The sequence below is a fragment of the Chiloscyllium punctatum genome, chromosome 11, assembly GCF_047496795.1.
Source record: "Chiloscyllium punctatum isolate Juve2018m chromosome 11, sChiPun1.3, whole genome shotgun sequence".
NCBI classification, from domain to species: Eukaryota; Metazoa; Chordata; class Chondrichthyes; order Orectolobiformes; family Hemiscylliidae; genus Chiloscyllium; species Chiloscyllium punctatum.
In genome coordinates, this window is record NC_092749.1 from 10,407,142 (window position 1) to 10,479,230 (window position 72,089).

At 42.6% G+C, this 72,089-nt stretch overlaps 2 protein-coding genes across 2 annotated transcripts in view; both read right to left on the minus strand.

Annotated features, from left to right (window-relative positions):
* vip (vasoactive intestinal peptide) overlaps nt 1–702 on the minus strand; it is a 13,141-nt gene extending 12,439 nt beyond the window's left edge. The window contains exon 1 of the mRNA XM_072580103.1: nt 347–702. The gene's annotated coding sequence lies outside the window, so the exon portion shown is untranslated. The remainder of the gene's footprint in view (nt 1–346) is intronic.
* A 13,161-nt stretch (nt 703–13,863) lies between these two features.
* LOC140482729 (myc target protein 1 homolog) lies at nt 13,864–40,613 on the minus strand. The gene is made up of 2 exons (XM_072580289.1): nt 40,405–40,613; nt 13,864–20,439 (listed from the first exon to the last, which is right to left on the minus strand). The coding sequence occupies exons 1-2, from the start codon at nt 40,463–40,465 to the stop codon at nt 19,910–19,912; spliced, it is 591 nt and encodes a 196-aa protein (XP_072436390.1). The 5' UTR covers nt 40,466–40,613; the 3' UTR covers nt 13,864–19,909.
* Between the last annotated feature and the right edge of the window lie 31,476 nt (nt 40,614–72,089).

Here is a 72,089-nt window from a genome sequence, read left to right on the forward strand (position 1 = left end):
CCTCAGGGTCTCTCACTCGGCTGAATGGTTTCCGACCCGTGTCCTGGCTGAAAAATTAGGGAAGTCCACTTTGGGGGGAAACGTGGGGTGACGGAATAAAAAGACCAAAGTTCGCCCTTCAAGCTTTCTTGGAAATAAGACAGACTGGAATCGAAATTCTCATCTGTTCTCTCTCAAACCCATTTCTCTCATTCTCTCTCTCTCTCTCTCACACACACACACACACACGCGCACAATAACTATCAATTCGTCTGGAAATACATGGGAAAGTACACTGTTAAAAATGATGCAGTTTTGCATTTTCCAGAAAGAAATTTATCGACCGAAAGCCAGTTGAAAGACTTACCAGATACAGCACTACGTTGTTGCTTGAGGCTGTAGTTGGAGGTTTGCTCGCTGTCCTTGGTGCTGAATTGGACAACGAGAAACGAAAGCACAAAGGATCTCTTTCAGTTGTTTGCGTCTGTTTCTGAGCCTCTGCCAATCTCTTTAGCTCTGCGTCTCTCTCTTTCTCACAGTAAGGTCGAGATCTCCGAGTTCTCTTCAAGTCCCAGGACTGGAACTCTGATATCCAACACTCAGAAACTTGTGGGTTTTATACGACAGAGCAAGTCACCGTCCACGTGGAGCAGTCACGCTCCAGTTCCAAGGAAAAAAAAGAACAAAATACATACACAAGGACGTCACCGGCATTCCCTATGGAGTGAGAACACGTAGTCAAAGCCGGTTTAACAACTTATCGAGGGAGGTGCTTGTAATGCGTGGTCATCTCCAGAGCCTGGTCTCTTCTGTATATTGAAATGTTCAGTGTCAAATTCCAAACTTTTCCCGACTTCTAATGTCCCTCCATTAGAAATGTTCACGTTTTAACAGTCCCCAGCCCCCTACCGTATAGAATCTTACAGCACGGAAAGAGACATCACAATGCTTTTCTATTAAACTAACCAATATCTTAACCCCACAAGTTTCGCTCCTTCAACTAATGATCGAGTTCTTTTTGAAAAAGCGTTTCAAAGTTGTGTATCTCAAACACATCTCACTCCCTCTATAAAGTGCTAATGTCTCCTTTGGATCTTTTGCCAATTATCTTAAATTTGTACCTTTTGGTTACTGACCCATTGGCCACAGTCTCTTCTCATGCCCTCTTCATTTTCAATCCCTCCATTAAATTTCCCCTTAACCTCGAATGAACAGGAACAGTCTCAGTCTTTTCACGTCATGAAAAAAAAATCGCTTTTAGAAATCTATTTAGATATGGCTGAATTGTCTGTTCAACTGATGAATAGCTAAAAACACCCAGACACAATAATTCGAGCAATTGAATATGACCTGGACATTAGAATTTGTGCAAATTTAGACTTTGTACTTAATATTTCTTCTCCACCTCCAATTGTCGTGGCATTAGATGCAGAGTAGATACACACGACTGTATATGTCTGTATCAATTTTGGTAGAATATGATATTAGGAATTTCTACATGGCACATTACCTTGTCAGCGATGAAATTATTAATCAAATGATTTTTTTTATATCAACAAACTAAGACAAAAAGGAAAATTAATCCCAATTGGAAACTGTCTCGGTATAATTGGTTTGCGTGCAATTGCAAGCTCAGTCAATGGTTTGAATGTATTAAGCGACAGTTTAGTAAGAGCCTGTCGATACCTTGGGTGGGTTAGCAAATGTAATCTAATGAAGGGTTCACAAAGTTTATGTATGGATTAATGGACGCGGCGACTGCAGCAGAATCTAATCGAAGAGTTCAGAGAGTTTGCGTTCAAAACAGTCAATGGTTGGTTGATAGTGGGGCAGTGGTAGTGTCCCTATCTCTGAAGCTCCGAGGCCGAGGTTCAAGTAATATCTATTTCATAAAAGTCATATTATAATATGTCGGTTCAGAAATGTTGAGTGTTAGCGGTGATAGTAGAAGCGAGACTCCCGAATCTCTTCTGTGTAAAAAAAAACAAACCCAGATGGTAGAAGGCAGTAAACGGAAGGGAACTTGTGTCACAACAACGACATTAAATGGCCGGGTACAACATTATTCCGGGAAACATGCACGGCATTTCTTCAGATTACTGATATGGAGGAGGCAAATTTAGGATTAGTTTAATCAAGGAATTCAAGAGAATTTGCGTGTAGAATCATTCATATCCAGAAACGAAGTGGTGTGGAATTTAGATGAATTCCAGATTAATTGAATGCTCATTAAGAATTCTCTGGGAACATTTTGAAAATTAATGGAATATGTCATAGATGGTCTCTATGTAGGAAACGTTGGATACTCGAGAGTAAATTATAATCGTAACTCAACAAATCTGTTCAATTCGTTAATCAATGGATACCTAATTGCAAGTTATGGGCTACGATTTAATAAAGGTTTCGTTGGGTTAGGGATACCTGGGAATTAAAACAAAAACGTTTTTGTTCCGGAGCAGAAGTGCTCTTATATACACCTGGAGCACGTGGAACTCGAACTCAGGTCTCTCGATCTCGGGATAGGGACACCACTACTGTACAACAAGAGAACCCCAGGGATGCTATAGGTGCGATTCTAATAAGGGAACCCTGTTAATCTGACAATTCACTGAATTCAATATGACAAAATGGTCGGTTACCTGGATCCCATTCCCAAATCAGACCATTTAGATTGCGTTTTAGTGGGCTTTGTTTGTAGATATCTAACTGGTCACATGACTGATTACTGGTGATAGTTAATGATAAAAGAAAGCCATGGTAATTTGGTGGTGGAAAAGCAGCTCAGATGTGCGTGATAGCTCTTCTGGATAATAAAAAAAAATCTAGATTGTATTTACCTCTAGACCAAGTGGCCTGGGTTCAAGTCCCCAGAGGTGTGGATTAGCATCTCTGAACAGGTCCATCAGAAAATATCTAGCTCGCTTTAAGGGTTGAATGGCACAGTGGTAGTGTAACTAGCTCTGGTCCTGAAAGCCTGGGTCAAGCGCCACCTGCTCTCGAAGCATGTCATAACCCATTTGAACAGATTGATTCAAAGCATCTGTCTGGATTGCGTTGTGGCTTTCCTCCAACGGCTTAGCTGCTAGATTGGAGGACGATAGTGCGTCCCAAAATAAATTAAGTTGTCTTGAGGAGGGCTCATGTGAAACAGTGATAGTGTCCCTACTTTTGAGCCAGGAAGCTTAAATCAAGTCCCAGCAGCTCCAAAGGTGTAATGACATCTCTGACAGGATGATTAGTTGCATTGAAAGCTGATTAAATAATGTATTGGATTTGTGTTGAGCTTTTGTGGTGCAATGGCAAAATCCCTACCTTTGAAACAGGAAGCCTGGGTTCATGCACCATTTGTTCCAGAGGTGTGCAATAACAACAATGCTCAAGTTAAAATGAAAACATCTCCACCGATCACTTACTCGTAAGCTGACAAGAACTAAGGCTACCCAAAGGGGAAAGCTAATAATCATGATCCAAACGCAGCGAATGTTTTCAATAGGAACCAGCAGCTGATTAATGAGTTGACAAGCACGAAATCTTCTTTGCTCTTTTGTTAACATATTCACCCCTAAATCAGACACAAAAGATCTGTTTTAAATAATGTTTCTTTCATGTTTGAACTTAACAATCAAACGCATTGAAGGAATTTATCTTTTGTTCTCTAGTTTGTGAGAACATTCATTTAAAATAAAATCTTCCGATTTTGTTATGGAGTGCAGGCATTTATTTTTCTTTTGTTAACATTTTTGTTTGACTCGCCCAGTTCGAACTGAGTGCAACAGATCATCAAACGGAAGTTGAATGTGTTCTCATGAGCTGCATTGAAAGCTGATTAAATGAAGTATTTTGATTCATGTGTCTTTAATTTTATGCTTCCCCAATTAAGAGTACACTTGACGTATTTGGAACTGAATGCAATTAAGTGATCTTTCACTTTCTGTAATGTTTCAGTATTTGATGGTGGTATTAAAGTGAAGGTGCCCAGATAAGTATCGTGAGGGAGTTCTAACAATATTTGGACTAACCATCATCTGCGAGGTTGATATACAAATTCAACTTTAAAATGTTAGTAAAGCTTTCTCATATTTATTACGTTTCCATGTTCTAACGAATGTCACTGTGTATTGTATTAGTTTAACTTCTTCTGGATCATTTTGAAACGAAGTTGATAACACTTAGTTCTGATGAGAAAAAGCCTGTTGGACACCAGGGAGTGAGTCATATCCTAATCAAATTCAGATAACAAAACTTTTTTCAGAACCACTTGAAAGTGAGAATCTCAGTAAATTAAATCTTTAGAGATATCTGGGATATCTTCAAAGAAAAATAATTTTTAGTATGGATGTGTCTTTTTCAAAGTGTACAATTGTTGTGTATTTCTGATGAAGGGCTCTCACCCCCAAAATTTGAAGTTTTTGTTCATTCAAGTTCCATCCAGATTTGAGCCTGCAATCCTGATGGTCATGCAAAAGTTGCTACACTGTTAGAGATATCATCTACCAAATCAATGTGTTGAAACAAACTTAATGGACCCTAGCAGTTGAAAGTAAAAGTTTATCACGATTGAGATCACATCAAGAGAAATACCAGGGAATGCAACATTAAGCAATGTGACTTAAGTGGTGTTTGAAATCACAATTATCCATTCACATTACACTTTCACATCTGCTTGAATATATTAACAGCCAGAAAAACACACAGTATCCTTTATTGCAATCACATTCACTAACACACTTTAGAACTCACCTCGGCGTAATCTCAAAGTAAGGAGCCATCCATTTAAGACAGAGATGAGGAGGAGTTTCTTCTCTCAGAGGCTGGTGATCCTGAGGAATCCTTTCTCCAGAGGGCTGTCAAGGCTGCGTCATTAACTATGTTTATGACTGAGATAGATTGTCAATCATTAAGAAAATCCGGGGTGATTAGCAGAAGGCAGGCACAATGACAAGCTCTATATTAATGAATGTGAAATTACAGAAATGTATAATCCCTACAGTGCAGAATGAGGCCATTCAGCCCATTGTTAGTCCTGGTTTTCTGCAGAAGCCTGGTGTCAACCCCAGCCCCACCTTTCTCATATTCTGACAAATTCCTCTGCTTCAGACAATGTTTGAATTCTTCGACTGCCATGATTTAATCGCTGCTAAAGTTTAAAGTGGGACATTCCAAAATGCCAACCACTGACTGTTTGAAAAAAAAGTCTTTGTCGTATATTCACAGCTTCTTTCATCAATCACCTTAAATCTGTGTCACTTTATTCTTGAACCTTCCAATAATGTAGTTTCTCCCTGGGTACTCTGTAGATACTCCTTATGATTTTGTACACCCCCTTAAAATCTGTTCCCAATCCTACCTTCTCCATGGAGACTACCCCAGCTTCTGCAGTCTATTCTCAACTTTGGTACCAATCACCTTAATCTTTTCTGCACCCTCTCCAACATGTACATATTCTTCTTTAAGTGTGTTACCTGGAACTTGACACTACTTCACTTGTGGCCAAATCATACCCTGTTTTACACAGGGTCACTATAGCTAGGAGGGTTGGTTAGCTTATTTGGCTAAGATGTTTGGTTTATACTGTAAAGTAATGACAAAAACATGGTCCAATTCCTGCACTGATTGAGGTTACCATGAATAGCTGCCCCTCTCAACCTTTCCCCCTCCCCTGAGGCTTGTTAACCCTCCAGGTTAAATTGCTTCCAGCTGACAGTCTCTCATGAAAAAGCAGTTCAATAGGAGAATGATAGTTTTACTTGTATTAAACCTGCCTTGATATTGTAACCTATACCACTATTTATATGGTCCAGGACTCTACTGTATTATTTTAAATAACACTCTCAGTCACTTAACCTATCGACATTCCTTGGTAGGCACTTTATATTATCTTCACAACTAACTTTCCTACCCGCCTGTTGCATCATCAACAATTTAGGAATCATACCTTCCATCCCGTCATCTATATCAATTATCAAGTTAGGTCCCAGCACTGATCCCCGTGGCATGACAGTCATGATATCTTGCAAACCAGAAAATTACTCATTATTAAGTTTTCTGTTAGCTTGTTAATCTTTTACCCATGTTTATATATTCCCCTCATGCCAAGTGCTTTTAATTTTCACCAACTTTGTGACATCTAATCAAATGAATTCTAGAGATCTAAATACAGTAAATCTACCAGTTCTATTTTATCTGCAACATTTCACATTGTTAAAGAAGTTCAGTAAATTGAAAGAGAAATCATGTTTAATCACAAAACTTTGAATTTTACAAATTAAATATAATATCTACAACAACAGCTTTTAAATCCTTCCTCAGATAACTGTTTGGTGCTTTCTGACTCTCTCCCCTTTTGAGTAAAGGACTTATATTCATTATTTTTCAATCTAATGGAATGATTCCTGAACACTTAAATAAATATGTCAAGTATTTCACATTTTTTTGGATGATAACTATTTGGATTCGGGGACTTGTTAGCTTGCAGCTTCAAAACTTTACTCTGTATCATGTTCCTGGTGGTAGTAAGTTTTTTGAGTTCTCCCTCAATTAACTAATAATTATAGTTTTATAGTTAGCTTGGAGTTTGAGTAAGTTTTAATTCCTCCAAAGCTTTTTTTTGGTTAACCAATAAGATAAGTGGATCAAAACCTTCCAAAGCCTTCAACTCTAACTCAGAGATCTTTGGAGGGTTCTAGCCATCAGATAATTGCCCATGAGGATTTTCAACTGCCAGGCAATTCCTTCTGAATGAGCTATTTCAGGATTTCTGCAAGATTCTGACACACAATTCCAATCTACAATTCACTAACAACTATCTTATCAGAAGGTTTGGGTTATTGTTTCTCCATGTTCTTCATACAAAAATGAATTAGGTATATATGTGTTAAAGTGCCACTTGTCCATTCATTCCACCAACTAGAATATCTTGAAGTTTATCACGATCCTCCACATTTTGTGTCATCTGACAGTTATTGAATATTTTCCCCACACAACCATTCAGGTTATCCAATCCCTCTACACCTCCATCCACTATGACCAGGGCCTCCAAGCCCTCCATTTTTTCCTCTCCAGACATCCCTAACAGTCCCCTTCCACCGACACTCTCATTCGTTTGGCTGAAGTGGTTCTCACCCTTAACAATTTCTCCTTTGAATCTTCCCACTTCTTCCAGACCAAAGGGGTAGCCATGGGCATATGTATGGGCCCCAGCTATGCCTGTCTCTTTGTTGGCTACGTAGAGCAGTTGATCTTCCGTAATTACACCGGCACCACTCCCCACCTCTTCCTCCGCTACATTGATGACTGCATTGGCGCCACCTCGTGCTCCAGTGAGGAGGTTGAGCAATTCATCAACTTCACCAACACATTCCACCCTGACCTTAAATTTACCTGGACCATCTCTGACACCTCCCTCCCCTTCCTGGACCTCTCCATCTCCATTAATGACGACCGACTTGACACTGACATTTTTTACAAACCCACTGACTCCCACAGCTACCTGCATTACACCTCTTCCCACCCTACCGCTTGCAAAAATGCTCTCCCATATTCCCAATTCCTCCACCGTATCTGCTCCCAGGAGGACCAGTTCCACCACAGAGCACATCAGATGGCCTCCTTCTTTAGAGACCACAATTTCTCTTCCCACGTGGTTAAAGATGCCCTCCAACGCATCTCGTCCACATCCCGCACCTCCGCCCTCAGACCCCACCCCTCCAACCGTAACAAGGACAGAACACCCCTGGTGCTCACCTTCCACCCTACCAACCGTCGCTTAAACCAAATCATCCACCGACATTTCTGCCACCTCCAAACAGACCCCACCACCAGGGATATATTTCTCTCCCCACCCCTTTCTGCCTTCCGCAAAGACCGTTCCCTCCGTGACTACCTGGTCAGGTCCACGCCCCCAAACAACCCACCCTCCAATCCTGGCACTTTCACCTGCCATCGCAGGAACTGTAAAACCTGCGGCCACACCTCCTCCCTCACCTCTATCCAAGGCCCTAAAGGAGCCTTCCACATCCATCAAAGTTTTACTTGCACAGCCACTAATATCATTTATTGTATCCGTTGCTCCCGATGCGGTCTCCTCTACATTGTGGAGACTGGGCGCCTCCTAGCAGAGCGCTTTAGGGAACATCTCCGGGACACCCGCACCAATCAACCACACCGCCGCGTGGCCCAACATTTCAACTCCCCCTCCCACTCTGCCGAGGACATGGAGGTCCTGGGACTCCTTCACCACTGCTCCCTCACCACCAGACCGCCTGGAGGAAAAACGCCTCATCTTCCGCCTCGGAACACTTCAACCCCAGGGCATCAATGTGGACTTCAACAGTTTCCTCGTTTCCTCATTTCCCCTTCCCCTACCTCACCCTAGTTCTAAACTTCCAGCTCAGTAACTGTCCCCATGACTTGTCCAGACTTGTCCTACCTGCTAATCTCCTTTTCCACCTATCCACTCCACCCTCTCCTCCCTGACCTATCCCCTCCCCCACTCACCCATTGTACTCTATGCTACTTTCTCCCCACCCCCACCTTCCTCTGGCTTATCTCTCCATGCTTTAGACTCATTGCCTTTATTCCTGATGAAGGGCTTTTGCCTGAAACGTCGATTTCGCTGCTCGTTGGATGCTGCCTGAACTGCTGTGCTCTTCCAGCACCACTAATCCAGAATCTGGTTTCCAGCATCTGCAGTCATTGTTTTTACCTCCAAAACCTGAAGGTCCCTATTATATCCATTCTCCAATTTAAAAAACAACCATCACTGACCACAACCCTTTGTTTCCCATCAGTCAATGTTATATCCAATGAAGCCTAATGCAAGTTTGCACAACAGCAACTCATTTTTCTTTTAAATAGTTTGCAGTCTTCAGGACTCAAAATCTGATTTCGACAACATCAGATTATGAACTCTGCCCTCCATTTGGATTATCTCCCCGCTCTCCTCATGTCTTGTTTATATGGGTTTGCTCTCAGCAGAGTTGAGATTTCTTCTATTATTATCGCTTCTCATTAACATTTATTCTTTAGAGCTATCACTTCTCAACTATCATTTGTTCCTCTTTTCCTTTTGCTTTGGGGCAATTTTCTCTTCTACTCCACTTGGTCCTCCTACCCCCTTTCTCAGAAAGCCCATCACTTTGCCAGCTTTCTCAGAAAGCCAGCTCCCTTTATTCTGAAAAAGAGTAATGTTGAACTCAAAGTTAACTGTCTTCCTTGCTCTATAGATGCCTCCAGAACCATTGAATTTCCTCAGCACTTTATGTTTGCATTTGTATCCCCATTGTTAGTTCTGTCCCTTTTTAGTCCACAAACTCTAGTTTTGCTCAGAATGTTGTTGCACTGTGAAAGGTTATAAACGCCCACATAACAAGATTGCCCTGTTCAATTCTCTGCTACTTCATCAAAGAGCACCAGTAATTTAGTTAAATATGACTTGCAGTGAATCGATTTATGCTAGTTTTCCTTAATTAATCTACATTTGCTCAAGTGATTATCTTATGGAAGGATGTTCTGGTTATTGAAGGAGTGCAATGAAGGTTTACCAGACTGATTCCTGGGATGGCAAAACTGACCTACAAAGAGGGACAGGGTAAATTAGGACTATATTCATTAGGAAAATGAGGGGAGGATCTCAGAAACCTATACATTTCTAACAGCACCAGACAGGTAAATGCAGGAAATATACTTTCAATGACTAGGAAGTCCAGAGCCAGGGGTCACAGTTGAAGGATACAAGATGAGCCATTTAGGATTAAGATAAGGAGACATTTCTCCACTGAAAGAGGGGCGAGCCTGTGGAATTCTTTACATCAGAAAGTGGTTGAAATCAGAATATTTAATGTTTTCAAAACAGGATTAGATGTTGTTGTTCTTAGGTCTAAAGGGATCAAAGTAGGGGTGAAAATGGGAACTGAGTACTGAGTTAGATGGTAAAGTGTGCTCCTACTGAATAGCAGAGAGGGCCGGAAAGGCCAAATGTCCTAACACTGCTCCTCTTTCCAATATTTCTATTAACTTTGTCACAAATTATTGCTTCTAGACTTTTCTAGAACATTTGCTTCTAGACATTTGGTTTAAAATAATCAGCTATAAAATGAAACATGGAAGAATTAACAATTCACCAGTGACACTCCCATGTTTCATTGCAATTTTCTAATGAAGTAAAACTGAATATAAAATGAATCGACAATGTCACATTGCAATAAAAGTAAAGTAGGTACTGCAGTTACTGGAAATCTGGAATAAAAGCAAGAAATGCATCTGTGGAGAGTGACACAGAGTTACTGATTGTAATCCAATATAACTCTGCTTCAGAATGTGACACAGTATTTTATTAATCAGCAGTTTTACTGATTAAAAAAGCACCTTTTCAATCTTGAGGTGATCTTTATTCATGTGTGACTTTATTTGCAAGTGTCAGAATATCACTTCACAAAAACTGTCGAATGAGGTTGAAGTTTTGATGTGAGGTTTTAACACATTACGATAGAGAGAAAAAAATCATGAACAGATAATTGAATAAACCAAACCAAAAATGTTATGATTCAGCATCAGGATGAAGGGCTGAAATCTACTATTGATATTTCTAATCAATCCGCTCAAAGATATTAATGCACTTCTTTGGAGAAGGTGAGATTAGAACCTGGGTCACTAAGCCCAGAAGTAGGGATACCATCACTGTACTACAAGAGCCACTTGTCTGAACCCAATATGTTTCTGGATGCTGGTTTGTGTGTAAAGTTAATCAGGATGCAGTTACTCAGTAAATTATTCAACTCTCTGAATGGATGAATAACATCACAGTCTAAATCTGTTTAGGCGAAAGTAAATGAATTACCCTCCAACACACGGGAAGCCTGCACATCACTCTGGAAAGTTTGATTGAAACCAGGAAGCCAGATGAATTTTCTAATTCTGCTTAATTCGCTTTGTCACAGTGCTTCTTATTATCTATTATTGCCTGGTGGGGGTGGGGGAGAAGAAAACATTTCACTGAACAGTATGAGAGACAGAAACAAAATAAATGGTGTCTTCATAAAACATACCCTTTGCAGAAATAAAAGCATAACTTAGCAAGGCTGGAGGAGATGGCACAGTATTTGCATAGAAACATCGAAAACAGGTGCAGGAGTCCTTTGAGCCTGCACTGCCATGCAATATGATCATGGCTGATCATGCAATTCAATATCCCACTCCCACTTTCTCTCCACACCCCTTGATTCTTTTAGGTATAAGGGGCAAATCCAGCTGCCTCTTGAATATATCTAATGAACTGGCCCGAACAGCTTTCTGTAGGAGAGAATTCCACAGGTTCACAACCCTCCTCATCTTAGTCCTGAATGTCTTACATCTTATTCTTAGATTGTGACCCATAGTTCTGGATTTCCTCAATATTGGGAACATTTTTGCATTGTTTCTATGAGATTTCCTTTTCATTCTTATAAATTCCAGCGAGTACAAGCCGAGTCAATCCAGTCATTCTTCATATGTCAGTCCTGCCATCTTGGGAATCAGTCTGGTGAACCTTCACTGGACTCCCTCAATAGCAAGAATATCCTTCCTCAGACTAGGAGACCAAAACTGCTCCCAATACTCAAGGTGTGGCACCACTAAGGCCCTGTATAACTGTAGCAAAACATCCTTACTCTGATACTCAAAGCTTCTCGTTATGAAGGCTAGCATGTCATTAGATTTCCTCACTGCCTAAATGAGTCTCTTTCACTGTGCTCAGAAGATGGCAAGAGAACTTTGAAACTTGGGGGCTGTTCATGCTGGTTCCATGCTTTGGCAAAGATTTTTCACTGCTCCCAATTTGCTCTTTGTTTCCCAGTTTATGTCAATACGCATCAATACAGGGGATAGTTAACTCATTTGGCTGAACAGCTGCTCTGTGACGCAGTGAGGTAAAGTAACCCACAGTCCCAGAGGACTATAAAAATGCTGTCTTACTAAAGAAAGAGAGGAGAAATGATTGGTGATGAGTGTAATCCAAGGACCACCACATGTCAGAGCAAGCGGTGAGGGCGATGATTGAGATGATGGGACCATCATGGTAACCTCAGCTGGTGTGGCAATTGAATCTATTCTGTTGATGCTGCAAACCAGTCATCTAGCCAACTGAGCTAACCAACTAACAGTGAAATGTAAATGGTGTGGGTTCAATTCCTGCACCTACTCAGGTTACCATGAAAGACTCTCCTTCCCAACCTCTCTCATAACGTGAGGTGTAGTGACCCTCAGTTTAAGCCATCACCATTTGTCTCTTTCTCTAATGAGAGATCAGCCCTTTGGTCTTCTGGGACTACAGTGACTTTACCTTATGTGAAGGACATTATTGATTGCTTCTGCAAAACTTAATCAGCACCAAAAGATGGTGGGCTCTGATGGAGCATAAACACACACAGTTTCTAACATTAAAGCATCAAATTTACTTCTGACTGTTTCCTTGGTTTATTATTTTCCTCACAATTTTTAATTACATTTTAGATTGAGTTTCTGTTTTCTCAGAATCACACAGCAGATGGAATAGGAACATGGCTGTCTGGTGGCATATTGCAAAATTCACAGTAATTATGTATCCCAGCAAAACAGAGTCCTTACAACCAAACAGTTCTGTAACACAATTAAAGAACAGAGCAACTCTCATAAACCCTACAAAGACATCAATCATTGAAGCCAAACTGAATTTGCATAACAGTAATGTTAGCAATCGACAATGCTAATTCTAGTAAAATATGAATTTATTTCTAAATGGTGTCTGTAGGAAAAAAAAGTGCTTTACTAAAAACACAAGCACTGTTGAGAGAAATCATTCGTAAAGTGCTATTGCACAGAGCAAGACCATTCAGTCTATCATGACTGTATCAGTTCTTTTTATAAGAGTTCCATTAGTTTTACTCCCCCAACCCTTTCCCTATGGCTGGACATCTTCAGGGTTAACCAGTTCCTTTCAACATAATCTATCTTCGCTGTCCCTTCAGGCAGCACATTCCAGACCACAAGTACTTGATGCACGAATAAAACATTCTCCATCTCCCATCTGATTCTTTTGCAACCTATCTCAAGTCCTGCCAGTGGAAACAGGTTCTCTCTCCTTATTCAATGCTCAACCTTATCAAAAAGTGTGGCGTTGGAAAAGCGCAACCATTCAGGAAGCATCCGACGAGCAGGAGAGTTGATGTTTCAAGCATAAGCTATGGAGAGCTTATGCTCGAAATGTTGACTGTTCTGCTCCTCGGATGTTGCTTGACCTGTTGTGTTTTTCTCAGGACCACACCTTTCGACTCAGATGTCCAGCATCTGCAGTTCTCACTTTGTCTTAGCTCAACCCTTGTGGTTCACCTTCCATTGGTCTCTTTAGGACATATTTGGGTCACTTCAGAATACAAAGGTAATCTGCTTGCAAGGTTGCAATTATAAGGCAAACAGTTTGGACACAGGGATCCAGTGCTGCTTATCATTACAGCTTCCTGACTGAAGTGTGGAAATTGCTGAACAGACTACAGAAGGTCAAGCAAACTTTCTCTTAGTTCATCCAACATATTGTGTGCTGAAAGAATTGGCCTTTGCACTATTTTCCTGTTCTCTGCTGGCATCTATACCTCAACTGCACCCAAACGTAGATTACTTCCCATTCTAGTCAGCTTCTTGACAATGCACGTCCATGTTCTTTGTGTTTAGGTAAGTGTGTTATGCCCTAAACAAATGAAGGTACACGCTGCTTCCCTTTACTGCATGGGGATCTGTCAGTTGTTTGGCTGTTAGTTTGGTAATATGTCTCTGCAGGTGATTTGCATCCCAATTGATTCATTAAAACATTAACGATTATGGCCATGTTTTAAAGAAAGAAGAAACAATAAGTCAGTTGCAGACAGAATTACAAAAGCAGGTTAATTTCCATCCTTTTAATGAGTGGAACAAATGCAACATCGCTTACAATATTGAAGAACAAAAAGAAAATTCCTCAAAAGTCAATTCAATTGAAACAAAATGTATTAAGGCTTAATAAAAAAAGAAATAATTAAAAACGTGTATTTTGTAGGTTATGGCTAACATTGAATTGAGAACACTCTGCCATGTGCAGGTCTTGTCAGTATATTAGAGCATAGTAAGAAGGACAGTAATAATTTCACTCTTATTGCATCTCAACAATTTCAGGCTTCGTGACAAACAGCAATTTATATTTTCACCCATCCGCACGACATAATAACACAGATGCTGAATGTATTTGCATTGATTTCTCTTTACCTGGTGGTTTACCAAAGTTGGTCAGTTATTTAAACCTATTAAAATAAACAGGCTAATGCTTGTTTGAAAATAATGGACAAGAACTTGATACAAAAGAAAGTCTTATGTAGAGTAAATTCTGAGCTAAGTTCAGATGGACATTCTCCAAAATGCAAGGTATTTACATGAATGCTTCCCTGTCTTTGCAGCATGTCATGATTTCAAGATGTTATTCACAACCACGAAGACCCAGTTGCAAATTGGTGGTGAATTGCTTCTGAAAATTACAAATCTACTGCTCCAGATCTCCAACATGAGGTGGGACCATCTTCTCTTGTTCATAATGAGAAATAAGTTGAAGGAGACCAATTACCTTACTGACTAATCTTAAATCAGTTTTACAGCATTTCTGAAGGAAAGTTGCACTGTCAGAAATGCTTTTCTCTTTGGATAGGGCTTTAATGTAAGACCTCATCCCCATCTCAGGTAAATGTAAAATATTTTGGAAAAGACTATAAATCTTTACCTGAAGGCTTCTGGGCCAACATTTCCCCTTCATGCTACATCATACACACACACAAAAAGCAGATTATTGATCATTATCACATTGGTATTCGTGGAAGCTTGCTGTGTGTAAATTGGATCTGCATTTCTACCACCACAACAGTGATTAAAAATTACTTTAAAGCATTTATGCAAATTAATAAGTATATAATTTGTTATAAAAGTTATCCTGAGATGTTGAAAAATGCTATAGGAATGCAGGGTTTCTCTTAATAAATGCAGGTCCCTTTCAGGAGTACAGTGATTGTGCAGTTTACTGCTTGGCTGAGCATAAATGAGTGAGTTTGAACTGAGGTCTTTAAGACAACCAACTATTCTACAATCTGGCAACCATTCGTCCTCGATGGGTGATGAACATGCAGCAAACTCTCCATTTCAGGTGGGTTTGTCTTCATATGTTGCACCTTTTGTGTGTCACAAGTCCCCCACGTTAAACTGGGGGCTGCTCAGTTGGAATGGATGGCCAGTTTTGCATAGTTGATTTTAACCTTACTGCGAATCCTCTTGCAAGGATGCCTCCCTTGAAGAAGTTCTCTTCCTCTCTCCACAAGAATCTCAGTGAGTCTCTCTCTCGCTGCAACCCCCAGGTCATCTCCTCTGCCCTGAAGCTCTTACTCTTTACTACCTTCCCCCAACCTCCTCTTTGACCTATCACCTCCATCCCCACCCCCCTTCACCTATTGTACACTTTGCTACCTTCTCCCCAAACCCACCCTCACATTTGTCTCTCCACCCTGAAGGCTCCTGCCTCTATTCCCGATGAAGGGCTTTTGCCTGAAACGTCAATTTTCCTGCTCCTTAGATGCTGCCTGACCTGCTGTGCTTTTCCAGCACCACTCTGATCTAAACTCTGGTTTCCAGAATCTGCAGTCCTCACTTTTGCCTGGCCAATTTATAATGCAGAGTGATGCCAAAAGCATGGGTTCAATTCCCACCCAACCTTCTGTCTCACCTGCGGTGTGGTGACCCTCTCAGTCGTGGGATTGTGGTATCTTTACCTTTTCCATGTAGCCTTCAAATATTGCAAGTCTTTTCCCAGGTTGTAATCACTGGTTCATGAAGGTTGTACATGCAAGCCTCTATGAGGTGTCACCGTTTTCCTCCAAGCTCCAGATGTGACCTCCAGATGTGATGATGTCCAAAGTTTTCATATTGCACATGCAAACACCCTTGAAGCAGAACTTTGTGTGTCTGACCGAATGCTGGCTCTGACTGATTGCCTAGTTCCAGTTCTTTCCCCTTACCAGAGGTCCTTGGGTATGCAGTTATCTTCCAGCCTGTGAATGGGCCTGAACTAACAAGGCTATCCTGCTTGATGAGCGTTAGCAAACTTGTAAGCTCTGCCCTGAGGACTGCCAAAATTGTGACTTGTCCTGCCAGGATATACCCATTAGATGTTGCAGACAACAAAGATGGAAACTGAAAGCTGTAAATATCCAATTGCAGCAAGGTGCTGAGAGCCCAAACTTCATAAACCATCAGTTTCAATTCTTAAGAGTTAACATGATGTTATCCCATGTGCTTTGGTTTGAGTTGTCCAAAGGCTGAAGCTGTTTTCCCAATGTATGTCTCATATCTTGCACCAAGGAACAGACTGCATGTCATTGTAGATTCGAGGTAGCAATATATGCTCATCACTTCCATTGGAGTATTATTTGGTGTAATAAGGGTTAATGATGCAACATCTGTCCCATGAATGTTTAAACTTACGGAGAACAATTTTCAAAATGGGAAAGACAGCCTATGAGTATTTGCCGTTGAGTTTTCATGTGGCTGGTGTGGCATCATCAGTGTAGACGAGATCTTTGATCAGTGTAACATGATTTTGTCTTTGCTTTCAGTCTTAAAAGACCATAGAGGTTGCCCTCTGACCTGTCATGCAAGTGGACTCCTTCATCTGAGGGGCAGAAAAAGTCAGGCGTTGGGAGAAGAAAGTGATGGACCGCAGGCATGCATCGCTCCATTCTTCACTCTGACACGATTGGAAGTGGAACGATCTAACTGTATATTATGTCATGGAGAGCACGGATGGGACCGAGGTGTTTTGGTGAACAGTCAATTTTTCCCAAAATCATGCAGAGTCCCACCCTGTGGATAATGTCAAATTCCTTAGTGAGGTCTGTGAAAGTATGTAAAGAAGTATATTCTGTTCCCTGCACTTGTCTTTTGGCTGGCACAGGGGAAAGATTATGTCCAGAGTCGATCTGTCAGTAGAAAAGTCGCACTGCTCCTGATCTGTTAAAGAGACTTGAGCAAATGCCTTGTCTGTGATGTTAAGGAGTGAGATCCAGCTGTGGTTGTTGCCGTCTTTGCAGTTGTCTTTGTTTGAGACAGTATGATGAGTTTTGCATCATGCACTTCCTCGAGGGACGGTTGAGTTGTAATCCAATATGATGCGAATAGCATCGTTTCAAATCCCATCACCAGCTGCAGTTACCATAAAGGATCCTCCTTCTCAACCTCTCCCATTACCTCAGGTATGATGGCCCTCAGGTTAAATCACCGCCTGTTTTCCCTCTCTAATGAGAGAGCAATTCTATGGTTTGGTAAGCCTCTGGTGACTTGATTTGACTCCAGTCTGCGAACAACTCTCCCCTTATTTCAGCAGTTATAGATTAGTCAAGTGACATGCCAATTCTATTGGTGGCAACACATTCCTGAGACTTGCAATGTTCATCTCAATAGTATTTAATGAGCAGAAATATACATTGTGTGTCCTGAGGGTGGGATACATTCTTCATGAGCCTTAAAACTTTCCAGTTACTATCAATTTTTCTACAAAACTCTGACATTCTATCATTCTCTCTAGATTCAGAGTTGGGTTTTGAGAGGTCGTGCAGTGGGTAACGGTATTTTTTCACAATACCCATTTCAAATTGTCGTAAGTTGAATACAGAGTAAAACTCCATCTGTATTACCTCTTTGCCCATTTATACTGATCAACTATACTGAGGTTTCAGTTCCATGCAGAGTAAGACTTTTTCCATATTACCATGCAGAATGTGCTCAGCCTTAGGCCTGTCATGGTTTAGATGTCACTCAAATGCTCCTTCTCTTGAGTACTGCTAGGTCAGGTGTATTGTGGAATGATGACAGTACAGGAGGAGGCTGTTCGGTTCAGTATGCCAATAGTAACTCATTCATAGAGCAATCTTGTCTTCAGGTACCCACTAATCGGGGCAGGACTTATATACTTAATGGTAGGATCCTGGGCAGTATTGCTGAACAAAGAGACCTATGGGTGCAGGTGCACAGTTCTTTGAAAGTGGGGCCGCAGGTGGTGTTTGGCACGTTTGCCTTTATTGGTCAGTGCATTGAGTTAAAGAGTTGGGATGCATGTTGCGTCTGTGCAGGACATTGGCTGGGCCATTTTTGGAATACTGCATTCAGATTCTGGTCTCCCTGCTATAGGAAAGATGTTGTTAAACTCAAAAAGGTGCAGAAATTATTTACAAGGATGCTGCCAGAGTTGGAGGGTTTGAGCTATTAGCGAGAGGCTGAATAGGCTGGGGCTATTTTCCCTGGAGTTTCGGAGGCTGAGGAATGACCTTATAAACGTTTATGAAATCATGAGGGGCATGGATAAGGTGAATAGCCATGGTCTTTTTTGCAGGATGGGGGAGTCCAAAGCTTGAAGGTATAGCTTTAAGGTGAGGTGGGAAGATTTAAAAGGAATGCAAGGGGCAATTTTTCTTGCAGCGGGTGGCGCATGTATGGAACAAGCTGCCAGATGAAGTAGTGGAGGCTGGTACAGTTACAACATTTAAAAGACATCTGGATGAATAGGAAGGGTTGAGAGAGACATGGGCCAAATGCTGGCAAATAGGACTAGATCAATGTAGGACATCTGGTCGGCATGGACAAGTTGGACTGAAGTGTCTGTTTCCGTGCTGTACAGCTCTGTGATTCTACTTCATTCAGAGTCAGATGCAAAGTAGGCTGCCAAACAACATGCTTTAAATTCAACGTTTAGAAAGAAGCTCTTCATTGCAGTAGTGAAATGATTTCTCCCTTTCTCCTTTTTTCCTAAATCATGGTTGCATGTAGAGAGCAGTATGAGAGCATTAGGCTCCAAACTCAGGTTGGTTGGAAGTGAGATGGAATCCACTCTCAGAATCTTACAGCCAGCAGAGGGAGACTTTCATTCAGTGGATTTTGATTCAGGTTACTTTTAATCATGACATCATCCATAGTGCCAATCGATGTTTTTTTGGACACTCAGTATTTCGTGTGATATTCTGTGCAGTACTGGGTAATGTTTATTCTAAGCTGCATGGGTTCACAGCTTCACAGAGCTCAGAAATGTACCAGGCACTGTAATCACCAGACTGTGTGTAAGGAATAAAATTAGAAGGAGCACTGGTATTGAAGGAGTGCTACTCTGCAGGAGGGAGGTTGTTCAGGTGAAAATATGAGCTGGGCGCAAAGGATCCTGTGGCATAACATCCTGCTCAATATTTTTACCTTAGTCAACTTACTAAACAAGATTCTTTGATCATTATTTTATTGTTGTTTGTGGGAACTTGCTGTGTGTAGATTAGCTTCAGTGTTTTTCACAATATAGCATTAACTACACTTTGAGAAACACACTTCATTTAATGTTGGATACTTTGGCTCATATGTAGATAGGGGCAGATGCTCTATGAAAGTGAGCTTTTCTTGTCACTGCAACTATTAGAATCACTTAATTTTTACAATACTTGGCACAGATTTATTGAATGGTTACAGTATAGAAGGAGGTCATTCAGCCCAATGAGTCTCTCCTCGTTCTCTGCAAAAGCAACTTGGTTGGTTCCACTTCTCTGCCCTTTGCCCCAGCCCTGTAAATATTTTCTCTTTGACCAACTCCTCTTTTGAAAGTTTAGGTTCTGAAAGCCTCAGTCATACTTTCAAACTGTGCATCCCTGATCACTTCATCGGAAAAACTTTCTTTGTATTGTCAATGTTGCTTTTGCCAATCATCTGTGCACTTCTGATTCTTGACCTTTCATGTAGTGGGAACAGTTTCTCTCTATATGTCCTGCCTCGAGGATTTCAATGCTGCATTGTGTGCTTTTGTACAGTTTGTAAAGCCACCAACCAATCAATTAAATTACAAACATTGAGAATCCATCGAGCCTCAAATGTTGAGGCCGGAGCATCATGGTAGAGACTCTTTACTGGGTTCCACCACAAAATCATATGCAGGAGGTGGGGTCTGGGATGAGTGACAATCGTAGTGTCGGGCCTCTGACCAGTGCTGCTCCTGGTAGCCCAGGCTGCAGTTGAGTGTGGATGAGGTGTCAGTGCCAAGCAAGCCAGAGGAAGACTGCATTCTGTCCAGCCCGTCTGCCAAGGGCATTTCAGCAAAAGGATGGAAGGTGGAGGCTCGGAAAGTGGACTTCCTCCCGTAGGTGTCAGCCTGGTCTTGGGAAGCTTGCCGTTGGAAGGCCAGTGTATTGGCTAAGGCTAGGTTATTGTCACCGTGCCTGTCGTAGCTGTTGCTGCGGTAGAAGCCGGTCCTGGTCAGCATGACGTTGTGGGATGAGGATCGGTTGCGCTGGCTGGTGGATGGGGAGATGGAAGCGCTGGCCTGCTTCCTGCGGGCCAGGCAGGTGAAGGCAATCCAGAAGAATGCCCCGATGACAATCCCAATCACGACAGACAATGAGAAGGACAGGATGACACCTTCTAAACGAGAGATAGAAAAGCATAATGAGTGAGAATGACAATTCCAAGGCACGTTTCATGACCTCAGAAAATCCCAAAGAGCCTTATGGATAATTAAGTCACTTTGATTCGGCATAGTCAGGATGTCTTCCCCTGAGTGCAGTGGACACAGGGATATTGAGTAAATTTGAGCAAGAGATAGATTTTTAATTGGGAATGGGTTGAAGGGTTATGGAGAGTAGGCAGGAGAGTGGATTTGACACCTAAAAAAGATCAGCTATTATTGTATTAAATGATGGAGCAGACTCGATGGGCTGAATGGCCTGCTTTTCCTCCTAGTTCTTCTGTCCTTGCCTTGAAGGAAACATGTGTCACTGTTGCAAGAGAAAAAAACATTGACTTTGAGATAATGTGGCATTCTAGTCAAAGGCCCCAGAAGAATGGAAGTCCCACCCCTGAGAGATGGCAGCCAATCAGAGGATGACAACTCTATTGAACAGCAGCGCCACTACTCATGGTGGCCACTGCCAGTATTGCACCGGGGCTAATCCAGAATATCAACCATGAATCCTTCAGAACAGGTAAGCACAGTAGGATACGGATTCCAAGGAAGAGGAACACCAGCCTTGTGAGAGACGGGAGGGGGAGCAAGAAGGGAGCTCAGAAAATTGGCAAGGGTTGGCTTCTTGTCAGCTCATCCCACCCTTTTCCCCATCTCCCCATCCCCTCAGTTTACATTGCCAGGTCTCTCATTTAGGCTCAAAATTATGGACGGTGGAGGAATATTAGCCTTTGAATGAAGGACCTGCACTCCATCACCCCCGCATTCAGAAGGACAAACTCAATGGAGTTTGCTGAGTGTATTTCCCAACTGTTAAGTCTACCATTCATTACCAGTTGACTAGCTGTGGCGATAGGCTAAAGTCCATAAATTATTCGTCAGAATCACTAAAGGACCTCAATTGGCCTCTGAGCAGGAAGACTGACCAAATCCTTTCCACCCTGGACTTAATCGGGGGAAGCAGGGAGACAGGGATTTTCACCCACACCTACATGCCCCAATCACTTGAGTCCCCCTCTTTCAGGTATTCACCATTGTAATGTAGGAAACGTAGCAACTGATTTGCTCAGAGCAAGCTCCACAAACAAGTGATGAGACAATCTGTTATTTTTATTGATGGTGATTGAAGGACAGATATTGTCCAAGGTACAAGGGAGAATTGCCTTGCTCTACTTCTTTGAATTGTGCTCTGGGGTCTTTAACTTTCATGAGAAGCTACAATATCTCATTGAAAAGCCAGTATTCCTGATAATGCAGCATTCCTTCAATACTGGACTGGTTAAGTCTTTGAAGTGGAAGGTGAAACCATGACCTTTCGGCTCATAGCAAGTGTGCTGCTGATTGACATCCAATATGAGTCATTCAACCACATGTCGTTGAAGGTAATATCAACATTTCAATGCGAGACACAAGAAAAAATTTGTAGTAATGCGGTCTTCTATATACTCAAAGGTTCATCACAGTCAAGGTAATAAAATTACTTTTGATGCAGACTCAGTATTTTGGAGACCGCTGAAGGAAGCAAATTAATCCAAAACCCTCTGACTCAGAGATGAGAGTGCAATGACTGAGTGAAGACAATATTAAAATTAGAGGGTCACTAAATCCTGAAGAGAGAATGGGCTTCACAACAAAAGTTAGTTCCTCTTTCACAAAATGCTATGATTTTGTTTTTATTCTCTTGTGGGATATGGGTGTCACTGACAGGTCAGTATTTATTGCCCATGTCTAGTTGCCCTTGAGAATGTAGTGGTGAGCAACCTTCTTGAATCATTTCAAATCATGTGCTTTATACAGACCCATAATGCCCTTAGGAGGGAATTCCAGGATTTTGAGGGAACGGGGATTATATTTCCAAGTCAGGATGGTGTGTGGCTCGGAGAGAAACTTGTAGGGGGTGGTGTTCCCATCTACTTGCTGCCCTTGTCCTTCTAGATGAAAGTATTCATGGGTTTGGAAAGCACTTTTTAAGGATCTTGCTTGTAAATTTCCGCAGTGCATCTTATGCATCGTACACACTGCGGTAAAAACAATGACTAAAGATGCTGGAAACCAGATTTTGGATTAGTGGTGCTGGAAGAGCACAGCAGTTCAGGCAGCATCTGAGGAGCAGCAAAATTGACGTTTTGGGCAAAAGCCCTTCATCAGGAATAAAGACCGAGATCCTGAAGCATGGAGAGATAAGCTAGAGGAGGGTAGGGGTGGGGAGAAAGTAGCATGGAGTACAATAGCTGAGTGGTGGAGGGTATGATGGTGATATGTCAGGGAGGAGAGGGTGGAGTGGATAGGTAGAAAAGACGATAGGCAGGTAGGACAAGTCATGGGGACAGTGCTGAGCTGAAAGTTTGGAACTCGGGTAAGGTGGGGGAAGGAGAAATGAGGTAACTGTTGAAGTCTACATTGATGCCCTGGGGTTGAAGTGTTCTGAGGCGGAAGATGAGGCGTTCTTCCTCCAGGCGTCTGGTGGTGAGGGAGCGGCGGTGGAGGAGGCCTAGGGCCTCCATGTCCTTGGCAGAGTCGGAGGGGGAGTTAAAATGTTGGGCCACAGGGTGGTGTGGTTGATTGGTGCGGTACACACTGCTGCTACTGAGCTAATGTTCTTGTTGGAAATCTGAAATAATTTGATGGAAAAGATTTTTTAAAAATTCAGCAGTTCTACCATTCCTTTATATAACTGCAGCATCTCAACTCCATGTGCAATGACTCTGTATCCTTTTTCCACCCAAAGATCAGCTCTCTGGAGATAAAACACAGGCTAAAGCCTTCAAGTGGATGATTTGTCAATTTTTGTCTGTCAATTTTTTGGAGAGAGATTCTGTTCCCGAAATGCCATGGGATAATGAATAATTAATGAACATTTTCTCTTAGATGAGATTCCTCACAGTATGGAAACAGGCCCTTTGGCCTAACAAGTTCACACCAACCATCCAAATAGCAACCCATTCTCCCACCCCATATTTAAACCTGATTAATGCATCCAACATGGCCAATTCACCTGCCTATCTTTGGATTGTGGGAGGAAACCTGAGTACCCAGAGGAAACCCATGCAGACACAGGGAGAATGTGCAAACTCCATACAGACAATCACCTGAGGTGGGAATTGAATCCAGGTGCCTGGTGCTGTGAGGCAGCAGTGTTAACCACTCAGCCACCATACCACTCTGGACTACCTACAAGATGCGCTGCAGAAACTTAACAAAAAGATCCTTAAAAAGCACCTCCCAAACCCATGAATACTGTCATCTAGAAGGAGAAGGGCATCAAATACATGGGAACATTATTACCTTCAAGCTTCACACATTTTCACTATTTCTCCTCAAATCACAAACAATCCTGACCTTGATGTGTATCTCTGTTCCTTTCTATCTCTTGATGTGATATCCTGGAATTCCCTTCTCCATATCACTGCACAATGTTCACCATATGCACTGCAGTGGCTCAAGAGGAAAGCAGCTCACCACCACATCTTAACAGGCAAATAGACATAGAAACTGATAAAGCCAGCGATGCCCACATGCCATTTAGAAAACAGCACACTTTATTCCAATGACCTGTCTTCTTCTGTATCGTAGAATGTGCAAACTCCACACAGACTGTCACCTGAGGCTGGAATTAAATCCAGGTCCCTGACTACTTGAGGCAGTAGTGCTAACCACTGAGCCACCGTACCACCTGCAGCTTGGGCTGTTTTGCCCTAACGTCAGGCTTTGCAAAAAATCAAATTCCTGCAGCACATTCATTTAGATGTAATGAATTCAAAACTGATCTTTGCGTTTATACCTCAGTGAATTTTGTACTAATCTGACACATTTAATAAACTACCTGCTGATGCCTCTTATTGTGGGTCAGCTAGAGTGCTGGATAACAATGATATACTTAACACAGTAAGGAAATTGTTGAAAGGAAACATATTTTGTAAAATATTTTTGTCTTGCACCCATCAGAACATTTTCAAGAACACCTGAAGGGAAATTGTAGTGATTAGAATGAACTCTGCCATTCCAATTCAGGACATCACAGAATATGAGTTCGCTAATTAGGGCTGTAAACCTGATCCAATCAGGGAGTCCTGGCTGACAGAGATAAATAAGAGTGTTCCCTTTGATATGAAGGGCAGTGCTTGTCACTGGCCACTTGGGTGTTTTCCTATCTTTCTGGTGGTGGAAATTGAATAAAGATTCATACACCTTGTGTCTCTCACTGTGTCTCACACTTGTGCACACAAACACCATGGGTGCTGGGGAAAAAATAAGCACTACTGTGGTTAGGCGGGAGAGTGGGGGTTTTAAAATAAATAAATAAATAAACAGGGGATAAGAAAAAAGAAATAAATAAGACTGTTACATTAGCGCCCGGGTGTCTCTGGAGAAGGAGCACGCGGTATCCACCGACACCCTGGAGTTGTTCAGGGAGAAGTGGGCACCGCAGGGAGTGGAGTGCATTATTTCCCCCTCCAACTCTATTTTGATTTAATCCCTGCCCTCCCTTTCACTGTTTGATCACACAGCATTGCCTTTTGATGTAAAGGGCACTGTTTGTCACAGGCCACTCGGGTGTTTCCTATCTTCCTGGTGGTGGAAACCGAATAAAGATTCATGCACCTTGTGTCTCTCACTGTGTCTCACACCTGCACACACACAACACGGGCGCTGGGGAAAAAATAAGCACTACAGCAGTTAGGCGGTAGTGTGGCAGTAATTTTAAAAACATAAACAGGAGCGTCAATCACTCTGTAAGAAAACAAATAAATAAACAAGAGTGTCAGTAGTTCTGTTCACTGTAGGAGTTAGCTGGGTCATTGTCATATACTATGCACAGATAAATAAAGGGTGACTTGGTGAGGACATACCAGCTTTTAGTGGAGTTATTTCAGAAATAACATTTTATATTGTTTGAGAAGAGAGTGCTGAGTGGTTGGCAAGTGGACTCCGATGTATGGAGTTACCACATGAATACATCAATTAGTGGGCTGGCATGATTGCTGACAGTTAACTGTCAAGCTTTGTTTAAATTTAAACCAGACAATTGATGCTGATTGGTGGAGGGTTGTCAGGAGGAATGAAGCACAACATGACCTGACCTACAGGCACAATGAATGTTCGTATTTTTTGCAATTTCCTGTATATGCATCACACTGCAAACATGACAAGCTAACATTGTTAAATTGGTTATTTTAAAGGGCAGTCAGGAATATTTAGCAAATACTATCCTGATCACTGAAGCACATCTGATGTTGGAAATGCATTTTGCTCATTTAATATGGGCAGTGCCTTCCTTGTTACAAACAGTTGAAAGGACAAGTGACAAGCAGTCACTTGTCAGTATAAAATGTTGTGGAATGTCTTGATGTGAGTACAATATAAAAGATGAGGACAATTTCTTTCTTTCCTCAGCAATACTCAAATTCAGTGCAACCAACTGACTATTGGAATAATGAAAATCAGTCTCAAATTTATTCAGGCATATAGTTAAGAGAGAATCGAAAGCAGAAAGTACAGGAAAAACTCAGCAAGACGCGAAGCATCTGTGGAAAGAGAAATAAAGTTAACAATTTGAGTAAGATCTGATGAAAGGTCACTGGATTGAAACATTAACAATTTTTCTCTCCGCAGATGCTGCCAGACCTGCTCAGAACCTCCTGTATTGGTTTGTTTCAGATCTCCAGCATCCAATGATCTTTGTTTTATTTTAGATAAGAAAGAATAGGATCTGGGCGTTAATGAAAAAGTTAAGTCTGACTCTAGGTACCACTGGTTTTAAAAAAAAAGTGAAAAAGCCAGAGGGATATGAGGGGTGTTAGTAGAAAGACCATTGTTATTTTAATGTAATTATCTTGGTCATTCTAGTTCCTTGGTCATTGATCACTCTGTAAACATAGGTGTGAAAGGATAATTTTACATTTACTGTTCACTTCACTGTATCACCAACAAGCAAACGGAAATGTTAAAGTTCATATCCATGCAGAAATGAGTTTTGAGACCAGTGTTATTAAACATTAAAGAGCCAGAAATGGGTCACATCTAATGACACACACGTGGCTCATATATTGGACAACACACTCTGAAAACAATTTGAATAGTGTCTTGAGACTTGTTACATTTTCCAGGAAGAGCAAATGGGGATGTTGTTTAATCCTTATCCAGAAAGATACACCTTCCAACAATGTAGCACTCCACAAGAGGTTTTATGCTTAAATCTCTAAAGTAGGATTTGAACCCAGACTCCCTGAGACAGGAGCGATGAGACACAGATGATAAAACCTCCCTGTCTTACCTTTTTATTTCCCTTTTTGTAGCGGGCTGTACTGAAAATTTTAGTCCTTCAGCCAGCTTTGTCTGAGCCAGGACATTTGAAAAGTTGCATTAAATTTTGTGCATAACAAATTTGTGTTTAGTCATGTTCTTGTTAAATCTGGCAAACTCAGTTGGCAGGTTTGGACTGTGGCAGTGGTTCATTATTTCATCATTCTCCAACTATTACGAACACCAGATGGCAGGAAATTCCTGAGACAGTCAAGGTCTTGTTGATAAACTCATTATCAATATGAATCAACTCGACTGACTGAGGAAGAGAATTAGGTCATCAGCATCCGCAGTTTTGTCTTCGGAGGCTGAGATGTGTTCTCTTCAACAGCAACAGTTCATTTGTTGAGGCTCAAAACTTGAAAACTATTGACCATGTTCAAGTCAGGAATGTGATCACAGAATGGCCTTCTCTGGGTGAAATCATTCAGCCCATCAACCACATGGCACCTCTCTGGAAGGGATCTTGATCCTCATCACTCTCCCCTGACCTTACCCTCCCAAACTGGCAAATAATTTCCTTGTTTATTGATGGTAGATTCACTATTCATCTGGCTGACTAAATCCAATCTACACAATGGTACCATAGACCATAAAAATTATTAAACAGTAAAGTCAAAACTTTTTCTTATCTGTTCACCAGTGGAATGTGCACATTACTGATTGGACCAGCATTTATTTCTCATCCATAGTTACCCTGGAGAAGGATCTGGTGAGCTTCCACCTTGAATAAATACAGTCCGTGTACTGTGGGTAAATCAATATCACTGCTGAGGAGGGAGTTCCACAATGTTGACTCAATGATACGAAAGGAACATAGTTACACTTCCAAGTCAGGAATATGAGTGGCTTGAAGGGGAACTTGCATGTGATGGTGTTCCCATATATCTACTGTCCTCTGTTTCAAGGTGGTAGAGGTCACAAGGTTTGAAGGTGCTACCTAAGGAATGTTGGTGAATTTCAGCAGTGTGTCTTTTAGATGGTAATCGTTGCTGCTCTGAGCGTCAGTGGTGCAGGAAGTGGATGCTTGAGGATATGGTGCCAATCAATTGAGCTGCCTTCTCCTGGATGGTGTCAAACTTCTTGAGTATAGTTGGAGTTGCACTCATTCAGGTCAATGGTAACCCCCAGGACAGTGTTGCCATTGAATGTCAAGGGATGATTTTCATTTGACACTCATTAGGAATGGGATACAAGAAATCAAATTTGGAAAGGGGACACCAATTTATACGACTTGCGAAGAAGATGCTGATGGTTGGATCATGATTGGCTTGGGGATGCAGGGGGAACTTTTAGCTGCCTATCTGAAGGAACTGATTGAACTCAGATCAGGCAAATAGTCAGCAGTCAAAATGTCACTATGGGGAATGTCACAGGGGACCCTTAGAATACCATGTCCAACATGAGATGTGATTCTGCTTTGGACAGCAGTAAGTAATCCCAACTGTTCTAGGAAATAAACCAGTGAAGTAATTTTAAGATTATTAGTTTGGTTTGCAACTTGAAGCATTTAGGACACACTGGATCCTGTTCAATTTACGTGATAGGGATTTGTTCATACATCTCAATTTTTTAATGCCAATCCCTGCTGCATTCCCCATGGCAACACCTCAATCAATCAGAGTCGACCTGCCTCATCTAAATTTCTTTTAGCTAACTGTGATTGACAGTTAACAGATGCTGAAAACAAATTGAGGGTCAGAATGTATCTGCTTCTGGTTTGATGTTGGTTCTCATTTCCCTGAAAACTGGTGGGGTTTGGGGCCCAGCTCTGTCACACCTTTCCTTTGTAAATTGCTCATTCTTGTATGTAACTGTTCATATTAACTGTGTAATTTGTACTGGTTAATAAAATTATATATATATTTCTAGTCCTGGAGTGGTATGGACTGATTCGGGATGTAAAAATGGATTCGTTAATGGAAGTTCATGATGTACAAATTTGATCAATTTGCTTTGAAGAAGTAACCAGGGGTGTTGTTTAGGGTAATTCTTTTGATATGATCTAGACGAACATTAGTGGGATTTCTCATACGATCCCTCATGGTAGACTAACCAAGAAAGTTAAAGGCCACGAGATCAAGAGCAAAGCGACTTATCGGATACAAAACTGTCTGAAATACAAGACGTAGGGGTTACACCATGCATGGTAGGACACTGGAAAGTACTGAAGAGCCAAGGGACTTTGGCATGCATATCTATGGATCCCTGAAGGTAGCAGGGCAGGTAGATAAGTTGCTTAAGAAATCACATGGGCAGCGGCAGTTAGAAGCTAAGGTATGGAATACAGAGCAAGCTGGTCATGCGATAACTGCATAAAACACTAGTTAGGCCACAACTGGAGAACTGTGTGCAGTTCTGAACACCATGTTAAAGGAATGATGTGATTGCACTGGAGGAGGGTTAATCCAGAGGCTCAGCCTGAAGCTCTGCTGATATAGATTCATATCCTATTGTGTCAACGTGTAAAACTTAAATTCAATCAATTGGGAATTTAGAGACAAATGTGTTTGGTTCATTAATGCTGTTTAATCTGCTTCCCTTACCTTGTCTGACCTACATGTGACTCCAGACCCAGCCTCAATTTTAGCAAACCACTCAGTTTAAGGAAATTTACAATGGGCAACAAGTTGTACCATTGTCAACAATGTCACATCCCATCAAAACAATAACAAAAGCCTCAATTTCAAGGATGAGGATCAGACATCATTTCATGTCCATTGACCTTCTTTGGATGCATTTGATTCATTCGAAGTAAGCCATCAAATGAAACAGTTCCCACCTTGTGCCAAGTACTGTACATGATCATTTGTACTTTTTCCTGATGCAGCTTATGAACTACATCTAGTTGTCCACTTGAATGGGATTAAGACAATTATAATGTGTTAGTTTGTTACAGAGATATTGAGAATAAAGGTGCTCAAAAATGTTTGAGAAATAACCTTTTAGAAACACAGTAAGGTGCAGATCATGAGCTGATTTTTAGAGTTTGAACAGGGCAACTGGTACATAAGTTACTTTTAAGATAGGTTTATGAAATATGAAATTACACAGAGTGTTTTCTTCCAATAAATGTTAATTTCATGGACAAGACTTTGAGGAAACCATTGCATTTGCACACAAATATTCACTTACAGTCAAAACAGCCAAAGAACGTCAAATGCAATTGCAGAAACACAAACAGAAATTGCTTCAAAAACTCAGCAAGACTGTTGAGCGAAAGCATAGTTGATGTTTCAGATCTCATGACCCTTCTTCAGAAAGAACCCAAAATGTTAACTCTATTCTCTCTGCTAACCACTGAGCCACCATGCCACCCTCCAACCTGTTGAGTTTTCCCAGCAATTTCTGTTTATATGATTTCCGGCATGCAGTTCTTTTGGGTTTTTTTTTGTTTGGAATGATGAGTCCAATAACGATCATAAAACCACTGTTGATAAAAGCTCATCTGGTTCCTTTGGGGATGGAAATTGACATCATTACCATGTGTGACTGCAGTCATGGGGTTGACTTGTAACTGCCCTCTGGGGTGATGAAGGATGGACAATAATCGCTTCCCTAGCCAGCCATGCCCACATCATGTTAATGAATTTAAACAAAAATTTCACACTTTTCAGATGATGTACATTTTTAACTTCCATGTTCAAAGGAAGACATATTTCCATGTTTTGGTTTATGTGTGAATAGTGACATCAGTTTTGATTGAACTGGTGAAGCGTCTTCACTAGACGCAGATGGAAGCCTTGCACAAAGGGAAGGAGTGTGCAAACATCAAAGCATCCCATTGACTGGTGCAAGCACTCACTGCTCCATCTGCAAAAGGGTGTGCAGATCCAGCAGTGGACTGTTCAGTCACCTCTGGACCCACAACAAGTGGGGAATAAAATCGGCTTTGATCTCGAGGGCACAGAATTGGGAGAACAGGGAGTAATTGAATCGGAGTGAGGGTGCAATCAGCGGGAGAAATGAGAAAAGAAGGGGAAAACTGACATGACTGGTATGGTAAAAAGTGAGGACTGCAGATGCTGGAGATCAGAGTCGAAGAGTGTGGTGCTGGAAAAGCACAGCAGGTCAGGCAGCATCCGAGGAGCAGGAGAGTCGACATTTCGGGCATAAGCCCTGCATCAGGAATGAGGCTTGTGGGCCAAGTTGACAGATAAATGGGTGGGATTGGGACTGGGGGAGGAGGGGGGGGGGGGGGGGAGGGGGGGAGTTAGCGGGGAATGTGATGCCTAGATGAAGATGGAGGTGAAAGAGATAGGTTGGAGAAGAGGGTGGAGCAGATCAGTGGGAAGGCAGATGGACAGGTTGGATAGGTAAAGAATAGTAGGGTGTGGTGTGAAGAAAGAACAATGGCTGGGAGAAGCTTCTTCCCTAATGAGATGACCAGACAACTTTACTGTGCCACAGCAAGTAACCAAGGTCTTAGACCCTAAATCAGTTCGCTCTCGGGCCTACCCATTCAGACTCAAGGATTGTTCCTTCTGCTAGTTTTCAGGTCCTTGGATGTAAGGCACTTTACAAACAGCACACTGGATTCCTGATGCTTTTCTCTAACCCCATGACTGGTGTTGTTATATAAGGTATCAGCTGTCAATCACATTATGAATGACATCACAGGAAGTGACATCTGACATTCAGTGTGTCAAAGGACTTGCTCCAACCACATGGGGGTCACTCCTTTTTCTGTGTGTGCATAGTTCAGGAAACCATTGCATTTGCACACAAATATTCACTTACAGTCAAAACAACCAAAAAACGTCAAATGCAATTGCAGAAATACAAACAGAAATTGCTTCAAAATGAAGGTTTTGGTGACTGAAGTCTGCTTTATGTTCATAAGTAAAGTTACAATGGGTTATGAGCTTTAATAAAGAGAGATTAATCCACGTTAGAAACTTTCAAATGCAATGAATTGTTATCATTACATGTAGAGAAACTCAGCAGGCATTTTGTCAACATCAAGGTCTCACAGCTATCCATAAATCACGAGATCATCTGGTTTCTGATCGATTAGATGAGGAAGGCACATTTGATGAGAACACCACAGGGAAGCTTTCAGCTTGTTTGTCAAATGAGAGGGTAGTGAACACAGAGGGGCTAGCTTGGCTTGACATCTCAGATCACATTTCAGCAGCAGTACATTACCCCAGTACTGTGTGAAACTTGATTACAGGTATCCATTCTTGTCAGCAGCAAGTAAATCCGTAGCCTTTAGACTGGGAGCAAAGATTTCTTTTAACTGAGCCAAATACTTGATGAGGAAACAAGCAGTGAGTAGACCTATGTTACTGGGACGAGTAACCCTAGTCTCTGAGCCAACGGCTAACACATGACCCCATCACCCCTGAGTAACATAACACTTATGAGAGTAAAGAATGGAACAATCATGTCTCTCTGGTGCTGAACAAATTGCTGTATACACCCTGTTTCCTGTTTATATAATGCTGCCTTGTAGTCTCTCCACCAAACCTTGATCCCTACAGATAGTTTCCTGCCATGTTGCTACATTTCACTCTTCGTATGATTTTGTATCATATTTTAGAGAGGGCTCATTACACATTTGGAAATCTGAGCTGCATCTGTGATGTTGAGAGTGAGGAGGTGGGATGGGGTTAGCCAGCTTCCCTCCCATCATGACACTGAGAGTCAGCTTCAGAACTGGCCCTGATCGCGAAAGGGAAACAAAGACTTGCATTTGTGTAACGCCAGGATATCCAAGACAGTGTCATGTTTTCGGTACTTGTGCACAGTTTGTCATGTACTGTCAAGTTTCCTACATTGCAACATCATGTGCACAGCAAGATCCCACAAGCAACAATGTCATAATTGTGACCAGACTATTCGTCTTAAGGATATTTATCACAGGATCAATCCTGGGCCAGGTCTTTTACCAAATAAAGAGCTATACCATCTGTTTTACTGGTACAGGAGGATTAGTGAGGATGTCCTACAATTCTTTTCCAAATAGATCCATAGTATCTTTACATTCAACTTGCTCAGATTGCCTCATTTGGATAGACATCATCATGAAACATGCAGTATTCCCAATACTAACCATCCATTATTGTGGCACTTCCTCACTTTTAACCTTCTAATAGCGCAGCACTCCCTCAGCACTGATTCTCTGACATTGCAGCACTCCAAAAGTAGTAATCCATTTACAGTTCTGCACTCCCTCAGTTCTGACCCTCCGACAGTGCAGCACTTCCTCAGTACTGACCCTCCAACAGTTCAGCAGTTCCTCAGCACCGACCCTCTGACAATTCTGCACTTGTCAGCACTGACCCTCCTACAGTGGAGCACTTCCTCAGTACTGACCCTTCGACAGTGCAGCACTCCCTCAGTACTGACCCTCCGACAGTGCAGCACTTCCACAGGACTGATGTTCCGACAGTGCAGCACTCCCTTATTACTGACCCTCAAACGCTGCTGCACTCCCTCAGTATCTGTCCAATGACAGTGCTGCACTCCAGCTCTCTGTTGTCCCTTGGCAGTGACAATGCAGCGTTCCCTCAGTACTGATCCTTTGATACTGTGGTGCTCCTCTAGACTGCTGACAGTGTGCCACTGAGAATAAAGAAACATTTAAGTTGTTGACTAATCAGATTTTCAGGCATGCTTCACCATTTTAGACCATAACAAACCATCTACCTGAACACCAACTCCCCTCCTATCTTCATTTCCTGTGATATAAATAGTATCCAGAAACCTCTCAAGTTCCACCTTAAATATACGCAGCAGTAATGTGTCCGAACATTCCTGGATATATCTGGGAGATGCCCCTCTGTGTGGGTGAAGAAATTCCTTCTCATCTCAGTCCTAAATGGCTTGCCTCTTAATCTGAGACGGTGTCCCCTGACTCTAGACACCTCAAATAGAGGAAGGCCAATAAATCATGTGGACCAGATGGACTACACCCTAGAATTCTGAAGGAGATAGCTGAGGAGATTGTAGATGATCTTTCAGATGGTGATCTTTCAGGAATCACTGGAGTCAGGGAGGATCCTAGAGAATTGGAAAATAGCAAATACAATACCCCTGTTTCAGAAGGTTGGGGGGGGAGGGAGACAGAAGACAGGAAACTATAGGCTGCTTAGCCTGATGTTGGTCATTGGTAAAACTTTCGAGTCCATTATTAAGGATGAGTTTGCAAAGTGGTAGGAAGTGTATTGTAAAATAGGGCTGAGTCAGCATGATTTCATCAAGGGGAGGTGATGTCTGATTAGAATTCTTTGAGGAGGTAATGAGCAAGTTAGACAAAGGAAAGCCAGTGGATCTTTTTGGATTTCTGAAAGGACTTTGATAAGGTGTCACACGGGAAATTGGTAAATAAGATAAAAGCCCATAATGTTAGGGGAAAGGTACTGGCATGGATAGAGGATTGGCTGACTGGCAGAAGGCAGAGAATGGGGTTAAAGGGGACTTGTAATCATAATGATCTGGTCAAAGGAACTGAGGACATTGTTGCTATGTTTTCAGATGACACAAAGTGGTGGAGGGAGAGATAAAGTTGAGAAAGCGGGAAGGTTGCACAAGGACCTGGACAGGCTCGGAGAGTGGGGAAAGAGTGGCAGATGGAATACAATATGGGCAACTGTGAAATAGAGGCACAGACTATGTTCTAAATGTGAAGGGCTCCAGAAAACTGAAGTGTAAAGGAACCTGGGAGTCCTAGGTCAGGGTTCTCTTAAAGTTATCATATAGATTCAGTTCATGGTTTGGAAGGCAAATGCAATGTTGGCATTCATTTCAAAAGGGCTAGAGCACAAGATCAGGGATGTACTGCTGGGGTTGTATAAGGCTCTGGTGAGACCACATTTGGAATATTATGAGTAGTTTGGGTCCTGTATCTAATGAACAATTTTCTGGCATTGGCGGGGTTACTGAGGAGATTTACAATAATGATTGCCGGGATGAAGTGTTTGTTATATGAGGAATGGTTGAGGACTCTGAGTCTGTACTTGTTGGAGTTTTGACGGACAAAGGGGAACCTTATTGAAACTTACAGGATAATGAGAGGCCTGCATAGATTGGATGTAGAGAAGATGTTTCCACCAAAAGGAGAGACTAGGTCCTCAGGCACAGCCTCAGATATGAAGGGATGACTCTTTAGAACTCAGATGGAGAGGAATTTCTTCAGCCAGAGATGATGACTCTGTGGAACTTATTGCTACAGAAGGCGGTGGAGATTGAGTGTACTTCAGACAGAGATAGATGGATTGGTAAGCAGATCAAGGGTTGGGAGAAAGGCAAATTAATGGGTTTGAGGAACATATCAGCTATGATCAAATGGTGGAACAGACTAAATAGGCTAAATGGACTCATTCTGTTTCTATTTTTTATGGTGTAATGGTCTGGCCTATCTACACTAATCTCACTTTCTAGCCCTTAGTCTTGACTGTTATGACATTTAATAGTTCATCCATGTACTGTACTTTTTAAAGATGAGGTTTCCTGCCTCTATTACTCCCTCCCCCATATTTGTCCCTAGTGCATTCCAGACCCCCACCCTTTGGATGCCAAAATTTTGACTCAAATTCTCTCAAAATCTCCTGTCCTTAAATTTGTTATGCCTCATTATTATTACATTATTATTACAGCTGAAGGTAAAAGCTGCTTCCTCTGCACCCTGTCTATGCCCCTCATAATCTTATACACCTCTATCAGGCTCCTTCGCTTTTTTTTGTTTGAAAGAAATAATCCAATTTCTCTTTCTCGCTAAGATTCTCCAACCCAGGCAACATCCTGGAGAATGAAAGAGAGAACTGCAGATGTCGGGGATTGGAAACAAAGAAATTTGCTGGAGAGACTCACCCACTCGAGCAGTATCTGTGTAAGAGAAATTGAACCAGTGTTTCATGTTCAATGACCCTTCTTCACAAATACTAACTGTGCTCTCTGTTCATAGCAGTTGCCAGATCTTCTGAGTTTCTCCAACATCCCGGTGAATATTGGCTTTGTCCAGTCAGGTAATTATCTTTCAGATGTTCAGTTATCACATCCTCTGTAATAGATTCTAGTAATTTCTCTACTGCTGACATCAGGCTAACATGTCTGTAGTCCATTTTTATTGTCTTTCTTTCCTTCCTTAAATAGTGGGGTTAAGTTTTTAACCTTCCCATCTTGAGGCATTTTTTTCCCAAATATACGTAATTTTGAAAGATGACCGCCAATATCTCTAACGCCAACTCCTTCAACATTCTGAAATGTAGACCATTGAGATCTGGGAACTGGTCAACCTTCATTCCCATTCATTTCCCAATAACCATTTTTAAAACTAAGTTATTTCATTCCCTATTCTCATTAATGTAGTTACTTTAACACGGTCAGCCAGCTGAACCGCATAGAATATGAGTTCCCTGATTGGGCTATTAATCTGGTCCAATCAGGGAGTCCTGGCTGACGGATAAAAAGATGAATATCAGAGATGCTGACATTTTAGTAGTTGATGCTGAATGAGCCAGCACTGATATCAAGGACTATTCATGTGTTAATAAAGGGCACCTTACTGACAGAAACTGGCTTCTGTGAAGTTATTTAGACAGTCTCTTGTATCTATAATTCTGGGAGATTTCTAGTATGTTCCTCTGTGAAGACAGACACAAAATTCTCTGCCACTCCCTCAGTACTGTCCAAATGTTAGGTTGAGTAATGTGCTCCAGTGACTGGAGGTAGAAACTAGGGTGGTCCCTGTCCCAAATATTCTCTGGATTAAAACCTATTATTTTTATGCCTGTTGGCAAAAGCATGTGAGAAAAATGTTCCAGGGTTAACACAGCCTGTTTCATTTTGTTTAGGAGGGAGGAATCCTGTTTGAATTACAAGAACTTGAGAAGATGGATTTTGCAGCTTGTAAAAACAAAATAAGTTCCAACTGTCGAGGAATCTGTGTGCTCTGGTTTCCTGAATTAAATTCTTCTGCTTACTTTCAGGTAAGCACATTGTTAGTCATATGTGTTCCCAAACCATCTGGTTCCTTCCTTGCTAATTGTTTGCGATGCTAAAGGTCAACTGTCTTCCTATTGGGAAGGGGTTGGTGGAGACTGATGGTTGGTCAGGGCACGGAGAGACAGAGTCTGGTTAGATCCACACTCATATGACAATTCTGTGATGACAGAATATATTGTTGACGCAAATTTGACAGATGATCATGATAAAGGGTGTGTCCCCTTTAAGAAATGTCATTAAATATTTAAGGATTGAGGCCTGTGGGAGAACAGTTCTTGGTGGAATTCTTGCTCACACCTCTCAAGAAAGGGTTACTGAATCTAGATCAGGCATAAATTCAGGTGGCTTTGAGTTACAATTCTTTCGTGAGCCATAGAGTCAAACAACATGGAAACAGGCCCTTCAGCCCACATTGACTATGCCAACCTGCAAACATCAAACTACACTAATCCCATTTACCTGCATTTGCTCTACAGCCGACTGTGCCCCAGAATTTAAAGTACACATCCAGATGTTTCTTCAATGTTTTTTAAGAATCCCTACCTTCAACACACTCTCAGGCAGTGTGTTCCACAGATCTATTGACATTTGGATCAAATTATTTTTCTCAAATCTCCCATAAGCCACTTACACCCTATCCAGTCCTTTTGTACCCTCTGGTCTAAGACATGTCTGCCATGGGGAAAATATTCTCATGCTCTATTCGATCTATAGCTCTTGTACACTTCAATCAGATTCTCCCTTAGCCTCCTCTGCTCCAAGGAAAGCAAACCCAGCCTATCCAATCTCTCCTCATAACTGAAACTTTTCATCCCAGCCCACATCCTGGTGAATCTTCTCTGCACCCTGTCCAATACAATCACATCCTTGTTTTCATGTCCAGAACCACACACAATATTCCATCTCTGCCTTACACCTATATTCCATCTGTGGTCTAACCAACATTTTGGAAAATTGTTACATGACTTCCTTGTTCCTAGATTCTACACTCAAACTGATGAAGGCAGGCATCCCATATGCCTTCTTCCCCGCCCTGTCTACCTGAGCTGACGCCTTCAGGTATCTATGGACTTGTACACCAAGGTCCCTTTATTCCTCAGTACTCCCTAGGGATCTACCACTCACTGTGTATATCCTTCCCTTACTAGACTTTTATTACACTATACCTATCTTGCTGTCATAGGAATTGTATCTGTCCTTTCAATGGGTCAATTGTGGTCTTGAGCCCCTAAGTGGTCAACCAGTGACACACAAGAGCAACCTCCTGCTCTGGTAGTATTTCATCAACAGTCATGGAACAAAACAATAAGGTGAACTCTAATGACTTGGTTGTGGTTTGGTGATTGGTCCCTACAGGTCTCTGTGTCAAATGAATCTGCCCCAGGACTTGGCTTCCCCACCTGCTTACGGTATGCAGTAGACACTGTCCTCCCAATTGCAGCAACTTCCATCCCACACATTGGGTCCTGTCAGCCTGGCTCTAATGAAACCCCTTCCATGTACATCTAGGTATCAAATCCATCAATGAAGCTGCATTGAGTCAAACACCACAGAAGCTGCCCTTCAACTCAATGGGTTTGTGCGAACCTGTCCATACGAATCTCATTTCCTAACACTTGACCAATAGCCTTGAATGTTATGGTCTTTCAAGTGCTCATTAGAGATTTACTTTTAAAGTTTGTGAGGTTTCTTGCCTCAACTGTCCCCCCAATCTGTGCCCCCATCACTCCCAGGTGAAAAAAAACCTTTCCTCAAATTCCCTCTAAATGTCCTGCCCTTAATCTATGAAGTAATGGCCCTTTGTTACTGACCCTTCAACTCAGGGCGACAGCTGCTTCCTATCCATGGGTACCTAATGGCTTTGCTGGGACTGGAGGTCTGCTAGTCATCTAATTGACCTGCAACTTTCCTGGAGGTGGGGCTTCCTCGAAGATGGGCAGAAGTCCCAATCTGAACCGGTTGAGAGAATGACGAATGTTAAACCAGCTCAGGGTTTTGTAGCTTTGCACTGGCATTCTCAATCATCAACTTGGGAGATTCTGGGCAGGGAATTTGTTTCATAAAGAAAGAGCAAAGCTGAAGAGTGGGTTTATAAATCAAACTGAGAAGGAGAGTCAAATATTTGGCAGCTGCATCTAAAAGTGGAGTTTAAATGAAAGTTGGATTGAACAGCCTGCTTTGTTTTGGTTTTAAATCCAGTCAGACGCAAAAGCTATCAAATAAAGCTTTCCCTTTCCAAGAACGTTTGCTTGAATGTGTGACTGAAGAAGTGCATGATGCATTTCTAAATCATTTATTGCTCAGAAGAGCAAGAGCTTTAATTCAGAGAGATTAACAGGAATGGAACAGAAAGACAAGGTCATGAGTGACTCATTCCATAAGTAGAGAGACTGAGGGAGAAACATGGAAATATACAAGTGAGGTTTGGAACACAGGATACTCAAGACTAGAAAAACTAATTTCTGACCTGGGAGATACTTGTGCACAAAATAATGATATCTAGCAGGCAGATACAACAGAAATCAGGAAGGCTCATGGAATGTTGGCCTGAATTTCAAGGGAGTTGCGTATAAGAGTCGGGAAAACTTACAGCAAGGTGCTGTACAACTGTGCAACATGCTGGCGAGACCACATCTGGAGTATTCTAAGCAGTTCTGATCCCCTCATTGAGGGAAATATTATTTTGTCAGAGGCAGTTCAGAGAAGGTTCACTCAGATGACTCCCGGTATGGAGGGATTGTCTTATGAGCAGAAGTGGTCTTATTGAAACACGTAAGTGACTTGATAGGGTAAATACTGAATGGATGCTTTTCCTCATAGTAGAGTCTAGGAGGAAAAGGCATCATCTCAGAATAAAGGAGCACCAATTTAAGATCAAAATGAGGAGGAATTTTCTTCTCTCAGATGGTTGTGCATCTTTTGGCCCAGAGTGCTGTGGAGGCAGAGACTTTCTATTTACTTAAAGCTGAGCTAGATAAGTTCTTGATCAATATGGGAATCAAAGAATATGAGGAAAGGACAGGAAAGGGGACATAAGAAATGTTGGATCAGCCATAATCCCATTGAATGCCAGAGCAGGCATGATGGACTGAACTGTCTGCTTCTGTTCCTATTTCTTACAGTCTACCTGCTGGATGGTCAGGGTACACTCTAAATGATTAACCATCTCTTCAAGTGTTCTCTATGCAACATAAGTAAGAGACGGGCAAAAATGAAAACAATGGGTATGGAAGTACAAAGAGAAGCAACATAGAATGGCTGAGAAAAAGAGTGTGGGAGACAGTATAATGAATGGAAAGGTGCAGAGTGACCAGTACCTGAAAACGGAGCAAACTTAGGGTATTGGGCTACGAGGGAGTGAGGCAGAGTAATTAAGAGAGTACAGTGGAGTACAATTAATTGGAAGAGAAAGTTGTAAAGTAACAGAGAACATGTGTAAGAAATAGAGAGAGAAAGGGGAAGAAAATGATATCTTGATAAATATATGAAAGAGATAAACCAAATAGAGGAGGAGAATCTCTCACACAGTGTGAAGTGGAGAAAAAAATGAGGAAAGAAAAACCAAGAGTGAACTGGAGAGCTCCTCAAACCCGCTGATATTCATAAATTAACACTTTACAACAGCAAAACAATCAGTTCCAATCCCGGCAGATAATTTGTGTGCAACTTACCAAGAAATCTGTCAGGTAACAAGGAAGTCATTGAATTATTTGCAGTCCTATTGACAGCCATGATCAGTTCAGTGGAGCCAGTGAAAACCAAACACTCTGAGGTGTCAGCTCACCAGACAAACTGAAAGAAGTTACCTCTCAGTGAGGAACAAGAAGTTTTCCTTATTCGCTCAAAAAACAAAATCGGACTGTGTGTTGGAATGGAAACTCTGCTGCAGTGGTCTTCCTGCTTTTGTCCTGAAATTAGTAACTGCTGACCTTATCAGTGTTAAACACTGGGCTGAAAGAATGTTACTATTTCCTTGCTATCATTTCCTCGAATAGAAATTATTGAACTGAAAGACAGAAAGGAAGGGGCTGCAGACTGAAAGATATTGCAGGCAAATATCATTCTCTGCACATATTGGAAAAAACCGTTAGGGCACTTGTTTGCTCTGGGTGGGTACGATAAATGTCCATGATTATTCTGCTTTTGAATGAATCTATTAATATCAAATAACAGCTTGAGTGAAGGACTGGAAAATGACCTCTACCTCTATGAGAGGACAGCCTTGGGGACAGGAGCAATGTTTTCAAAACAGAATAGCAAGAACTGAAAGCATTTTTTAAAAATGAAATTGCAATTAATTAATTAACCCCAAATTTTTGCTTTGAAACTGAAAAATTTCCAATCCTGTGACTGAACTTTTAGTTTCTGCTGAATTTTACCAGGTTTGCAGGGTTAGGTGGAATGAACCGGAGATTGAGACAAATGGCATAATATCTTTCAATGGGCTGGCATGGTTAGAATGGGTTGAAAGGCCTGCTTCTCATAGAAATCTGTGAACTTTCTCTGAGTTGGATTTTTTGAGTTGGAGGAAGATTTGTCATGGAGTTCCTCAGGACTCTATACTGGGCTCTTGTTTTTCCCGATCGGTATATGAATGATCTGGAACTTGGTGTGCTGGGGGCTGTTTCAAAGCTTTCAGATGAAACTAAACTTAGAAGGATTGCAACTGTGAGGAGGACTGGGGGAACTCCAAAGGAATATTGACAAGTTGGTGGATTGGGCAGATAGGTGTCCAGAAGAGCATTGAAAGAATTTAAAACAAGGGTTACAATTCTAAAGGAGTACAAGAGCAGAGGAACCTGAGTGGGTATGTGCACAGATCATTGAAGATGACAGGATGGGTAGATCAACTAGGAGAAAGTGAGGACTGCAGATGCTGGAGACCAGAGGTGAAAAATGTGGTGCTGGAAAAACACAGCAGGCCAGGCAGCATCCGAGGAGCAGGAGAATCGACATTTCGGGCATAAGTCCTTCTTCAGGAATGAGGCTGGTGTGCCAAGCGCGCTGAGGTAAAAGGAAGGGAGGAGGGAATTTGTGGGAGGGGCACTGGGAATACGAAAGGTGGAAGGAGGTGAGGGTGAGGGTGATAGGCCGGAGATGGGGTGGGGGCGGAGAGGTCAGGAAGAAGATTGCAGGCCGAGAGGGCGGTGCTGAATCCAGGGGTTGGGACTAAGATAAGGAGAGGGGAGGGGAAATGAGGAAGCTGGAGAAATCTACATTCATCCCGTGTGTTTGGAGGGTTCCTAGGCAGAAGATGAGGCGCTCTTCCTCCAGGCGTCATGTGGTCAGGGTCTGGCAATGGAGGAGGCCAAGGACCTGCATGTCCTTGGCAGAGTGGGAGGGGAAGTTAAAGTGTTCAGCCACAGGGCGGTTGGGTTGGTTGGTGCGGGTGTCCCAGAGGTGTTCCCTGAAACTTTCCACAAGTAGGCTGCCTGTCTCCCCAATGCAGAGGAGACCACATCGGTTGCAGTGGATACAGTAAATGATGTGTGTGGAGGTGCAGGTGAATTTGCGACGGATATGGAAGAATCCACTGGGGCCTTGGAGGGAGGTGAGAGGGAGGTGTGGGCGCAGGTTTTGCACTTCTTGCGGTTGCAGGGGAAGGTGCCGAGAGTGGAGGTTGGGTTGGTGAGGGGTGTGGACCTGACGAACGAGTTGCGGAGGGAGTGGTCTCTCCAGAATGCTGATAGGGGTGGTGAGGGAAATATATCCCTGGTGATGGGGTCTGTTTGAAGGTGACGGAAATGACGGAGAATGATACGATGTATCTGGAGGTTGGTGGCGTGGTAGGTGAGGACCAGTGGGGTTCTATCCTGATGGTGATTGGAGGGGCGGGGTTCAAGGGTGGAGGTGTGGGAAGTGGAGGAAATGCAGTGGAGAGCATCGTCGACCACGTCGGAGGGGAAATTTCGGTCTTTGAAGAAGGAGGCCATTTAGGTTGTTCAGTAGTGGAATTGGTCTTCCTGGGAGCAGATGTGGCGGAGGCGAAGGAATTGGGAATATGGGATGGCGTTTTTACAGGAGGCAGGGTGGGAGGAGGTGTAAATCTAGGTAGCTGTGGGAGTCGGTCGGTTTGTAATAAATGTCTGTGTTGAGTCAGTCTCCCGAGATAGAAATGGAGAGGTCTCGGAAGGGGAGGGAGGAGTTTGAGACGGTCCAGGTAAAGTTGAGGTCGGGGTGGAAGGTCTTAATAAAGTGGATGAACTGTTCAACCACCTCGTAGGAGCACGAGGTAGCGCCAATACAATCATCGATATAGCATAGGAAAAGTTGGGGGGTGGTGCCAGTGTAGCTGCAGAAGATGGACTGTTCCACATATCCGACGAAGAGACAGGCATATCTGGGGCCCATGCGGGTGCCCATGGCTACTCCATTGGTTTGGAGGAAGTGGGAGGATTGGAAGGAGAAGTTGTTAAGAGTGAGGACCAGTTCAGTCAGTCGAAGGAGGGTGTCAGTGGAAGGGTACTGGTTGGGTCGGCGGGAGAGGAAGAAGCGGAGGGCTTGGAGGCCTTCGTGATGGGGGGTGGAAGTGCATAGGGATTGGATGTTCATTGTGAAGATAAGGCGTTGGGGGCCGGGAAAGCGAAAATCATGGAGGAGGTGGAGGGCGTGGGTGGTGTCCCAAACGTAGATGTGGAGTTTTTGGACCAAGGGGGACAGGACAGTGTCGAGGTGTGCAGAGATGAGTTCTGAGGGGCAGGAGCAGGCTGAGACAATGGGTCGGCTGGGGCAGTCGGGTTTGTGGATTTTGGGCAGGATGTAGAAACGGGCGGTGCAGGTTTGTGGGAATATGAGGTTGGTGAGGCAGTGGATGGGAGATCTCCTGAGGTAATGAGGTTTTGGATGGTGTGGGAGATGATGGTTTGGTGGTGGGAGGTGGGGTCATGGTCAAGGGGGTAATACGATGAGGTGTCCACGAGCTGGCGTTTAGCCTTAGTGGTGTAAAGATCGGTGCACCAAACCACTACCGCGCTTCCCTTGTCTACCGGTTTGATGGCGAGGTTAGGATTGGAGTGGAGTGGGTGGAGGGCTGTGCATTGTGAGGGTGAGAGGTTGGAGTGGGTGAAAGGGGTGGACAGGTTGAGGCGGTCAATGTTGCGGTGGCAGTTGGATATGAAGAGATTGAGGGCGGGTAAGAGGCCAGCACGGGGTGTCCAGGTGGATGGGGTGTGTTGGAGGGGGAGAAGGGGTCATCAGAGGGTGGGCGAGAGTCCTGGTTGAAGAAGTAGGCGCGGAGGCAAAGGCAGCGGAAGAAATGCTCGATGTCTGGCTGCATATCGAACTCATTGATCCGGGAGCATAGGGGGATGAAGGTGAGGCCTCTGCTGAGGACTGATTGTTCATCCTCAGAGAGGGGGAGGTCTGGAGGGATGGTGAAAATAAGGCAGGGCTGGGAGCTAGGACCTGGTGTGGGGCTGGAGCTGGGAGTGGAGTTAGTCGTGGGGGGGGAGTTGGTTGTGGGGGCAGAGTTAGTTGTGGGGGCGGAGATTGATGTGTGGGAGGAGATCCATGTGGGGGCAGAGATCGACGTGGGGGCGGAGATGGGTGAAATCAGCAGTTAACAAAGCATACGATAAGACCATAAAATTGTCAAAAATAGGAATACCCCATTCAGCCCCTCGAGCCTACTCAATAGGATCTTGGCGGATCCAACAATCATCATACCTACTTTCCTGCTCTTTCCTTGTAACCCTTTGTTCCCTGACTTGTCAAAAATCTATCAAACTCAACCTTACACAGGCACAAGGACTGTGCCCCCACAGCTCTTTGTGGCAAGGACTTCCAAAGATTTACAACCATCAGAGAGAAGAAATTCCTCAACAGTGTTAGAATAGAACAGAATAGAATCCCTACAGTGTGGAAACTGGCCAATTGGCCCAACAAGTCCACACTGACCCTCCAAGGAGTATCTCACCCAGACTCATTCCCCAAACCTAGCCTACACATCCCTGACCACCTTGGGAAATTTAGCTTGGCCAATTCACCTAACCTGCACACTGTGGGAGGAATCCAGAGCACCCAGAGGAAATCCCCCACAGGCATAGGGAAAATGTGAAAACTCCATGCAGACAGTTGCCCGAGGCTGGAATCAAAGCTGGTTCACTGGGACTGTGACGCAGCAGTGCTAATCACTGAGCCACCATATAACCTGAGCCACTATGTTCTTGTCTTATTAATATTTTTATTGTGTATGAGTACCTGGGGAGCCTCTGCAAGTAAGTGGGGTTCGCGAACAAATTAGCTATGATTAAATTAAATATTGCAGAAATAAATCCACAGAGTCTGGTGACACGTCACCTCGTCACTATTTATTTACATATGGAAAGTTCTTGACAGTGATCCAGCTCCCTTCGAGCCAGCTCTCAGAGTGTTGGACTGTCTGATGCTCCTGATTTTATTTTTTGTTTTTTAGTCCCCTTCCTCTCAAACACAGTCAAGGAGGAGAGTATGCATGTACACACGCACGCACGCACTAATCCAGCTCCATACTCCTGGTTTTATCTGTCAGCTAGGGCTCCTTGATTGCATCAGATTTGTTTTTCTTTATTTCTTCATGGGATGAGGGAGATGCTGGCTAGGCAGCATTTATTGCTCATCCCTAATTGCCCAGAGGAAAGTTAAAAGTCAATCCCATTGCTATAGGTCTGGAGTCACATGTAGGTGAGAACAGGTATGAGTGGCAGTTTCCTTCCCGAAAGGACATTAGTGAACCAAATGGTTTTTTTCCAGCAATCAACAATGGATTAATGGTCATTAGAACCTTAATGCCAGATATTTATTGAATTCAAATTATACCATCTGCCATGGAAGGATTCAAACTCAAGCCCCCAGACATTATCTGGATCTCTGGATTAAAAGTCCAGTGATGGGGGGATTCAAGACTGCAGTGACCCAGCAAGTCTGAGTCTGTAGTGCTCTCCCTAAGACTCAGGCAAAGTGGGGTACCCGTCTTCACCACACCCTTTAAATCATTTTAGAAAGCTTTTGCCCAGCATAGTTAGTCATTTTGCATCAAACTTGGACAGTTTGGTGTTGTTTTTAAAATGACGAAGGGCAAAAATTCCCGCAGTTCGCAACAGACAGGGTCCCCTCCCCCACCTCCTCCCGCAGCAGCAGAGACATTCGCGGCCGACTCGGGGGACTTACCTGCAGAGGTGGGCCTGATCTCCGGGATCAACAAACTCCAGGAAAAGATCAACGGCTTCAATGATGAATCCAGGTCCGGGTGGGAGTTGTTCTCGGTCGTACTGCAGAAGCATGACCAAGAAATCCAAAAGTTGAACAGCGCGTCAGAGGGGCGGAGCCAGGGCCACGGCCTCGGAGTCGGCTAGCGAGTCATCCGTGGGCCAGGTCTGGGCTCTCGAGCAGCGAATCCAGACCCTGGAGGAGCACATCGACGACCTCGACAATCAGGGTCATCAGAAAAAATACTCGGTTGCTGGACCTTCCCGAATGGGAAGAGGAAGGCCAGCTCACAGTCTTTTTGGAGCAATGGCTCCCTCAAATATTAAAGTTGGAGCTGGGATCAGGGCCAGGTGCAGGAGGTGTGAGCCCACCGGGCAGCTATACACAGGCCCAGGTTGGACCAGCGTCCCTGCCCAGTTGTATTCTGGCTCCAATGTTATAGAGATAAACAAATGCTTCTGGTAGCCTCCAGAGTCATGGGGAAGGTTCCCCAGGCCATGATACATAAGGGTTCCAGGATAATGTTATTTCAGGATTTTTCTCCTACCGTGGTCCACAAGAGGAGGGCATTTGACGAGATGAAGATACATTTAAAAGACCTAAATATTCCATACTCTATGCATTACCCAGCAAAGCTGCGCTTCAGCCACGAAGGATCGTGTATAACTTTGGAACACCGGACAAAGCTAAAGAATTCGAGGACTCTCCTAAATAGACTGTGGGATTTAAACCCTATGGATAACGATTTTATATTGCCTCCCCCTGTCTACCCTTATTTCCTTCTCTATTTCTTTTCCCTTTTTGTCTTTCCTGGGGATGGAGGGGTTGGGGGCTTGTTCTTTACTCTCTCTTTTGTTTCTTTTTTTACAGGCTGTGCGGCTTATTTGATGTGAGTGTGTGTGTGTGTGTGTGTGTGTGTGGTGGGGGGGAGGTGGTTTGTTCTGTTTTATCGGTCTTTAGTGCGGGGATTTCTTCTTTGTCATTTTACTCAGTCACCTAATGCTTGTGGGGATTGTAACTTTGTAGTTTTATATAGTTATATTTTGTATTACCCTTGTTCAATGCACCAAGTTGTTGTTGGGGGGGAGGGAATGGGTCACTCACTTTTAACTTTGGTTTTGTAGAACACGACTTTGTCTACTCCATTCTATAACGCCTGGGCCAAGGGCAGGGCCTGAGTTAGGAGAGGTTATGGTGAGGTTTTTGACAGGTAGTCATGCCCCCTGGGAGCAAGGGGGAAAATCTCCCTTCAAATATGTTCTGTATTTTTCTTTTCACTTAGGAATAGTTTTTAATTGTGTTGGTGTAAGATGTTTTAAAGATTTCTCTCATTTGTGAATTTTCAATGGTTTTTATTCAAAGTATCTTGGGTGGGGTTCTTCCTCCTGGGGGACCTCGGGTTCGCCTGGACGATCATGGCTAGCCATTCCCTTAGGTGTTGCACCTGGAATGTCAAGGGGATTAATTCACCAATCAAAAGGAAAAAGATATTATCAAGTCTCAAAAAAGAAAGGGTTGACATAACTCTCTTACAGGATACACATTTATTTGACAAAGAGCATTGAAAGCTTCAACAGGGTGGATTTGATTAGGCTTTTTTCTCATCCGTCAGTTCAAACATTAGGGGAGTAGTTGCTCTCACTTGGAAGAATCTTCCTTTCCAAATGTTAAGCCAGATAAAAGATGAGTCTGGATGGTACATATTGATCAAAGCCCTAATACATGGAGAAGAATATGGAATTTTGAATCTTTATTGCTCCCTGGCACACCCCTTTAAATTTGTAACGGAAGCATTTTCTAAGTTGATGGCTTTTGGGGCCCACCATACAATTATAGGAGGAGATTTTAACTGCATTATGGATCCAGAGATAGGATACCTAAGAGCACTTTGGGTATATCTCTTAGGTCTAGACAATCGGCAGATCTGAATAAGGAGCTAGGGCTAGTAGATGTGTGGAGGTGCCTTCACCCTCAGGGTAAAGACGTTACTTTTTACTCTAACCCACACAAGTGCCATACCAGAATTGATATCTTTTTTTCCCCCTTGACCATTCCATAGTGTCTTGTAAAATAGGTAATATAGTTATTTCTTACATGGAAGTCAAGACTAGGGACATTGGGATCGGTCCCCGACATTGGCATATGGATCCTTTCTTATTGAAGGATAGTAAATTTAGAAAGTACTTTTGGCTGAAATTCAAAACCTTTTTGGAAATTAATTTAGGTACAGCCAATAACCCGTCGACGATGTGGGAGACCATTAAGGCTTATGCGCGAGGTTTGGTCTTCCCATATTCTGTGACCCAGAAAAGACAAAAAGGAGAACCTGCTCGAGGCTCGCTTGAAGGCAGGTGAGACAGCGTATGTTGTTAGCCCCTCTATTACTAAGCTGCAAAGGATCACAGCCCTTAGGGCCGCCTTGAATACTGCACTTACCCAAATGGTAAAGAGGGAAATATTATTCGCAAAGCAAAGATTATATGAATATGGCAACAAACCTGGTAGATACCTAGCATAACTTGCTAGAAAAAAAAAGCTCCTCAAGCTATTATATCCTTTAGAGAAAGTGCTGGTACCTTGAATTGTGATGGTAAAAAGATTAATACAGCCTTTAGAAAATTCTATTTGGAACTGTATAAATCGCAGGACTGTGAGGATAGAACTGAGAAGATGGAGTCCTTCTTTAAAAACTTGGTTTTTTCAGGTCTAATCTCGGAGCAGGTTTCAATCTTAAATGCCCCCTGACTACCCAGGAAGTTCTCGATGCAACTAGACAGCTCCAGATTGGCAAAGCGCATGGATCAGATGGATGAGTTTTCTGAAGAATTTATAGGGGAACTGGCTGGGCCACTCGAATCGAGCCCAAAGCTGCTGTGATCACTAACGATCTGTGTTCAGATAGCTTCAGTGTTGGTAGGGGCTGCTGTCAGGGATGCCCTCTCTCACCATTATTATTCACGCTAGTGATTGAACCACGAGCGGAATCTATACGAACTGACCCTAGCATAATGGCCCTGAGGGTTGGTTCGGGTAAACATAAAATTACTCTCTATGCAGATGATGTCCTTCTTTTACCAAGTGATCCTTTAATACCTGTGCCCTGCTTAATTCAAGTGATCAATCTATTTTGCATGTTGTCAGGCTACAAAATTAATTTTATGAAATCGGAGACCATGCCGTTGGGTGGTCTCGCCAGTATATCCAACTTACCGGACAGATCTTGCTTTCCCTTTCGGTGGTCACTGGAAGGTTTTCTATGCTTAGGTATTTTTATTACCCCAGTATTTGGTAAGCTGTATAAAGCCAATTTTATGCACCTATTAGAGAAAGGACCTTCAACGCTGGGGAGATCTTCCAATATCCTTGTTAGGCAGAGTAGTCTTAGTTAAAATGAATATTCTACCTCATCTCCTATATCCCATGAGAATGCTCCCTCTGATGTTGCCGAGGCTGGCGTTGTGTAAGCACCACGGCTGGCTTGGTTCATTTATCTGCGATCATAGACGACCCTTTATCAAATTAGAAAAGCTGCAGCTTCCACAGGCAAGGGGAGGACAGCACTTTCCTGACTTCAGGAGGTATCAGTTGAGCTCTTTATTATTTTATGTGGCTGATTGGGTCTCTTGTGACCCACAATCAATTTGGTTAGATATAGAGACCTCCCAAGCAAAGTGTCCCCTCATCAATCTTTTATTTATGGATAAGATGAGAGCTATCATGGACTATTGCAAAAGTCCTATTGTACTTAATGCAATTAAAGCCTGGAGGATAATATGACAAGATGAGGGTATTCCTGCAAAATACCTCCCCCGATAACCCCATAGTGGGAGCATCAGGTTTCCAGCCAGGGCTGACAGCTGCTACATTTAAAACTTGGAGGTCCAGAGGTATTTCCTGCCTGGAGGACCTGTTTGATGGGAAGGTTATGCTGTCTTTTGAGCAGTTGCACCAGAGGTTTGGACTGCCTAACAGGGACCTTTCTCGGTATATCCAAATACAAGATTATATACAGAAAAACACTACACTGATAGTCAATCCTTTCAAATCAGATAGGGAAAGGAGAGTGCTATGGCCAGTGGGCCCCCCCCTCCCCTCGGTCAGTACTCTTTATCACTCATTACATAAGGATGTATCGAAAGATATGGAACAATTATTTAAAATATGGCATCAAGATTGTTGGGTTTAGAAATCTCTTCAGAAATGTAGGAGGACATCTGGGAAAATGCCAGAAAGATCTCTATTTGTAACAGAGCTCAAGTTATTCAATTAAAGATACGCCACAGGGTTCATATAGCACCTGAACAACTCACAACATTTAAGGTAGGAGCATCCCCAATGTGTCCTAAATGGACAATAGAAGTTGGCACTCTCACGCACTGTCTGTGGACATGCCGTAAGATCCGCAGGTATTGGGACAGAGTAGCGAAAGCCTTGATAGAGATCTTTGGTACAGGGATTAGACTGGATCCAATGTCTCTACTTTTGGGCTTTTCACATTTTCCCTCCCTGGCACAGGTTTATCATGGAATATATCCCCCCTGACTTCCTTACAAATACGGTGCACCAAAAAACTGAATTATTCTATCAACATGGCAGCCTTTTTGAACTATATTGGCACAGATATTTCGGCCATATTGTCCAGGGCTTTTGTCTGGCTGTGGCAGTGGTTCTGGATGGTCCGAGGGACCCCGGAAGGAAGAATCCTGTATAAATACGGGTTTTATTATGACTTGATGTAAATCTATTTTTAGCACGTACTTAGTTATTTAATTATTTTGTTGTTTATCGCTGGTAATGTGTGATATCCCATTCTATGTTTTGGTTGTTTGTGGGATAGATCAGTAGTTTATTGGGTTTTTCACCTTTTTCTTGTTTGTCATTTCGGTTATTTTTAATTTTTTTTCTTACTTATTTAACCTTATATTGGTGCTTATCCTTGTACTACTTTTGTAATTTTGTAAAAAAAAACTTTTGAAAGTTTTCTTTTTTCAATAAAAGTATCTATAAAAAAAAGTCCAATGATAATGTCATTAGGCTATTGCCTCCCTTATTAACAGCCCCAATCAGGGAACTCATACCCTATATTATCCAACTCGCTGACCTTGTTATAATCACTACACTTAGGACAAACTTGAGGAACTGAATGAAGAACCTGTTTATATTAGAGTGCCTTTGTAAAAACAAATTGAACATTTTGTAATTCATCTGTAAACCATCAAAAGAATTACAAATTATTAATCATGTTTGTCTTCTTAAACCCTGATCCATGACACATAATCCAGTCTGGCAATTTATCCAGGGCATTTCAGACTACTGCATGGCGTGTCAGCAGTATACTGGCTCAGCAAGCTGTGTCTTTATATCTCCCATATTGTGTGACTAATGTGGAAATGAAGGCATAATGGTAAAGGCACGAGACAGATGACTGTGGAGGCTCACGCTAATCCTCTGGGGAGACTGGTTCAATACTCACCAAGGTAGCTGGCAGAATTCAAATTTGTTTCATAAATTCTGGAATTGAATGATGAAACTCTCGTCAATTGTCATCTACTCCACTCCCCATTCCTTAATCTGGTTCACGAATTTCCTGTAGGAAAGAAACATGGCATCAATGACCTTTTTTGATTTTTTATATTCCTTTGTATGAGATGTTGGCATTACTGGCCACAGCAATATTTATTCACCATTCTTTATTGCCTTGGTCAGAAATAACCAAATTAGATATAATTCCAGGCTGTGGATGAGGATTTGAACTATCATAACATTCAAGGCTATGAGCCAAGGGCTGGAAAGTGGGATTAGGGTAGATAGATTGATGCAGATTTGATGGGTTGAATGGCCTCTTCTATGGACTCCAGACCTCCAGCAATGTGGTTGATGTTAACTGCATTATGAATTGTTTTGGCAAAGCACTCTGTTCAAGGGCACTTCAGGATGGGCAACAGGTGTTGGCCTTGATCACATTGCAAGAAAGAATAAACAAAAATCAACCATTGTCTCAGGGCAAACTTCATCAAGGTGATCAGTGTAAGCAATGTACTGACATCCTGAAAGTGAACATGACAAAGCTCTATAATGCAGGCCATCTCACTTGGGAAAACATTGGGCTGACCCACCCCTTTTGGAGGTGAGCACTAAAACTTGGTTCAGCTTCAGTGATTCTTTGATGACCATCTCCACCACAGCTGCAAAACTCCCACATGCCCAGAAGAAGGGCAGTAGTGAAACATCAACAATGACAACATGGACAACCAGTTCTGTGGTCACTTCTGCTGATCTGGCACTGCACTCTCCAGTCATGAGAAGATCTACAGAACTTTGGGTATACTTGGAGAAAGTGAGGACTGCAGATGCTTGAGATCAGAGTCGAGAGTTTGGCGCTGGAAAAGCGCAGCAGGTCAGGCAGCATCCAAGGAGCAGCAGAGTCAACGTTCTGAGCATAAGCCAGATTCTCCTGTTCCTCAGATGCTTTCCACCACCACACTCTCGACTTTGGGTGCACTTGAGCAACATACAGCCGACCATAGAGCCATAGATTTGTACAGCACGGAAGGAGGACTTTTGGCCCATCATGTTTGTGCTGGCCATTGAGCATCTATCTATCCCATTTTCCAAAACTTGGCCCATAGCCTTGTATGCTGTGGCATTTGAAGTGATGATCTATGTACTTCTCAAATGTTGTGATGGTTCCCATCTTGACCATCATTTCAGGCAGTAAGTTCCAGTTATTCACTACACCCTGCATGAACAAATCATCCTTAATTCCCATTTAAAGCTTAAATCTATGACCCAGTTAATAATCCCTCTACCAAGGGATAGTTCTTGCTATCTCCCTTATCTATGCCTTCATAATCCTGTACACCTCAGTCAGAACCCCTGCCTCATCCTTCTCCACTCCAAGAGAAACAATCATAGCCTATCTTGTCTCTCTTCATGGCTACCTCTGTTGTCAGAGGCCATCCTTTAATGGGGTATTTGGCACATAGACTGACTGATCTAAATCTGTTCCTATCATGCCTGCTCCATCATTCTGTGTTGGTGTCCAGTACTGTGGTGAGTTCTGGGTCCACTACTTTTCCTCATTTATATAAATGATTTGGATGTGAGCATAAGAGGTATAGTCAGTAAATTTGTAGATGACACAAAAATTGGAGGTGCAAAGAAGGTTCCCTCAGATTACAATGGGATCTTGATCAGATGGGCCAAGGAGGGAGCGGTTGAATAGGCTAGGGTTGTTTTCACTTGAGCGTCAGAGGCTGAGGGGTGACCTTAAAGAGGTTTATATATTAATGAGGGGCATGGATAGGATAAATAGACAATGTCTTTTCCCTGAGGTGGGGGAGTCCAGAACTAGAGGGCATAGGTTTAGGGTGAGAGGGGAAATATATGAAAGAGACGTAAGGGGCAACCTTTTCACACAGAGGGTGGTACGTGTATGAAATGAGCTGCCAGAGGGAGTGGTGGAGGCTGGTACAATTGCAACATTTAAAAGGCATCGGGATGGGTATATGAATTGGAAGGGTTTGGAGGGATATGGGCCAGGTGCTGGCAAGGTGGGACTAGATTGGGTTGGGATATCTGGTCGGCATGGATGAGTTGGACCGAAGGTTCTGTTTCCGTGCTGTACATCTCTATGACTCTATGACTCTAATAGTTAGATTTGAGATTATTGCTAGATGGATTAGAGAGAATATGTGGAAAAATATTTTCCTCCTCTGTGAGGTGGGTGTTTGGAATTCACTGCCTGGTTTGGTTATGAAGGCAAAAACCTTCGACCTGTTTGAAAGGTAGCTGGAGCACTGTGACCTGAACGTGGAATTGGAATGGCTGGCTAGTTTGGTTTTCTCTCTCTGCCTGCACAGATACAATGGCCAGAATGGCTGCTCTCTGTACTGTCACTTTTCCCTTGTTCCAGATCATGGCTGATCATCCACCTCAATAACCCTTTCTTGCGCTATCCCTGTATTCATTGATGTCATTAGTCTCCAAAAGCTGAAGGATTCTGTCTTAAACCCGCTAAAAGATTGAACTTCTCAGCCCTCTAAAGTAGACAATGCCAAAGATCAACCACCGTCTGGCTGAAGAAATACATCCTCATCCCAGTCATAAAATGGCCTCTGTCTTATTCTGAAACTACGCCCCTGGTTCTAGGCTCATCATCGTGGGGAAATAGCCACACCTTATAAATTTCAATGTAATCACCTCTCATTCTTTGAAACTACAGAGAATACAGGCCCAGCCAAAGTACTCTTGAAATATGGTCACATAAGAAACACTGCATTCTACAAACAGCAAATTCCCATTAACTGCATGGTAACACAGGGCAATCTGTTTTAGGATTGTTTGTTGAAGGATAGTTATTGGCCTTGTTCTTTTTGAAGTATGCGATCTTTTATTTCCACCGGAGATGGTGTCTCAGTTTGACGTCCTCATCAGAAAGATGGCATCACCCTGAGCACAGACTGTAGTATCAGTCTATCCTTGTACAATTCGAATGCATTTCTAATCTGGTTATGACTTACGTGATGTACACTTACGTTATTCACAGTCTGGAAGCATTTAGTCTAGGCATCTTAAAAATGATGTCCATTGTTAAATTCAGAAGCAGCACCCTGTGGATGATCCGTGTCAGTGCAGGTGCAGTCTTTCAGATACCAAATTGAACTATTTGAATGATACCAGCTTTCACTTAGCCAACCTGGTGCAAATTCAGCTAAACCATTTTAGAATGCATAGCCTTCTGTGTCCAGTTGAGTACAGAATAATGGTGCACAATCTTTAAAATTGGAACGAGACTGTTCAAGAATGAAATCTCGAGGCATTTCATCTGAAAAAGTGGTGGAAATCTCTTCCACAAGGTGTTGTAGATGCTAGGGTTTAATTAAAACTTACGGTGATTGGAGTTGAATTTTTCTTGAGTGAGGTTATCATGGGATATAGAGATCTTTCAAGAATCCTTATGTTCTTAAGTCCTAGAGGATTAGAAAACTGCCAATGGAACACCCTTTTTCAAAAAAGAAGACAAAAAATGGTAAATATAGGCCAGCTTGCTTAATATCTGTCATCAGGAAAATGGTAGAGTCCATATACAGATGTATTAGCAGAGCTTTTTGCTTTGAATTGGCAAGCATTGTGTACCTCAAATACCACAAAGTTTTCTTTATTGTTCTGTCCAATTATTATTTTAAATTTCTTTACCTCTATGTCAATATACTTGTTCAATCGAATTGCCACTAAAAATATCAACAGTTGATTCAGTTTCAAGTCAATTTTCCTGAAATACTTCGAACTTTGCTTTGCAACTTGTAAGGGTTCAGAAAAGATTAACAAATATGTTGCCAGGGTTTTGGTGGGGAGGGTGTTTTGAACTATCAGGAGAGGCTGAATAGGCTGGGACTATTTTCCCTGGAGCATCAGAGGCTGAGGAGTGACTTCATAGTATCCTGGGGATTTTCTATTACTTAGTGTCTTTTTACATTGATTGTGGACCTCATAGAGCCATAGAGATGTGCAGCACAGAAACAGACCCTTCAGTCCACCTTGCCCTTGCCAAGCAGATATCCTAAATTAATTTTGTCTCATTTGCCAGTACGTGGCCCAAACTGATCTAAATACTACTTATTCATGTACCTATCCAGGTGCCTTTTAAATGTTGTAATCATGCCAGTCTCCTTCCCTTCATCTGGCACCTCATTCCATACACGCGTGAAAACTTTGCCCCTTAGGTCCCTTTTTTATATCTTTTCCCCCTCTCACACTAAATCTATGCCCTCTGCTTCTGGACTCACCCAACCTGGGGCAAGACCTTGTCTATTCAACTTATCCATGCTCCTCATGATCTTATAAACCTGATTTTCTGGAATATTTGATCAACCAGTACACTCCTGGTCCCATAGATTAGATTAGATTAGATTCCCTACAGTGTGGAAAGAGGCCCTTCGGCCCAACGCATACACGCCGACCCTCCGAAAAGCAACCCACCCAGATCCATTTCCCTACACCTAACACTACGGGCAATTTAACATGGCCAATTCACCTAACCTGCACATCTTTGGATTGTGGGAGGAGACTGGAGGAAACCAAGTCAGACACTGGGAGAATGTGCAAACTCCACACAGATACCTGAGGCGGGAATTGAACCTGGGTCCCTGGCACTGTGAGGCAGCAATGCTAACCACTGAGCCAACGTGCCACCCCATAGGTGCTGGTTAATATTTTATTGAACCATTTTTGGGATATACCAAGTAGAATATACAGAGGCAAGAAGTGTGGTGCTGGAAAAGCACAGCCAATCAGGCAGCATCCGAGGAGGAGGAGAGTCGACTGTTCGAGCACAGGGCCTTCATCAGGGTGCAGACAGGAACAGCTGACATTGTGTAAATAGATTTGAATTTCCAAAAGGCGTTTGCCCATAGTAATTAGGGATGTTTAGGTTAGGTGCATTAGTCAGGGGAAATGTAGAGTAATAGGGTAGGGAATGGGTCTGGCTGGGTTACTTTTTTTTGGAGGGTCAGTGTGGACTTGTTGGGCCAAATGGCCTGTTTTCACACTGTAGGGATTCTATGAAAAGTACCATGCATTAGGCGACTTGTTAAGAGTCTATGGTGTCGGCTTTGTATAGTTAGCATGGATAGAGGATTGGCTAACAAATGGAAGGGTGTTCAGATAAAGTAACATTTTCAGATGGCAACCTGTACCTAATGGAGTGCCTCAAGGATCAGTGGTGGTACTATAATCATTTTATATATTGACGAGTTAGACGATGGTTGTGAGTATACTAAAGCTAAGTTTGTGAATGAAGCAAGTGGATGGGAATGCATGTGGTGAGGATGAGGAGTCTGCAGAGGAATAGAAACAAGGTTAAGTGAGTGGGCGAAAAAACTTTGGTTGATGAAATCTCATGCGGGAAAATGAGATTAGGCACTTAGTCAGATCCTATCCTTCCTGACAATCATTTAAATGAGAAAATTATAGCTACAGCTCCAAGGAAGTTTGGAGCCCTCATTCATAAATAACAAGTCAGCATATGAGTTAATCTGGTACCAGAGCAGGCCAATATTCCATTGACTTTTCATTCAAAGGGAATGAAGTACAAAACTAAACAAATCTTCCTAAAACTACACCAGGTATTCGAATCTCAGTGATGGATAAACTGTTGGAAACAATTCTGAAGAACAAAATTAATCAGCACTTGGAGGGATTTACCAAGAATAGGCTGCATGGTTTTGTTAAGGGGAGGTCATATCTGACCAACTTGACTGAGGTTTTAAAGAGGTCACCAGGTGCGCTGATGAAGACAACGCATTCGATGTAACCTACTTGGATTTTGACAAGGCTTTTGTTAAGGTCCGTGTGGTAGACTGATAGTAAAAGGAAGAACCCATGGGATCCAAGGAAACTTTGGCGAATTGCTTCCTGTCAGCCAACCAGAGAGTGATGATTGAGTGTTTTTGTCACTGGAAGTGTGTGTACAGTGGGGCCCTTGCTGTTTGTGATATATGTAGACAATTTAGATTTGACAGTAGGAGGGATGATCAGTAGGTTTGCAGATGATACAAGAAATGGCAGATGGTGAATACAGGGTAACCTCGATTTATCCGAAGAAAATCTCAATGTCCCGTAAAAACAGCATTAGGCAACTCAACATTCAGTTTTCAGTTAAACAACAATATGGCGTGCACTGCTCGATAACAGAGGCATGTTCGGATGACTGGCACTTGTAAATTACTGCTTATTCACGATCATATCAATTACTCGAGTGATCAATTATCCAATAGTCCCCCCCCGCCCCCTCCCACCAACACCCCCCCAACCCCCCCACCCCCCCACCTCCACTTCTTGTTCAGATTATTAAGGTTGTTCTGTAATTGAAAGGATAGCTTTAGATTCCAGGAGGATATAGATGTGCTGAGATCAGTGTCTGTTTTCACTGGAGTTTAGGAGAATGAGAGAGAGTTCTCACTGAAACATAAAAGACTTTTAGGGGTCTCAACAGGATAAATGTGGAGGAGTTGTTTCCCCTTGTGGGAAAGACTATGTCCAGAGAAAAGTCTTGGAATAAGAGGTTACTCATATTGGAGAGGGATGAGGAGGAATGTTTTGAGGGTGGTGAATCTGTGGAATTCTTTATAACAGAAGGCTACCAAGGCTGGTTTCATAAGTGTGTTCAAAGTTGAGATCGACAAAACTTTAATTGACATGGGGCTGAAGTGCTAGGGGAAAAGGCAGGAAAGTAGGGTTGAGTATTGGGTGGCACGGTGGCATAGTGGTTAGCACTGCTGCCTCACAGCGCCAGAGACCCGAGTTTAATTCCCGCCTCAGGCAACTGTCTGTGTGGAGTTTGCACATTCTCCCTGTGTCTGCGTGGGTTTCCTCCTACGGTCCAAAAATGTGCAGGTTAAGTGAATTGGCTATGTTAAATTGCCCGTAATGTTAGGTGAAGGGGTAAATGTAGGGGAATGGGTCTGGGTGGGTTGCTTTTTGGAGGGTCGGTGTGGACTTGTTGGGCCGAAGGGCCTGTTTCCACACTGTAAGTAATCTCATCTAAAAAAAACCGTCTTTTCAAAGAAAGGCCACCATCCCATTGATAATCTGATGAAGCTCGTTACAGCCCCTTTATGTCAAATATATCCTTCCTTGCAGATCAAAACTATACACAGTACTCCAGTTTCAGTCTTACCAAGTTGCTGTAAACTGTTGCAGTGAAACATCTTTACTCTTGTCTTGAAATGCCTCTATAATGAAGGTAAACTTCTTGACTTTTGCATTTGGATCTTTCCTTTAGGTGACTCATGGACGTGGATATCCAAATCCTCTTGATCACCAACACTTCCCAGTCTCTTCACCAATTAGTTGAGCAGATTGGTCCTGTGTTCACTAGAATATAGATGAATGAGAGGCGGCACTGTTGAAACATACAAGAGAGCTTGACAGGGTACATGCAGGAAACTTGTTTCCCTTGCAGGAGAATTTAGGGCCATAATAATCTCAGAAAGAAGGATTGCACATTTAAAACAAAGACAAAGAAGAATTCTTTCACTCAACGGGTAGTGAGTTTGTGAAATTCTTTACCACCGAGGGCTGTCAAGGCTGGGTCATTAATTACATTGACAGCTGAACTATTATCTTTGTCATGTTAGTGACCTTTCATTTCACCTATCCAAGTTTCTTTGAAGTCTCCTTGCATCCTTCTCAAAACATACATTTCCCTCTGGTTTCATCAGCAAATCTGGAAATATTACCATTGACTCCCCCACAACTAATCCCTGATTTGGATTGTGAGCCTGGCCTGATCCTTGTGATATCAAACCCCATGTTCTGATTGGTATTAACAATCCTGTACAAGTATTTGTCAAAGTGCAGAGCAGCTCTCCCACCCAAACTTACACCACAAACTGAAAGCTACTGAGGTCCATTAGTTGTCTATTCACTGCTGCTTGTGAAATCTTACTGTGTGCAAAATGGCTCCTGCATTAGCCTACATTGTATGCTCCTCCTGTTATAGAGTGAGAACAGTCATGGAGTCCCTAATCCATGGACAGTGAACATTCAGCACATTGAGTGAACGCTGGCTCTCTGTACAGCAATCCAGTTCATTCCATTCCTCTACTCTATCCCTGTACACCTGCCAGCTTCTTTCCTTGCTTGCTGTCCAATTTCCTTTTGAAATCATTCGTCATTCTTATGCGGAAAGTCAGGAGGCGTGGGGTTGTGGGAAATTTGGCCAGTTGGATAGAGAACTGGCTAACCGGTCGAAGTCAGAGAGTGGTGGTAGATGGTAAATATTCAGCCTGGAGCCCAGTTACAAGTGGAGTTCTGCAGGGATCAGTGCTGCGTCCTCTGCTGTTTGTAATTTTTATTAATGACCTGGAAGAGGGAGTCGAAGGATGGATCAGTAAATTTGCAGACGATACGAAGATTGGTGGAGTTGTGGATAGTGAGTAGGGCTGTTATCGGCTGCAAAGGGACTTAGATATGATGCAGAGCTGGGCTGAGGAGTAGCAGATGGAGTTCAACCCTGTCAAGTGTGAGGTTGTCCATTTTGGAAGGACAAATAAGAATGCGGAATACAGGGTTAACGGTAGGGTTCTTAGTAAGGTGGAGGAGCAGAGGGATCTTGGGGTCTATGCTCATAGCTCTTTGAAAGTTGCCACGCAGGTGGATAGAGCTGGTCAGAAGGCCTGTGGTGTATTAGTGTTCATTAGCAGAGGGATTGAATTCCAGAGTCGTGAGGTGATGTTGCAGCTGTACAGGACCTTGGTCAGGCCACACTTGGAGTACTGTGTGCAGTTCTGGTCACCTTACTTTAGGAAAGATGTGGAAGCTTTGGAGAGGGTGCAGAGGAGATTTACCAGGATGTTGCCTGGAATGGAGAAGAGGTCGTACAAGGATAGGTTGAGAGTGCTAGGCCTTTTCTCATTGGAACAGCGAAGGATGAAGGGTGACTTGATAGAGTTTTATAAGATGATCAGGGGAATAGATAGAGTAGACAGTCAGAGACTTTTTCCCCGGGTACAACAGAGTGTTACAAGTGGACATAAATTTAAGGTGAAGGATGGAAGGTATAGGGGGGATGTCAGGGGTAGGTTCTTTACCCAGAGAGTGGTGGGGGCATGGAATGCACTGCCTGTGGGAGTGGCAGAGTCAGAATCATTGGTGACCTTTAAGCGGCAATTGGATAGGTACATGGATAGGTGCTTAAGCTAGGACAAATGTTCAGCACAACATCGTGGGCCGAAGGGCCTATTCTGTGATGTTTGGTTCTATGTTCTATGTTCTATGTTCTATGTTCTATGTTCTATGTTCTATTCCTGACTCCAACACTCTCAGGGGTAGCAGATTCCAGACCATTGGCACTTGTTGTTTACAAAACAAAGGTCGTCCCAAAACTCCCTGTCTGCACCTCTTGCACAAAGCCTTGAACCTGATATGAAGGTGTTGGCTTGCCTTTTGAGTCAGAAAGCTTTGGCTTCATGGTGCCCACTCCACTGATATGATCCCAGTTGACAGTCTGGGTGCAGTACTGAGGGAGTACAGCATTGTTGGGACTGTCATTCTTCTCATCAGCTATTAAACCAAGATCCGACCTCTAGTTTAAAGAAGTTCAGGAGATTTCTGCCCAATGATATTTACATTATTTATTCGTCAATCAATCTAACTAAAACAAGGTATCTTATAGAATCACATAAAATTAGGAATTCACAGCACAGAAAGAGGCTCAATGTTTATAGCTAAGAATGAATCTGTGGTATAGGGGCAAAAGGGTGTGGAAGGGTTACAATTGAGTATTCCTTAAGCACCACCCACTAAGATTATGTTATTTAGATCTGGGGAAAAAACAACTCTGGATTTCAAAGAAGGAAGATGAACCATCTCAGTCTTTCTCATAGCTTCTGTAACAATGCCTGTCACATCCAACTAATCTGTACCTAGTTATAATAGAGTTATTGTCTTAAGAGGCATTTGGATGGGTATATGAATAGGAAGGGTTTGGAGGGATATGGGCCGGGTGCTGGCAGGTGGGATGAGATTGGGTTGGGATATCTGGTCGGCATGGACGGGTTGGACTGAAGGGTCTGTTTTCATGCTGTACATCCCCATGACTTTATGAGTCTATGTAGTAGATCACATCTTGTTTAAGACAAGAATCTATTGTTGTTACACTATCAACAGGTTTCCCTCTACTGCAGTTGATCAAGCAGGCCCTGTAGATCCCTAACTTGAAGGAATATGTCCACAGCAAATCTCTCACAGTGAGAAATAGTCGAGAGCACAACATGATATGCAGTAATACAGACTGAACATGCAACATAGCTTGCTGCGTTCTGGTCTGTCATCCACGAGGGTTACAGCGAGATTGGAGATTCGGAAATGAGACACTGAGCTCCAGACAACAGTTACTCTCTGGGTGAAGAAATTCCCCCATGACTCCCTATCAGTTCTTTTGTCAGTTTATGCTCTCTTCTAATCGAAAAATGCCCCTCTTATCTACTCTATTGTGGATCCTTATAATTTTATACACTTTCCTGTCAGCCTCCTCCATCCTAAAGAATGCAACTTCAGCCAATCCACAGCTATTACTCCAAGCTGAATTCTGAATTCCTGGCAGCATCTTCGCTTCTCTCCTCTGTACCATCAATACTGCGATACAATCTTCCCTGAAATATGGAAACCAAATCTACAGGCAGTACTCTTGCTGCTTTTTAACTTGTTGTATAGTGGTTAGTACGGATGCCTCACAGTGCCTGGGTTCAATTCCAGCCCTGGCTGACTGTTTATGTGGAGTTTGCACATTCTCCCTTTGTCTGTGTGGATTTTCTCTGGGTGTTGCAGATTCCTCGTAAAGATACGCAGAGTTAGATGGATTAGCCATGGTTGAAAAAAAAATCCATGTGATGGGGATGCAGCAGAGGGCTGGGTTTGGTTGGGCTGCTCTTTGGAGGGTTGGTGCAAACTCGATGGAACGATGGCCTCTTTCTGTACTGTAGGCATTCTACAACTCTCGTGCTTTAGGCATAGCCTCTCAATCCTTTGATCTCAGTAGTCAGATCATAGGACATAGGAGCAAAAATAGGCTATGGCCATGTGTCAGACTATGGGCCAAGGGCTGGAAAATGAGTTTGGAGTAGTTGGGTGCTTGATTTGGACTGGCATAGACTTGATGGGTTGAAGGGCCTAGGTTCCATTCAATATTCCCCTCTAACAAAAGGCCAATCTGCTCATACAGTCTGCTCTGCTATTCAGTAAGATCATGACTGATCTGATTACCCTCAACTCCACTTTCTCACCTTTTCCCCATAATCCTTCATTCCTAATTGTGGGATTGTTCTGTGTGCAATGAGTTGCCACAGTTTCTACATTCCAGCAGGTGTGAGCAGATTGGAGGGACTCATTTTAATACCACTGTGAAAAATTGCAAAACTTGAGGAATAGTTCAACCAATTTCCTTCAAGCTGTTATTTTTCAAGTGACTCCAGTCCTGACTTGTTCCATGTGGTGACACTGAATGGCCTCAGACTGACTGGGAATGGGCAATGAATGCTGTTTTGTCCACACTGTCCGAACTTGAGGAACTATCTGTATCAGCTGTAAGGTCCAAGGTTTTCTGTGTGCCAGGTCACTGACTCCAATCCAGCCAAATTTCTGAAGACTGGCAGAGCTTTTGCTGCTGGTTATAGTGTTACTAACATGCTGACGTGCCTTTTTCATCCCTAGTTTAACCATTGTTTAACTATTGTCAATAAAGTCTCGTCATTTTTTCTAGTCATTCCTGATGAAAGGCTTTTGCCTGAAACCTCGATTTTACTGTTCCTCGGATGCTGCCTGACCTGCTGTGTTTTTCCAGCACCATTCTGATCTAAACTCTGGTTCCCAGCATCTGCAGTCTTCACTTTTGCCTAATAAAGTTTAATTTCCACTTTAATTGCCCAGCAGTAGTATTTGCCACAAAAATATTAAATGCCAGAGAATGCTTGACTTTCAAACCTGATACATCTGCTCGTGTTCTCTTAGTGAATGACTTGCATTTTCACCCCTCCCTTCCAGTGTCTACAAACTGTTGAATTTACCTCCAGGCTTTTAGAATTCCTTATGACTACACTTTTCCTGAACCTTCCTTTACTTGCCTCAACAAATCTTTAGTCTACCTGCTCCTCCTAAGCTAGAGGCTGAAAAAAATTTGAAGTTATAATTATTTTCTTAAGAGTATCATTAATTTTTTATCCATTCGCCGTTTGATGTTTCCCCTTTTTAACATAGGAATTGCGAGATTCAAAATGATAAACTTCCATCGAGTTCACTCTCTATCATCCTGGACTCCCTTGGCAGTTATTGATTAATCCCAGTGATCAATTTTGACCAATGGATCTACAGCAGAGCTAGGCATGAGCTCAGGAAAGCCCTCAGTGCTGGAGAGTTTTGGAAATTGCTTCAACATTACTAGTTCCTTCCACTCACAACACACCATGTCTCAAATCAAGTTCATTGGAATAGGATCAGGCCATTCAGCCCCTTGAGCCTGTTTTGTCATTCAATTTGATTATGGCTGATCTATATATTCATTCATTCTAAACACTGTAGGTAGATGAACCCAAACCTCCCCTCCAATACTGCTATCTCTAAGGTTCTAGCTGAACTTCTCCAAGAGAAAATAGTCAAAACGTACAATTCAACTTTAATAGTTTATTGTAAGGTTGATTAATTTTCAAACATCAGTAAACTATCATCCTCTTAAATTAAAATCTGCATTCGACTCACCAGTCCCTCTGAGTTTGCTGCTGTTTGGTGCTGTTACAAATGCAAGCTTGTGTCCTTTGCTAAGTTTGGCTCCTACTTACTACCCGACCTTTGAGAAACAAAATTACACCAATAACAACGATTGTCACAAGAACCCCTCCTCCAAACTGCAAATTCTTACGTATTGAAGCATTCTGCTAACAACTGAAGCTAGTTTTGATGGGGGAAGATCCTGCAATTGCCAGGTCACCTTTACTTACATTATACGTCTTTCTCTGGGATGAGCATTTGCAAGATATATGGGGAACATTCAGAGTCAGTGACTCCAAAGCTCCAGATATATTTATCGTTCTGAAGTGTGTTTGTGTCAGCCTGTTCATGTCCTGTAAGAGGCATGACGTGTTGCTGTTGGTGTTGACTTGGAGCGGACAAAGTTGGAAGTCACAGAACACCAAGGTATAGTCCAATGTATATATTTAAAATTACAAGTTTCCAGAGCATTGCACCTTCATCAGGTGAAGTCCTGTTGGATGATAAGCTGGTGTCATGTGACTTCTGACTCCATAGGAGGCAAAACTTAGCTAATTTCTGAAAATTGTATACCACAAACAGCTTTTGCTTTGAACCATTGGCTCCTTTTACGTTAAATGCTGAAAGGCCTGCTAAATGTTCTCATCTCCCTGCCCCTTGTTCAACGACTATTTATCAATCTCAGCTTTAAAATGACCGAAGCTCTACTGGAAATGTTGGTTCTTGTTTTACACAGGGGTTTTCTGCATTTAAACGACATTTTGTGGGAGTGGTTTCCTCACCTCATTCCAGAATAATCTGACTGACTCTTTTGTCCTGAAGATTGTCTTCAGCTACAAAGTATTACTTTATTTACTGAGTCAATTCGTTGATTTCGCTGCTACTTGGATGCTGCCTGAACTGCTGTGCTCTTCCAGCACCACTAATCCAGAATCTGGTTTCCAGCATCTGCAGTCATTGTTTTTAACTCCTTTTAAAAAGCCCCCAGACATACACAGCCTTTGATAGTCCAATGAATGGTTGTAACTTCTTCATATAATCTAATCACCGGATTCACAGAACGTACCAATCAGGTGCAGGAGAAGGCCATTTGGTCCCTTAAGCCTTCAAAAAGGTTAAAGCAGATCTGATAGAATATAGAACAGTACATTGTTGGAAGAGGCAGCTTGGCCCACCATATCTGTGCTGACCAGATGCTGTTCATAACCAATCCCATCTGCCTGACCATGGTCAATTTTTTTCATCTTTTCTGTCGAGATCTTTCAGGATTCTATATGTTTCAATTAAGTCATTTCTTACTCTACAAAACCTCTGTTTGTCCAACCTTTCCTTAGAGAATGACAGCCCTATTCCAGTTGGGCCGAGTTTTGTTTGGGATTATGGGTGACATGGACTGATCAGACTGAAGGTTTGGTTCATGTGCTGTATGACTCTATGAATCTCAAAGTCCAGGTATTAGTTGAGTAAATGTTCTTTGAACTGCCTCCCCTGCATTTACATCCTTCCTTAAATAAGGTGACCAATGCTATACAGAGCACTCCAGATGTGGTCTCATATCTGCCCTGTATAAGTGGAGCACAGCCTTCCTTCTCGGGTTTTCAATTCCCCTCATGATATTGTCAACACTCTATTAGCTTTTCTAACTACTTGCTGTAACTGCATACCATCATCTTGTGACTCATGCAGGAGGACACCCTGATCCCTCTGCATATCAGAGCTCAAAGGGTCAGTCAGACTCGAAATGTCAGCTCTTTTCTCTCCTTATAGATGCTACCAGACCTGCTGAGATTTTCCAATGTTTTCTCTTTTGGTTTCAGATTCCAGCATCCACAGGAATTTGCTTTTAACCTCTGTAACCTTTCACCATTTAGATAATACTTGGTTTTATTTTTCCTAACAAAATGGACAATTCCACATTTTCACACACGAACTGCCACATCTTGATCACTCACTTGTGATGTATATCTTTCTGGTAATAGCCTAGTATTTTCTTTGCAACTCATATCCCAACCATACTTTCAATCTCTTTTTCAAAGTTATTTATGAAGCTTGTGAACAGTTGAGGTCCCAGCACTGACCCCTATAACACACCACTTGTTATTTCTTGCCAACCTGAAAAAGACCCATTTATCCCTACTCCCTTTTTCCAGTTAACCAGATATTCTTCTATCCATGCCAACTTGTTACTTGCTACACTAAGTGTTTTTATTAACCACAATAACCTTTCATGTGTCAACTTAACCATTGCCTAATAGATGTATTCACTGGGTGAGTACACATTTGCAGACCTTCAGTCCTCAACATAGGTTATTATTATGGATGGTAGGGAGTGGTTAAATCCCTCTTTAAAAAATAATTCTCAAGGTTCTTCATAGATGGTTTCAGTTTCAATGGCTCTTATTCACCTGACAAAATGACTTTCCTTAACTCTCTCTAATCCATTATGTGATTGCCCAAGTTGCTTCCTTTAATTCTGGAGGGCCCAACTGCATTAGGTACTTCCTCAAATACAGTCAATATAATTTTCCTCACTATGTCATAATCCTGAGAAACCTTCACTGCATTAGCGAAGCATAAACTTCCTGTGTTTTGTCTAACAATTAACAACACATGGAACGTTCAGTTCGCTTTTGCCCAATTGCCTTTTTAAAGTCATTTTCACACATGACATGAATAATACTTTTCACACATGACATCCTTTTCCTCAAATTTTAATACAGCCCTTTGCAAACTTAAACATTCCCTTACTGGACCTCAAATTATGCCTTAGATTCCCAGCCCTAGGGCTTACATCAGCACCTGCTGTCTTCTATTTCAATTGCATAATTTAAGTTTATATTCATGCACTCCTAATCTCTCTTTTTTTGCATTTCTCATTGTAGTTGTTGAATTTCCACTTCCTGTCTTTTTAATTTCATCTCCTTTTCCTCATTTTCCTCTGCTCTCTCCTTGTTCTGCCATCTCCATTTTTTCGTTAAGCTCAAGAGCTCTTACTTGTAATTGGATATTACTTCATTCCAGCATTTCACTATCTAAAATATTCAGCCTCTTTTCGAGTCATCGAGTATGGAAACAGAATCTTCAGTCTAAGCAGTCCATGCCGACAATAATTCCAATCTAAACTCGTCCCACCCGTTTGCGCTTCACCCATTTCCATCAAAACATTTCTTATTCATGTACTTATCCAAATGTCTTTTAAACATTGCATTTGTACCTGCAACTTCCACTTCCACTGGAAGTTCATTCCATGCACGAACCACTCTCTGTGTAAAAAACAAGTTTCCCCTCATATTGTTTTAAATCTTTCACTCCTCACTTTAAAAGTATGCCTGGTAGTCCTGAAATCCCCCACCCTATGGAAAAGAGACCTGCTATTCACCTTACTGAAAACTCTCATTGTTTATAAACCTCGATAAGGCCAACTATCGATCTCCCTTGATTATCATCACATCCACAAGCACACAGTCCGTCCACCACCAATGTTCAGTAGCAGCAGTGTGTTTTATCTGCAAGGTACACTGCAGGACTTCAACAAAGATCTTCAGACAGCACCTTCCAATCTCATGGCCACTTCTATCAAGAAGGTCAAGCACAGCAGATACATGGGAACACCAGCCCCTGCCAGTTCCCCTCTATTTCCTTTCAACTCAAGTGTCATGCTTGAGCCTCAATTATTTCTGATTCTGCAACTCTGTCATGCAATGCAAACTCTAGTTTACCTGTCAAATCAATCAACCGGGACTTCACAAGTTCCCTTAGGATTGCCGGGGACAATTCTGCCATCTGCAGGAAGTCCTTTGTTGCTTCCAAGTAAAACTGTTGGAATGATGTGTGATTTTTAACTTTGTTGCTTCCAATGACATAGAGTCATAGAGTCATACATCACGGAAAAAGATCTCTCTGTCCAATCCGTCTAAACCAAACACATTCCCAAACTAAGCTAGTCTCACCTGCCTTCTCCTGACCCATATCCTTCCAAAACTTTCTTATTCATGTACATTTCCAAAGGTCTTTTACATGTTGTTTGTGTGCCCGATTCCACCACTTCATGCCACTTGCGAACCACTCTCTGTTTAAAACATTTTCCCCCGTGTCTTTTTAAAATTTTTCTCCTCTCACCTTGAATATGTGCCCATTTGTCTGGAAATCCCCCATCCTAGGGAAAAGACAACTACCATTGATTCTATCGATACCCCTCTGTATTTTAAAAACTTCTATAATTTGCTTCTTAACCTTCCATGGTCATGTTGTAAAACAAAATACAGGACTTGGTGTTTTCCTTCACTTGAGTTACTTACTCATGTCACACCCAAATCCTCAATGCTTGCTTCTAATTCAATTCTAGACAAGCCCCCATACTTTGTAATGACTCATTGGTGGAGTCATCATAAAAGTAAAATAAAGCAAGTTTATAGGATTTCCCAAATTACCTGATTTTCGGACCAAAATTGATAAAAAATGCATAGGCCAGTTTTCTATATTTAACACAAATTATTATTTATCACAAGTAATTTGACTCTAGTTAAATGTAAACAGTGATATACTGACAGTATATCACACTACAAATCAAAACTCGAATCTCTTTATAAACTCCCTCCTGGATGAACACACAGACAACAAACAGGCAAGGGGAAGTAGATTATGGGCAGAGGAAAACTGGGAAGCAGTTCATTGGATCCTCTTCCTTATGATTCTTGTGCTGGTTATAACTTCATTTTCAGTCATTTTCCTCCACATGCTTCCACTGTTTTACAGGCGACACTGGTTCACTTATAAAAGATCTCTGACTTATCAATAAAATATCACAGGTTCCAACCACCATTGATGGAAAGATGATTGGTTTTCTTCAGATTTAAAACAGGTTTTGACTACAAAGAACAGAGAGACAGCTTGTGTCCTGATGGAAATAAAAATGCTTCTCCCTATCTTGCTCCTCGCCTCAAAATGGTCAGTTACTTGAGGACCAATGATGAGGAGATGCTGGTGTTGGACTGGGGTGGACAAAGATAAAAATCAACACAACACCAGGTGAGAGTCCAACAGGTTTCTTTGGAAGTACTAACTTTCAGAGTGCTGCTCCTTCATCAGGTAGCTAGATTGAGTCTAGGTTTGTTCAAGGTATCATATTAGTTGCATGACACCATGATCTTGTGCTATAAATTCTTTGTCTTATGATCCTACCCTAATGGCTACCTAACTGTTTCATTTTTTTGAAAAATAGAAGTCAAAATTGCATTTGAATAAAGCAATGCTCTCTGCTTCCTCTATCTCCCCAGGAGGTCTAATCCTAAAATTGGCCACTTGCTTACTGAAACCAGGTTTGTGATTTTAAAGGGGAATAATGGCCTAATCATCAGCCTGAATGTCAGGAGCAACCACTCCATAGACAATCATGGGAGCTCCAGCTGCATTTTACATTCCTCTGGCAATAGCGTGCCTGAAATTGGGGCTATGTAAATGCAACTTTGTTCTGCCTTTTACATTCACAGCAGGGACAGTAATTTCCATAGGACTGCAAATATATGGCAAGACAATTGGTGCAGTATTGCCAGGTACAATTGATCCACCCCAAACCTCAGCATACAGGAGACAGATGCTGGTTCGTCAAGGTTAGAGCATGGCGCATGAAATTACAGCAAGGGCAGGTTTCAGATTCCCTGTGAATCTGATTGGAATCCATCACTGTGTTCCAGTGTTCATTGCCACCATCTGCATCAGGAATTTCAGAATGTAGAAGTTTGAGGAAGTGCAAGTGTTTGGGATTTCCCAGTCCCTGCTTTCTTTTCTCTCTCTGGAAAAGAGCAGTCTTGCTGGGAGAAATTTATATGAATGCAGGATTTCCAAATTGCAAATCTTCACATAATCCATAGAGGAAGCCTGTTGTCTTCAAAACCCCTCTTAAAACAATTTAGGGTGAGGGGACAATACATCCCTCACTGAGGTCAGGTGTGGAAGCCATAATGCAAACACTTCCCTAATGGCATGAAAGTGTGTGCAGACAGAAGGAATTGGCCTCATCTACCAACACCTCAACCCCCAGAGTGTTCACCTGGTCAATCTTTACTGTGTTAATAAGTTTATTTTTAATTCCAGGCAATGACCATCTCCAGCAAGAGACAATCTAACCACTGCCCCTTGACATCGAAGGGTGTTAATAACACTGAATCCCCCACAATGAACCTACTGGGGGTTATCATGAGAGTCATAAGGATCAATGGGACAGAAGAAAGCCCTTTGATCATTGAGACTGCACTGGTCAAAAACAAGCATCTAGCAATTCTATCATTGATCAGAAATGAACTGGACGAGCCATTTGTAGCGATTGTAATGAGTTCAGCCAGCTAGAGCTCGTAGAAAATGAGTTTCCTGATTGGGGCTGTTAATCTGGTCCAATCAGGGAGACCTGGCTGACAGATAAAAAGGGGAGTGACAGAGATACTGGCAATCTTGACAGCTGACTCATGCTGGGGCAATACTAAGAGTCAAAGACTGTTCGTGTGTAAATAAAGGGTGACTCGGTGACAGGATACCGGCCTCTGTGGAGTTATTCCATATGTAAATAGTGGCTGCAAGAATCCTGCAGCTAGTAACTCACCTCCTGACTCCCCAAAACCTGGTGATCGTCTGCAAGGCACAAATCAGGAGGGCGATGGAATACTCCTCACTTGTCTGGGTGAGCGCAGCTCCAACAATGATTGACACCATCCAGGACAAAGCAGCCTGCTTCATTGACACCACATCTGCAAACCCCCGATGTTTAGGAGCAGCATGTGCCTTATCTACAAGATGCACTACAGAAGTTTTAGTATGCACAAGATGCACTACAGTATGTTCCAAACCCATAACCATTTCCATCTGGAAGAACAAAGGCAGCAGATAAATGGAAACACAGTTACCTGCACGTTCCCCTCCATGCCACTCACCATCCTGACTTGGAAATATATCGCAATTCCTTCACGGTGGCTGGGTCAAAATCCTGGAATCATACCAGAACAACATTCTGGGTCTACCATCACCAAATGGACTGCAGTGGTTTAAGAAGGCAGCTCACCACCAACTTCTTAAGGAACAATTAGGGACGGTCAATAAATGCAGAGTCAGCCAGCAATGATGACTTAATTGAAGGTGTGTGTCGGGGATGGTAGTGCAGTGTGAATGGTACTGGAGCTATAGAACATAGAACAGTACAACACAGAACAGGCCCTTCAGCCCACGATGTTGTTCCAACCACTGATCCTCATGTATGCACCCTCAAATTTCTGTGACCATATGCATGTCCAGTAGTCTCTTAAATGTCCCCAATGACCTTTATAACTGCTGCTGGTAACGCACTCCATACTCTCACAACTCTCTGTGTAAAGAACACGCCTCTGACATCCCCTCTATACTTTCCTCCAACCAGCTTAAAATTATGACCCCTTGTGTTAGTCATTTCTGCCCTGGGGAATAGTCTCTGGCTATCGACTCTATCTATACCTCTCATGTGACACAGAACAATGCTGATTGTAGGTGGGGATGGTAGTTGGCATATAGTCAACCTTTTGTCTTCATGGTCCTTGCAATTAATTCTCGGATGGGAGGGGAAAGGCTGACAACTACCTTCTTAGCATGAAACTCATTGAGACTCACAAATGGCCACTGGTATTTATCCACCAATATGGATAGGGGTGAGGGACAAGAGGGAAGCTATATCTTTGTCTTTCACAATGACATTCCCTGTCCCCATCCCCTCCCTTCCCCTGCCACCAACTCACTGGGCCTTCCCTGACTGATCCTAGTGATCTAATTAGGGCACAGCACGGTGGTTAGCTCAGTGGTTAGCACTGCTGCCTCACAGTGCCAGGGACCCGGGTTCGATTCCACCCTCGGTTGACTGTCTATGTGGAGTTTGCACATTCTCTCCCTG

Bases quoted from the DNA above. Each gene is read 5' to 3' on its own strand.
- LOC140482729 (XM_072580289.1), bottom strand. From the start codon at position 40,465: ATGGCTGTCAATAGGACTGCAAATAATTCAATGACTTCCTTGTTACCT. The intron at 20,440-40,404 runs GTAAGTTGCACA...TCTCTCGTTTAG, and splicing joins GTTACCTGACAGATTTCTTG to AAGGTGTCATCCTGTCCTTC.